Source organism: Schistocerca americana, chromosome 11 (genome assembly GCF_021461395.2).
Source record: "Schistocerca americana isolate TAMUIC-IGC-003095 chromosome 11, iqSchAmer2.1, whole genome shotgun sequence".
Classification (NCBI taxonomy): Eukaryota; Metazoa; Arthropoda; class Insecta; order Orthoptera; family Acrididae; genus Schistocerca; species Schistocerca americana.
This window is the reverse complement of record NC_060129.1, coordinates 56,944,696-57,016,784: the sequence shown is the minus strand read 5'-3', so window position 1 is coordinate 57,016,784 and position 72,089 is coordinate 56,944,696. Positions and strand designations below refer to the sequence as shown.

Genomic DNA, 72,089 nt, shown 5'->3' with positions numbered 1-72,089 from the left:
TCACGTAATCGTGCAACAAACAAGCAAGAATGTACACACACAATAACACTGTGACGTCTGTTCACTATAACAATGCATTCGTCATTTCTGTTTAAATAAGTTCTCTTGGTTCTTGACTGGATATTTCACTTCAAACATTGTTACATGTTAACAGTTTCTAAGTCTGACAAACTGTCAATGTGAAGTGAAAAGTTTGATGGCAAAGACAAAGTTAAAAAGCAGATTATCTTTCAATAAACGGTTTTACATGTGAAATGTGGTGTAAACCTTTACTCTTCCTAGTACGCAGAGTTTCAACTTCAACGCAATTATCATGTGGTATACGTCGGATTCTGTAAGGTCCATTGTAAACTAGAAAGAATTTGTGACTCAAGTGTTTCTTCTTATGTGACAATGAATGAGCTTTAATGAGAACTTTCTGACCAATATACAATTTCTTTGCATTTGCTTTACCGTGTAGTTTTCTCCTTTTGTCTGCTGCAGATTTTATAATTTTAAGAGCCAAATCAATTATGTCTTTGTGTCGAAGTTTATGTGTATTTGGGAAAGGTAAAGCTCTCTGATTCTGTTCGGTGGTTCTTCATTCTTTAGTACAAGAGTAGGTGGTAAAGCAGTGGAATCATGAGGCATTTCATTCAGCACATTTTGAAATAAGTGTAAATATCTGTCCCAATGCTGATGCTTTCTGTGACAATAAAGTCTGCAAAGCTTATTGATTTCTTTCATAATCCGTTCAGACGGGTTACAATGTGGTGAGTACAATGAAATAAAAACAGGTTTGATTTTATGGTTGCGAAGCATGCGTGACCAAACAGCAGATCTGAATTGCGGTCCGTTATCTGAAATGACTTTACTAACGTGTCCGACTTCACGTAAGAAATTTTTAACAAAGGCGTTGGATACAGACCGTCCAGTGGCTTTACGTAACGGTGTGAAAGAAACAAATTTTGAAGTAAGTTCAACAGCGACTAGAACGTACGAAAATCCATTAGATGTTCTGACAAGCGGTCCCAAGAGATCAACAGCAGCAAATTCTTTTAATTTAGAAGGAATGATAGGAAACAGCGGAGCACTATGGGAGATAGTAGATGGTTTCGCCTTTTGACAAAGTTTACAAATAGACAAGACTCTTCGAATTCTCTTTTCCATATTGTTAAAATAACAAGTCGTTCGAAGAATATGATAACATTTTCGTGGGCCAAAATGTGCGTAGCTGAAATGAATGTACCAAATGAGCTTATTAACAAAATCGTCGGAAATGCAAAGTACCCATAGCTTGTCATCAACAGTGCAGCGTTTGAAGAGTATATTGTTTCTAACCAGGTAATAATGCCGAATCTGAGTGTGTGTCTTTTCATGCCATTTACTTTTGATGTCTCTCCAAATCGGATCTTTATCTTGTTCATGAGCAATGTCTTTTAAAGATGTGGAGATGAAGTTTTCAAAGGCGACTTTCTGAATGTAAAGAATACTGAAATTTTTCTCGAGGTTGCCTTCTTTGGTACTTTTCTCAAGCCCAGCCGGTGCGCGTGACAGTGCGTCCGCAACAATGTTCTCCTTGCCGGGAATGTAGACTATTGTGAAGCGGAATTCTTGCAGAAACAATGCCCAACGTTTTAACCTGTCATGATTTAATTTTGAAGACATAAGAAATTGTAACGCACGATGATCACTGTATACTTTTACGTGCTTACCAGAAAGAAAGAAACGGAATTTGTTAAATGCCCAAACGATAGCTAAAGCTTCTAATTCAGTAACGGAATAATTTTTTTCAGATTTTGTTAGCACTCGGCTAGCAAAAGCAATGGTTTTCTGAACGGTAGTGTCATTTTCTATGGCTTCTTGAAATAAATGGGCACCAAGACCGACTTTAGAAGAATCCGTGCTAAGGCAGAAATCTTGTGACAGATCTGGATGAGCTAAGATTGGCGCGTGAAGTAACGCTTCTTTCAAAGAATTGAATTCCAACTGTGCTTGTTCGTCCCAGTTCCAAATAGTATTTTTTCCAGTGAGAGAACAAAGCTTTGGTGTAACAAGAATTTGCATATTCAGAAAACGACGGTAAAAATTTACGAGACCTAGAAAACTGCGGACTTGTCTTTTTGTGGATGGAACTGGAATGGCTCTGATTGCTTCTAACTTTTCAGGATCCGGCTGAATGCCTTCAGAAGAAATAATATGTCCCAAAAACTTCACCTTTGTCCTACCGAATTCAGACTTTTCCAAGTTAACTGTAATTCCAGATTCTGCAAAAATACGTAACAAACTGTTGAGGATGCGATTATGTAGTTCCCATGAAGCTTCTGCTATTAGAATATCGTCCACATATAAGGTGATGTGACGTTTTAAGAACTCAGGTAATATCGAATTTAGCCCGCGAATGAATGCTGCTGAAGAAATGTTCAAACCAAAAGGAAGTTTCCGAAACTGATAACAAACGCCGAAACAAAGGAAAGCTGTGTATTTTCTACATTCTGGATGAAGTTCGATCTGATAAAAGCTGGATCTGAGATCAATGGAAGACAACACTTTTACACCATTAAAATTTTGAAGAAGTTCTTCCATCGTCTGCGGCCTGTCTGTTTCAGGAATAATGATAGTATTGATTTGTCTCGAATCTAAGACAAGCCTGATCGATCCATTTTTCTTCTCAACAACATGTAATGGATTGTTGTATGAGCTTACTGCAGGCTCAATAATGCCCTCGTCGAGCATAGATTGTATTTCTGTTCTAACACGGTCCCTATAATGTGCTGGAATTACATATGGTCTAACACAAAATTTAGTATGCTCACGAACACGAAATTGGTATTGAAATCCCTTGATTGTTCCTGTTTTATGAGTAAAAACTGTGGAATGTTCTTGTAAAATCTCAAAAAGGTCCTGCCTATCAGTGTCATTACAATTCTCAATTGTTTGAATTTTATTCTGAATTAACTTGTTAGTGTCAAATCCGCCGTCGACATCATCCCTGTCAGTACTTGCAGAGTGATTGTTAGTGTCTAGTTCCGTAGAAAATTCCGAACTGTTGTCTAACAGAAGGTAAAGCCGATTGATTTCTTCGTCATGGTTTGAGAGCCAATCTTCAAATTTCAAAGCTATTGACTTACCTTCCTTCTCTAAACCTATTTCAGCATCGTGAAAGTTTAAGATTGCTTTGTATTCATTCAAAAAGTCTACTCCCAATATAATTTCCGTCGACAATAATGGAACAATGAGAAAGCTCATAGAGAAGCTGTGGCTTTGACAATAGAATTCTAAGTTGGTTTGTTGGCGTACATCTACACTTTTTCCAAAGATTGCGCCTTGTAATTTAATCTTACGTAACGGAAGTGTGGGACAATCGTTCGATTTGTTGCATTTGCTAAAGGCTGTTTCACTAATTACTGAAATGGGACTGCCAGAGTCAAGTACTGCCGTAAATTTTACATCATTTACTGTAATGTGAATCACAGGATATGCAATATTGTTATGTTTTATGTCGTGTTCCTGGAGTAAGATGTCCCTAATGTCTTCCATTTTTACGTAATTACTAGCTACGGCAGCTGCGTCGTTAGTGTCATAAGAACGTTTTGTGGCTGCCAGCGGTGTGAGTCATTGCCTATTGTCTCTTTGTTGGCGAGCGTCGTTATTGGGATTTGGAGACCTAACTTCTACAAATTCACCGTGACGAGAGGGCCCTGCCCTGTTTAAATCCCGCCAGTTCTGATGCAATTCAGGTCTGTCGTTACGATCACATCGTCTGTCGTCATGTCGGTAGTTCCTGTAGTTCCTTTCTTGTCGGTTAAGTGGTGGAGAATTTCTCCCTGAATCGTAACTGCGCGTTGGACCGTTGCGTCTAAAGTTATTCTGTCTCCCTTGATAATAATTATTTTGGTTCCCAAATTGTCTGTTTCTCTGATTGTCTCTGTGATAGTCACTACCGCGGAGAGGTGATCTTTCCCTGTAATTATTACTACTCTGCCAACGGTTGTAATACGGGTGGTGTCTGTTTCGGTCACGATTTGTGTTGTGAGAATAGCCTTGTCGCGTCCAGTTATTATTTCTTTCATCGCGGAATTGCGACTGATGTGATCTGTAATTGTTGTGCTCCTGTGTTCCGCGATTGTCAGTGTCACTTTCCAGTTCTTGTAACAGTCCCTGAAAAGCTTCAATGTCGTCTTTGCAACGTCCTGCCAAAATAATATGTCGTAAATGTTCAGGTAATTTGATTAAGCAAATGCGGATGAGTTCTGAGGGGCTGTATGGGTTTGACAGGTACTGATTCTTGTGCAACATGTCTTCAAAATATTTCACAAGACTGGAGAATTCAGATTGTTCGAAATGTTTCATCATTATGATGCCATGTTTTACGCGGTCTTGTGTGGCTTGAGACCAATATGCTGAGAGGAAGGCATGGTAAAATTCTCCTTCACTGTGGCAATCGTGAATGACCGATCGCATTCTTACAGCTGGTTCATTCTCTAAGTAGCCACACATAAATTCTAATCTGTGCTCCAATGACCAGTTGGGAGGAAAACAATGAGAGAATTGATGGAGCCATGCTTGTGGATGAATGTCGTTGCCAGAATTCTTAAATGTTTTGAATTTACGTGTAGTAATGAACAGCTTATAGTCAAAATCATCATGTCGTCGAGTCGCATATCGGTCATTGTTAGGTCGTGTCGGCCGTTCCATCTCAAAATTCGGTGCACATTGCCAATTTCTTTCATAACTTCCGAAATGCCCTGTGTTATTATTTTGTGGCTGTTCCGTATTTCTGTGTCCCTCTTCCCGTATTGGGGCGCGAGTATCCTCTGAAATACGTAATTCTTGTATTAACTGTGTCAGCTAATCTTGTACCCCCCCCGGATTTCTCTTTGGTGTTGCGTATTAATCTGATTCTGATTTTGTTTGAATTTCCTAATTTGTTCGCACTCTTCAGTGTCAGTGAAGGCTACAGGTCTTGCGTCATTCAGATCATCATCTACCTTTGTAGATAAGTTAGTGAACTGATCTGAAAGTTCAGCTACTTTATCCGATAGTGAAATTATTTCCTCTGTATGTTTTTCTGAACCAAGTTTCAGAGTATCTACTGTGTCCTTTAAGTTTTCCTGAGTTTTTGCAAGTTGCGTAACTGAATCGGTAGATGCAACTGAGTCAATTTTAGCTTGCAAGGTGTCGTGATTTTCATGAACAATGGTTTGCAGTTCTTTTATGGCTGCTTCGTGATTCTGTAATACATTTTCATGCCGCGAAAAAATAGGTTGAAAATGCTCACAAATTTGTGTTTTTACGTCATTACAGACTTTTTGACATTTCGATTCAATGTTATGTAACTCAGTAGTTAAACCTTCACGTGTTTGTTCAAGCGTGGTGTGAAGATTTTGTTCCATTGCGTCTAACTGTTGCTGTGTTTGTCTCTGGTGTTGTTCCATTGTGTCTAACTTTTTAAGATTTTGTCCCATTTGTCTCTGATTTTGTTCCATTTGTTGCAGTAATTGCAATAATAATGTATTAGTGTCTGGAATCTGTTTCTCTACGCTTTTCGGCAGTGCATTTGCACCGGCAACATTCACATTTTGACAAGCAGAAAATGTGTCTTGACTTATTTGAGAAAACGGTGATGACCCAAAACCTGAATCTACAGTATTTGCAAAACTGTGTCCTGTCATTTCGGATTCCTGAGGCGAGCTGTTGCCGACCGATCGATCGATAATGCTGCCCTCTTCACTAATTGTTTCACTGTCTACACCATTGTTTGCCGCCCGCTCCATTTCCCTATGCGCAATTACCAAACTACTACTTTGAACATTAGTTAATTCATTACTCTGCGGCGCTAACACACTGCTTTCATTTTCACTGTCATTTCTCAGTTTACTTTGGAGCCTAGTATTACGTTTTTCACACGCCATTATTGTCACAGTATTTCACACGACAACACAGAAAAACACAATTTGAAGATCAAAAATAAGAGAACACATTAACATAGCACTGAAAATAATATCTAGTTAATTGCAGCTGCGAAATACTTGGTGCAAATCTACATGCATGCCACAACTGTTTTACTGTACAACAATGAATGTCTGCAACTACAAAGGAGATTTTCTCTACAATTACGCGCTAGCAATAAACAAAATCTACACTAATTACACAAACTACAACAAAAAATCAGAAGATTCCAGTGAGGTATCCTTGGCTAAGGGTCGACATATGAAACTTCCCCTTTGAACAATTTTATATATGACTGTGCTTAAACTGACACACAATATTTTGTTAGCGCAACGCAATCTGACTTTCAAAATTCCCTACAAAAGAATGGCCCTGACTAACATTAAACTATACCTTTCACAAATCACTTACCTCATAAAAATCTTCGCTGCTCAAGCTACTGCAATACAGCGAGCGCCACTACTGCCAGCTAAATAAAAGATTCAAACTATGGAAGGCACTAACTACTGATAGGGATAGTTAGCAAATGAAAGATATTAATAGAGAACAAACAATGTATTTACCTTGATATCATCATATATAAATATAGCAGTTCATGAAAAATTACAAAACTCCGCCATCTCTCTCCCCACATCCACCACTGCTGGCGGCTCACCTCCAACTGCGCAACGCTACGCGCTGTTCACATCCAGCTGCCGCTGCCCAACGCTACAATGGCGAGTATTACAACAATGCAAAGCAGCCACAGACTGCACACAGCACAGCCAGTGATTTTCATACAGAGGTGGCGTTACCAATATAAAAACCTAAACAGCCTACTTACATAGAGAAAACATAAACAGCCTACTTACACATTGCCTATGAGGACCCTCTTTATGAATGTTTCCACAATATTTTTTTTGTCCTACAATCGCTCCTTTCTCATGAGGGTCCTCTTTGGAAATGTTCCCATATAAAGTTTCAGTGTGCTACAATCACTCATTTCTCATGAGGGCCCTCTTAACAAATGTTTCCACAAAGTTTCACTGTGCTGCAATCACTCATTTCATATGAGGGCCCTCTTAAAAAAATATTTCAAAAAGTTTCGTTGTGCTACAGGCACACTTTTCGTATGAGGAACCTCTGTACAAACGATTCCACAAAGTGTCATTGTGCTACGACCACACATTGTCTATGAGGACCATCTTAATGAATGTTTGCACAATGTTTTTTTTTTTTTTGTCCTGCCATCGCGAATTTCTCATGAGGGCCCTCTTTGGAAGTGTTTCCCTACAGTTTCATTCTGCTACAATCATTCATTTCTCATGGGGACCCTCTTTACAAATGTTTCCACCAAGTTTCATTGTGCTATAATCACTCTCAGTAGCGGCCTCTTCACAAATGTTTCCACAAAGTTTCATTGTGATATGATCACTCATTTCTTGTGAGGATTCTCTTAACAAATGTTTCTACAACGTTTTCACTGTGCTACGATCACTCTTTTCTTATGAGGGCATCCTTTACAAATGTTTCCACGAAGTTCATTGTCCTATGGTTACTCGTTAATCATCAGGGTCCTCTTTACAAATGTTTCCACAAAGTCTCATTGTCCTATGACCACTCGTTTCTCATAAACGCCCTCTTTACAAGTGTTTCCACGACGTTTCATTGTTCTATAATCACTCATTTGCCATGGGGGCCTCTCAAGTAGCGAAATAGCGAAAATTTAATTATAATCACCCTGTATCAAGACGTATTATCCTTACTCTACTTCTTCAGACGTGTAAAAATATAGCAATTAAATTTTTATGCCCTTCTTCAAACCATAATTTATGATTTGGCAAAATGCTAAACTTCGTTGAACGCTTACAGCCTGTCAAGCGACTAAGTATGTAATTATAGGAGGCCGGCAGCAATATTCATTCTTCAAAATTCGCCTCAGCCATTGATAAGCTCAGCCCTACGTCCTGTAGATGGCAGATTTAGCTAACGAGCAGACGGGTGACGGACATGTTATCTAGCTTTCACTGAGGCAGGATGCCACTGCCGTTGCTCCGAAAATAATAGGAAAGTGCTGAGACAAGTAGTTATGTGAACAGCAGCCTGACACAAGACAGTGTAAAGAATGAATGTCTCATTTCGTCGATTTCATTGAGATATTTTTTAAGCCTAATCGATAATTTTCTAATTAACCGTAGTACCTCCTGTGCTGTCATATGTTAGTTCGCTGTGGAGTAAGAAAATGGAATGTTTTGAACCAGAACATCGAGTTACCGAATACTGTAAGGACGGAGGTATTAAGTAAACATTGACATTTGTTTTATCCATTATGGTTAGAGAACACTGCGGCTGCTTTCGCAAATTAAGCTCTAGGAAATATTGGAACCAGCCACAAGTTTTTGTGAAATTATTTATTTGTATCATTACTAACCCCACGCCTGAACCTGTCGCCAGATGGTAGAGTGCTTTCTGGGCAAGTTTTATATTTATGTCCTAAAGTATAACAAAGTTTTTCGTATTACGCAATTTGCAAAGATTTTAAATTTGTGTCGGAAATTACAACAATGTTTTAGTGATTACTTGGTTTAAACAAAGTTCTTCATTTGGGTCCTAAAATATAACAAAGCTTTAGTGATTATGTATGTCACAGAAAATTTTACTGTGTATGTACGCTCTGTGCTTTGTGCTTACTCCACGAAGAGCTCTCCTTTACATACTATAGCAGACAGGATTGATTATCTTTTTCACTCCAAGTAAGTCCACGAGCTAAACTAAGTACAAGATAGCGGATACAGTTGTTTGCTTCAGCTGTTGATTTAATGTGCACAGAACGTAATATACACTACTGGCCATTAAAATTGCTACACCAACAAGTAATGTATTCTTTGGACAAACATATTATACTAGAACTGACATGTCATTATATTTTCACCCAATTTGGGTGAATAGATCCTGAGAAAACAGTACCCAGAACAACCACCTCTCCCTCTAATAACGACCTTGATACGCCTGGGCATTAACAGAGCTTGGATGGCGTGTACAGGTACAGCTGCCCATGCAGCTTCAACACGATACCACAGTTCATCAAGAGTAGTGACTGGCGTATTGTGACGAGCCAGTTGCTCGGCCACCATTGACCAGACGTTTTCATTTGGTGAGAGGTCTGGAGAATGTGCTGGCCAGGGCAGCAGTCGAACATTTTCTGTATTCAGAAAGGTCCGTACAGCACCTGCAACATGCGGTCGTGCATTATTTTGCTGAAATGTAGGGTTTCGCAGGTATCGAATGAGCGGTAGAGCCACGGATAGTAACACATCTGAAATGTAACGTCCACTGGTCAAAGTACAGTCAATGCGAACAAGAGGTGACCGAGGTGTGTAACCAATGGCGCCCCATACCATTACGCCAGGTGATACGCCAGTATGGCGATGACGAACACACGCTTCCAATGTGCCTTCACCCCGATGCCACCAAACACGGATGCTACCATCATGATCCTGTAAACAGAACCTGCATTCATCCGAAAAAAAGGCGGTTTGCCATTCGTGCACCCAGGTCCGTCGTCGAGTACACCATCGCAGGCGCTCCTGTCTGTGATGCAGCATCAAGGGTAACCGCAGACACGGTCTCCGAGCTGATAGTCCATGCTGCTGCAAACAACGTCGAACTGTTCGTCTAGATGGTTGTTGTGTTGCAAACGTCCCCATTTGTTGACTCAGGGATCGAGACGTGGCTGCACGATCCGCTACAGCCATGCAGATGATGCCTGTCATCTCGACTGCTAGTGATACGAGGCCGTTGGGATCCAGCACGGCGTTCCGTATTGCCCTCCTGAATCCACTGATTCCATATTCTGCTAACAGTCATTGGATCTCGACCAACTCGAGCAGCAATGTTGCAATACGATAAACCGCAATCACGATAGGCTACAATCCGACCTTTATCAAAGTCAGAAACGTGATGGTACGCATTTCTCCTCCTTACACGAAGCATCACAACAACGTTTCACCAGGCAACGCTAGTCAACTGCTGTTTGCGTATGAGAAATCGGTTGGAAACTTTCCTCATGTCAGCAAAAAAAATGGTTCAAATGGCTCTGAGCACTATGGGACTTAACTGCTGAGGTCATCAGTCCACTAGAACTTAGAACTACCTAAACCTAACTAACCTAAAGACACCACACACATCCATGGCCGAGGCAGGATTCGAACCTGCGACCGTTTCGGTCGCGCGACTCCAGACTGTAGCTTCTAGAACCGCTCGGCCACTCCGTCCTGGCTCATTTCAGCACGTTGTAGGTGTCGCCACCGGCGCCAACCTTGTGTGAATGCTCTGAAAAGCTAATCACTTGCATATCACCACTACTTCTTCCTGTCGGTTAAATTTCGCGTCTGTAGCACGTCATCTTCGTGGTGTAGCAATTTTAATGGCCAGTAGTGTATGTAGGCTTACCGACATACTTTTGGAGCTATTGCAGAGGTACTTCTATGAAGTACAGATTATTGGAAAGCTATATATTTAATTATTTAGGTTTGAAAGAAGCTGGTAATGGCCACCGAAGAATATGCTCTCTGTCAGTTTCCTATTATTTCTTTCATTTTAGGTGTTCTATAGAATTTAGGTGTTACATTTGTTTTCTAAACTGTACTTCATCGCTTAGCATGCATTCAGCTTTACTGTGAATATTGCTGTATACTTCTAATTCTTCTAACACATTCATTTCTACTCTTTTTTTCTCAGAATGTAATATTTCCACGTTTTCTTTGAGGCTTGTCTTTGTGTTTCCATATTGAACCAAGTGAGCAGCGAATATTGATTTATTTATCTTGTTGCGCCTACGACCATTCGTGTGTTTTCGACGTTATCGTTAAAACCCCTAAAAGATTGGCTTATGTAAAATTTGGGCCACACTGAACACTTTAGGTTATGGATGCCAGATCTGGAATGTACTTCATTCTCTAAATTTAAGTTATGAACAGTTGTATCTTTCATTTTATTATTTGTGTTAAAACTAGTTTCCACATTTTTAGCATGTACTAAGTTTGCAGCCTGATATGACACCTTAGCAGTGATTGGGATGCAGACATATTTCATGGAGTTTCTAGGAGCTATTTGTGTGGATGTGCTGTTTTATGTGGACATAAATCTATCTTTGTTACTGAATTGGTTTTTAATTTTATTGTGAAGTTTATTCGCAGAGAGAATGAATTGACAGAGTATTCACCACTCACCATTATCATCATCCTTCAAACCCAAATAAATAAATGTATAGCTTTAAAAGATCTGTATTATGTAAATGTATGTTAACAGTAGCACGTATTAAATGATTTGCCACATCAAATCATCAGAAAACGTAATCAAATGTATCCAACACGTTGTATTTAGTTAATCTGATGGATTAGCATGGAACGAAAAAGAGGATCAGACCTCTCTCTTATAATATACAAAGTAGAGCTTTTCTTGCGGTAAGTACAATGTATAGAGTGTACACATAATTAAAAAAGTTTTGTAAACCACGTTACCACTAAAACTTTGTTATATTGTAGGAGACAAATGTAAAACTTGCCAAGAAATCAATGCTACCTTCTCACAATGAGCTCAGACCCGAAACTAATATCAGGACAAACACTTGTGGCTGCTTGCAGTATTTTTTACTGTATAATTAACATTTATACCAAATACTGAGCCCATTGCTTAGTTCAAAACTGGTGGCAGTATTTGTGACTTTATGGAAAAATAAGAGAGAACAGTTTTTTTAAAGAGCTACTGAACCTAGATGTGATGTGTACAACAAACTTACAGCAGTTTTCGGGCATGAATAATTCAATAGATTTTCTTGGGAATGAATTGCAATGTTAGTCATCCTAGACTAGTCGGCGTATCTGTTCAACATACAGATGTAAGCAAACATAAGTAAAGGAAACTTAAGCCAGATTACTGTGCCACATTTTTCCATGCCACAGGTTACCATAACACACATCTCACTTGCCAATCTGACTCGACGTTCTTCTTTATATCCAGTGTACTAATGTAAAAGCTGTTTCCATCATTCGTTTTATGTTTTCGTTTCATACCTCATGCTCTATTCTAACTTCAACATCATCATCTTCGACACGTTATTTCCACTGACTCGGCCCTTTCTTCGTGAGTTTCGCCACTTCTGCCCATATGCCACAATGCTTTGCACGAAAAATATTGTACAGCTGCTGTAATAACTACAGATGATTTCCACTTCCAAACTTTAATAATATATCTACAATGATGAATAAAATGACAATACGGTGGTTATGCGAGTTACTGTCAGACTACCAATTACCTACGTGGTGGGCTTTTACATGGCACAGGACGGTTACATTTTTTGGTAGCATTCTTAGAAAGTGTAATGCATTTGTTTAGTAATTCACATAGAATAGATTACTACAATGTGTTCTAGGGCAACTCTACAACGTTTGAAACATCACATAGGCCTGACAGCAGACAAGAAACGGGCTCTAAGGCAGTTTGACCTTAAGCGGTCGGTATTCTCTCTAGGAAAGTTTAACTGGGATGATAAGGATCTTAATGGAACTATTTTTATTTTTTTTATTTTTTTTTTAAGTCAGCTTGTCCACAAAACCATGTTGAGGAAAAATATAAAACCGACATCAAAGTAAAACATGTGACTTCTGCTGGCTGCTTCCTTTATCACTGTACAGACCCCTGGGAAAAAGTAAGGGAGATATAGTGCATAAGGAGGTTGTACAGACGAATAATTTGTGCGCCTCAGTCGTGACAGGAATGAGTTCATATTGGTATGGAGTACGCTCACAATTTACTGTACATTGCTCAAGTGGATTTCGAAACATTTCTACTTTAATGTCAATAGTCTGCAAACCACTGAAGTGCATGACAGAGGATGCTTCCATCACATGCTCTCGCGTATGGAGTGCAGGAGGAATGGCTGCTCGGTTGCCTCCATATGTGCTGTAATTAGTCTGATTTTGTCTTCTCCGTCCCTTATACAATGAGTTGTAATATACTATGTTTCTCAAGTAATACTCTGTTTTGAAGCTTCTCAGTGTGCTTTAATGAGACAATTGCAAGCTCCCAGCTCCTGTTTTCCACCTTTACTGTAATTCTGTCTCAAGGGTAAAAAAAAAAAAAAATCTGTGACCATTTGTGCTGCTCTTTTTGCATACACTTTATATCTCTTGTTAATATCAGCTATTATAACTGCAGTAATGGCTCTGAGCACTATGGGACTTAACATCTATGGTCATCAGTCCCCTAGAACCTAGAACTACTTAAACCTAACTAACCTAAGGACATCACACACATCCATGCCCGAGGCAGGATTCGAACCTGCGACCATAGCAGTCGCGCGGCTCCGGACTGAGCGCCTAGAACCGCTAGACCATCGCGGCCGGCAACTGCAGGAATGTTCAAGTACAGATTCTAAAAATGATTTGCAGACAAACGCCGTTTTAGATTACCTGCATTTTCTCAGTATCCTGCCGATCGACCAAGGTTGTCTTACCCATGAATGAGCCTATGTGATCGTTATGTTCATAGCCTTACGAACTACTGTGCCCAGGTACTTGTACAAGTCGAAAGATTTCAGCTGTGTATATTTGAACCATCAGCTGCTTTTATTTTACACCCAATCATATACCGGTTTCAGTCTTGGCAATCTTCACGGATGAAGGGTTAAAATGTCTTAAGCCATCATACTGCATTAGTCTTAATTAAAATGTGTGGTGCATGCCATTAATGTAAATATATGACACACGACTTTAAGAGCAAACATAAGATTACTAAATGTATTCAGCTGTGACTCGTTAATATTGAAATCATAGTATAGCATATTTTTGCGTTTCATGTGGTACCCCCACACGATCATTCACTAATGGGCGTTGTTGTAATACTCGAATGCTTTTTTGAAAATGTGAGGTACTGTGTCTGTCTATCTTAATGCATTGCTTTCAGGATGTCCTGCGAGAAACGCAGGAGGTAGATTCCGCATGAAGAAAGGTTTCGAAATTCCTACTGGTTGGCAAGGATGAGGTGATTCATTTGGAGACACTGATTCGATGAATGCATTCATGCATGCAGAATTTATATTTGCTATTCCAGCAGCATATCCAATTACATATTAAAAATACAAAATGTACGCCGCCTGCACCAGAAAACTTTGAAAATTCTTTTAAATGAAAACTTCTCAACAAAGTTTGAATATGTACGTGATGACTCCTAGAGTGAAGGACTCTATTGGTACATGTGTATCAAGTACTGAAGTACGAAAGATGTTGTCTACAGTTGATATTGCTTGCATTGATACCGGTTACCTTAACTTTTACAAAAACTGAGAAGAATCATTGCACTTTAACATTATATGAAACACAGAGAAACTAACTTTCATGAACAACTTAACACAAACTTAATTAGAATCCTTTACTTGATTTATGTGCCAAAGTACTCCGTCGTCAGGCCACGACTGGCCTAATTGGACCATCCATCTTCAGTGGAGGATGCGGATAGGAGGGGCGTGGGGTCAGCACACTGCTCTCCCTGTCGTTATGATGGTGTTCTTGACCGAAGCCGCTAGTAATCGGTCGAGTAGCTCCTCAAATGCTCCTCACGAGGCTGAGTGCACCCCGAAAAATGGCTACAGCGCATGGCGGCCTGGATGGTCACCCATCAAAGTGCCGACCGCGCCCGACAGTGCTTATCTTCGGCGTCTCACGGGAACCGGTGTATCCTCGGCGGCAAGGCCGTGGCCACTTATGCGCTAAAGTAGGGAATTTTATTTCCAATTCCTTTATTACTTCAGTTACCCCAACTGCACAGTCCTCCCTGATGCAGAGGGTGATTACAATTAAACTTTCAAACTGCTTTAGAAACAACACCACTGGTCAGAATGATGTCAAATTGCAACGGGATATTATAGTAGAAGGGGGAAAACGTATGGCTGGAAAAACAGTATGAAAATTGGTCAATAGATGGCACTGCAACGGGATATTATAGGAGAAGGGGGAAAACGTATGGCGGAAAAAACAGTATGAAAATTGATCAATAGATGGCACTGTATGTTTCAGAACATAGAAATGAAAACACCTGTCATGCACACGACCCACTGTAGTTGGTATAAACACGCCGGGTAGAAGGCGTTTCCCCTTTTCGCATTAGCAATGTTCGCCATGACTATCTGAATGCATGATCGCGCTCAAGAAGCTGTATTACAAAAATGATGGCGTGCACACGTCGCTCTGCAGAAGTTCTGAACATTGAAAGGTTTGAAAACAGCCGTTGGTCCGATGACTGTCATGGGTCTGGAGAAAATCATGCGGAAATTCGGGAAGACGGGTTTTATTGGTGTACAGCCTGGCAGAAGGAGGAAACCAATTAATTACACGTCAGTGGAATCAGTGGCCACAGCAATGCCACAGCAGAGGTAGTGTGCAAACATGTATTGCATGGAGAATAGTCCGCACATTGGACATATCCGTGAGCAAGGTGCGTACAATCCTACGAAACATCCTTCTTTGCTATCCATTCAAAATTACCCATTTGCACGAGTTGCTTCCTGTTGACCTGCCAGCAAGAGAGACCTATGCTTCAGAACGCCGGCCGCGGTGGTCTAGCGGTTCTGGCGCTGCAGTCCGGAACCGCGGGACTGCTACGGTCGCAGGTTCGAATCCTGCCTCGGGCATGGGTGTGTGTGATGTCCTTAGGTTAGTTAGGTCTAAGTAGTTCTAAGTTCTAGGGGACTTATGACCTAAGATGTTGAGTCCCATAGTGCTCAGAGCCATTTGAACCATATGCTTCAGAATTTCATGCACGCATGGAACTGGAGAATAACCGGAAGATTTTGTAGACAGACAAAGCCCACTTCCATCTGACAGGATACGTCAATACACAGAATTGTCGAATATGGGCAACGGAAAATCGACAAGCAAATCAACCAGTACCACTTCATCCTGAAAAGGTCACTGTTTGGTGCGGGTTTACGGCATCGTTTATCATAGGGCCATATTTTTTCGAAGAGACAGGTGCTTCCGGTCTTGTTACCTGTACCGTCACTGGTAAGCGCTATGAGTGTCTTTTGTGCGACCACGTCATTCCAGCTCTCCAACAGTGTGGGTGTGTGGATCATATTTTTGCAAGATGGCGCACATCCGCATATTGCAAATCCAGTTGAGCAGCTGCTGAAGCGCCATTTCGGGAATGCTAGAATTATCAGTCGCCATTTCCATACTTCTGGCTGTGGGGCTATCTAAAAGATGTTTTGTTCAGTGCTACGATTGCAAACTTAGCAGCATTGAAGGCAAGCATTGCACAACACATTCTGAACGTGACCCCGGAAACAATTCGATTAGTTGTGGAACATGCTGTTCCTCGATTTGAACTTGTTGAAGAAAATGGTGGACTGCATATTGAACATGTTTTGCGCCAGTCACACTGAAATTAATAACCAGATTCGATTTTGATTAATGCATTTATGCGGTTTTTGGCCTCAGGACAATTACAAACAGATTTTTCCCATCCGGTGTGATATGACTCTGGCATGGTGGATGGTCTTACGTAACTAACAGTATTACACCCATGCACACTGAGTGGCACGTTAGGAATTGTTGTATGATTCATTTGTAGTTTGTAGTCGACTACTATTGAAATATGGTGCTTACGGCGCCATCTATTGCTACATTTTGTAACTATTTATTTTTCTTCTACCGTACGTTTTCCCCGTTCTCCGATAATATTCCGTTGACGTTTGATGTCATTATGACCAGTGGTGTTATTTCTACAGCAGTTTGAAAGTTTAACTTTATTTATAGTGATAGTGTATATCAAATTTTGTGTTCAGTGTTATGAATTATGTGTTTGTTTTGACAATCTCTCTTCTGCAACATCTATGGCTTTTGGTCATTGTAATCTGATGACATGATAATATTACGAGCATAATCCATATTAGATGTAGCTTACTCTATATGTTGTAATGTGTCCCTTAACTGTAGCATTACAGCGGTGTGAAAAATGCGTGCCTAGAGGTTCTTTAAAGTGATAAAACGATTTCAGATGATAGACCTATAACACAGTTTGAATATTGCTACCTGCGCTTCACTGTAATGAAACACAGTAGTATTAAACCGTCTGTAATCTACACACACCAGTTAACTTAGTCTGGAATTAGAACTAATTTGGTGAGAATTTTGCTAATGATGTCACGTTATAAGTAGAGACACAAATTCCTGGACTACATGCATGGCAGACACAGAAGTAAATTTAATCTTGGAATTGAACTGGAGACGCTTTGTAACTATACATCCTCTATGGTAGTAATCTAGGTAGGGTGATATTTGCAGTAGTTTCTCATTTCATCATACATGCTCCTACCAAGTATTTTTCAGTATTCGTACATTGTGTAAAAAATATATTTATTAGTAATGGAGTATTTTTAAATTAATGTTGAGTTTTGAAGAAAGGAAATTTGACTCCTGTTGCTTAGTATGTTTCGTGGATGTGGTTCCCCACAGCTCTTAAATATATGACAAATGTCATGTTACAGCCCTGACCTGCAAACAAAATTCTTTATAAACACAGCCAGTTTCGGTCGACTGACCATCATCAACTTCATAGAAGTATTCACAGCATCATGTTAGGCCAAATACAAAATTATTAATGTCAGATGATAAAACCATGAACTAGGCAGTTATCACATTACAGTTAATAAAATGATCTGGGCTATTAGGACGTGGTCGAATGGATTTCACTATAAAACCTGACGTTTAGTCCGGAGATGGGGACGAAACGTCAGTACATTTTCAAGCTGGATCGTATCTTTGTTGAATGTCCGGTTCACACCCTGGCTCGCTACTGACTGCAGCAAGATTCCGCTTCCACGTACTGGCGTAGCGTCACGTTTGAATACGCGAGCACAATTCGCCATTGTTGAATGCCGTCGTCCGCTGTTGCAACCATCCCGTGGTGGAAGAAGACTGGTACACTTCTTCTTCAGCATCAGAATCTGAATGTCATTCAATGTCACGCCCCACTCCATCCTACTGAAGTTCCTGGTGTGTTTTGCAATCTCCATGGCCTCTCCATATGGCCTTTCATGATGTCCGCGTGTGGCTGCCAGTATGTGAGTCCTATCAAAATGAATGTGGTGGTCTGCTCGCTGCAAAGCACGTCTTGCATCAGTTAATATACCAATGTCCCCTCTCCTGCAATGACCCCAGTGCTCTTCTACATGTTCTTTTACAGTTCTTTTTGTGCTACCCACGTAAATCTCCCCATAACTACATGGAGTCTTATAAATTCAAACTTTTTCCAGAGGTTGACGACCATCGTTGACCAATTTTACGTGATTTTGAATCTTCTGTGTAGATGTGTAGATTACTGCCATGATCTGCTTTTTCAGGACATTTCCTATGCTGTCAGCCACGTCCTTAATAAATGGTAGGAAAACTTGCGATTTTACTGGCGGTAGAGCATCGCAATAATTTGTACGCAGTGGTCTTAACACTCTTTTCGCAGCCGGCCGGTGTGGCCGAGTGGTTCAAGGCGCTTCAGTCTGGAACCGCGCGACCGCTCCGGTCACAGGTTCGAATCCTGCCTCGGGCATGGATGTGTGTGATGTCCTTAGGTTAGTTAGGTTTAAGTAGTTCTAAGTTCCAGGGGACTGATGACCTCAGATGTTAAGTCCCATAATACTCAGAGCCATTTCAACCATTTTTGAACTCTTTTCACCTCAGCGAACGAACAACCATCCTTGAGCAATGTGTTGATCAGATGCTTTAAGTCTGCATGAAGCAGCTCTGCTTCACAGATTTTTATTGCTCTATCCGCCAACGTTTTTCTGATACCTCGCTTTTGCTGAGGGCGGTGGTTCGAATCCCAGTGTAGGTAACGGTTTGGTACGTAGGTTTTCAGTAAACCATGTGGTCCAGGTTACCATCTCCTTTCTTTAAAACTAGTGCATCAAGAAAATTTATCTTCTGCTAGCCTCCTCCTTCGGACGACGGCAGTCGGCAGCGGGTAATTGCACTCGCGTATTCAAAACGTATGATGTCACGCCGCTGCGCGGGAGCGGAATTTTGCTGTAGTCAGTAGCCAGCCAGGGTGTGAACCGGGCATTCAACAAAAGCAATCACCCCCTTTGAAAACGTCGGGTTTTAAAGTGAAATCCATGCGATCACGGCATAATAGCCCGGAATATATTAGTTGTGACATTTGTGGCTGTGAAAGGTTACATTTTACAGTTGTCAAGTCATAATACAAATACAAATTACATGATGGAGTGAATGTTTTTATGAACTTAATGCTGGTCAGTCGACAAAAACTGGTAGTGGAAAGAATGAATCTTATCAGCAGCTCAATACCTAAACAAGACACCTCTCTTGTTACTTACACTAATTTATAGACGTGTTCTACTGCTGTTATTTCTGTGATGTAACTTGAGTAGTTGTGTACACTAGATATACTACTGGCCATTAAAATTACTACACCACGAACATGACGTGCTACAGGCGCGAAATTTAACCGACAGGAAGAAGATGCTGTGATATGCAAATGATTAGCTTTTCAGAGCATTCACACGAAGTTGGCGCCGGTGGCGACACCTACAACGTGCTGACATGAGGCCGGCCCGAGTGGCCGAGCGGTTCTAGACGCTACAGTCTGGAGCCGCGCGACCGCAACGCTCGCAGGTTCGAATCATGCCTCGGGCATGGATGTGTGTGGTGTCCTTAGGTTAGTTAGGTTTAGGTAGTTCTAAGTTCTAGGGGACTGATGACCTCAGCAGTTAAGACCCCATAGTGCTCAGAGCCATTTCAACCATTTTTTTGCTGGCATGAGGAAAGTTTCCAACCGATTTCTCATACACAAACAGTGGTTGACCGGCGATGCCTGGTGAAACGTTGTTGTGATGCCTCGTGTAAGGAGGAGAAATGCGTACCATCACGTTTCCGACTTTGATAAATGGAGGTTTGCAAGACAACAACCATCTGCGCGAACAGTTCGACGACGTTTAAAGCAGCACGAACTATCAGCTCGGAGACCATGGCTGCGGTTACCCTTGGCGCTGCATGACAGACAGGAGCGCCTGCGATGGTCTACTCAGCGACGAACGTGGGTGTACGAATGGCAAAACGACATTTTTTCGGATGAATCCAGGTTCTGTGTACAGCATCACTATGGTCGCGTCCATGTTTGGGGACATCGCGGTGAACGCACATTGGAAGCCTGTATTCGTCATCGCCGTACTGGCGTATGACCTGGCTTGATGGTATGGGGTGCCATTGGTTACACGTCTCGGTTACTTCTTGTTCGCATTGACAGCACTTTGAACAGTGGATGTGTTACGACACGTGGCTCTATCCCTCATTCGATCCCTGCGAAACCGTGCATTTCAGCAGGATAATGCACGACCGCATGTTGCAGGTCCTGTACGTGCCTTTCTGGATATTGAAAATGCTAGACTGCTGCCCTGGACAGCACATTCTCCAGATCTCTCACCAATTGGAAACGTCTGGTCAATGGTGGCCGAGTAACTGGCACGTCACAATACACCGGTCACTAGTCTTGATGAACTGTGTTATCGTGTTGAAGTTCCATGAGCAGCTTACCTGTACAAGCCATCCGAGCTCTGTTTGACTCAATGTCCAGGCATATCAAGGTCGTTATTACGGGGAGAGGTGGTTGTTCTGGGTATTGATTTCTTAGGATCTATGCACCCGAATTGCGTGAAAATGTAATCACATGTCAGTTCTAGTATAATATATTTGCCCAATGAATATCCGTTTATTGTCTGGATTTCTTCTTGGTGTAGCAATTTTAATGGCCAGTAGTGTATACACATACCTAGATTTGTTGGTTTGTAGGGTTCAAGGGACCACTCATTAATTTATGGATATGTTCTATTGGTTTTATTTTTCTGAGTAGTTATGTACACTAGATAGATACAGATAGGAACAATAACTGCTGGATGAAGTTTTCATTACGTTTTATTTAAAAAGAAATAAGACGAAATCATTTAGAGACATTCTTTTCGTTTTAGTCTACAGATGTTTCTTGGACAGCTAGCTTCATCTTAGCAAGTCTATCAGTTGCTGGCGGTTGTTCTGCCTGGCGATGTCCAGCGGTGTGTTCCCACTGTTATTTCTAGCGCCTCTGTCAGCCCCAGCCTCCAGCAACACAATCGCCGTCTCAGTGTGGCCACTGTATGCTGCGAGGTGCAGGGGTGTCCACCCATTTTGATTCCTGGCATTGTGGTAGGGAGAGGAGGTCAGCAGCAGCCGCACCACGTCTGTGTGACCGTGCTCTGCCGCATAGTGCAGTGGCGTCCTCTCATACTGGTTCCTGGCGTTAGGGTCGGCAGCAGAAGACAACAGCAGCCGCACGACCGCCGCGTGGCCGCTCTCTGCAGCCGAGTGCAGGGGCGTGCTCTGTCTGGAGTTCCTGCTGTCCACCTCTGCCCCATTCTCGAGGAGACGCCTCGCCGCCTCCACCTGTCCCCTGCGTGCTGCCCGGTGCAGGCACGTCTCCCCCTCTCCACCCCTCGACCCCACATCCGCTCCCACTGCGAGTAGCGCCACCAACTCCTCCACTGCTCCCTCCTCAGCCGCCTGGATCAGCCTCCTGCTCTTCTCCTCTGCAGAAAGATTCCTGCACAAATCACAGAAATTCTCACACTTTATTACAAGTATATTGGAAGCACAACTATGGCAATCTCTAGGTATACTGAGGTGCAGAGGTGATTTCTTTCGACCTTTCGGTGATATTGGTGTCTAGTCATTGCCCTCTGCCGACAGAGACGCTTCATGCAGCTAATACTAGGCTTCATTTACAGCAAGCCTTTCTGACACTTGCAAATGGGACAAACAAAACTAATCACAACACCAAATCTTTACAGAAAATCACCTGTCACAGCAGCAAAAAATTTCAGTCCCATCGAAGACAGAAACCAAGCGTTTACCAGAAAACCATTTAGTCCACAACTTTTAGATATAGGTATGATACTAACTCAACTGCTTGCAGTGCACAGGGTAGCCAGTTGGTCTTAGGCGCCTCACTACGGTTCATACAGCTCTCTGCATCGGAGGTTCGAATCGTCCCTTGGGCATGGACGTGTGTGATAAGCTTAGCATAATCTGCTTACAATAAGTACTGTGTACATCTAGGGGTCTAGCGTGGTCTAGGGGTAGCGTCTTTGATTCATAATTAATACGTCTTTGGTCCCGGGTTCGATCCCTGCCACTGCCTAAATTTTGATAAATAATCAGCATTGGCGGTCGAAGACTTCCGGCATACCGGCATAAGAAGTCAGCCTCATTCTGCCAACGGCCTTGTCAAAGAGGGCGGAGGAGAGGACAGAGGTTCAGGGCACTCTCTTGTCCTAGGGGTGGGAAATTGCCCCTAAAGGCGGAAGAATCAGCAATGATCGACGACATGAGGATGCAGAAGGCAATGGAAACCGCTGCAATGAAGACACGTAACGTGTATCCACAGGACATGTGGCCTGTAATTGAAGAAGTGTCATCATGATCTCTCCATTGGCAAAAGATTCCGGAATAGTCCCCCATTCGGATCTCTGGGAGGGGACTGCCAAAGGGGAGGTTACCATGAGAAAAAGATTAAATAATCTACGAAAGGATAACGTTATACGAGTCGGGGCGTGGAATGTGAGAAGCTTGAACGTGGTAGGGAAACTAGAAAATCTGAAAAGGGAAATGCAAAGGCGCAATCTAAATATAGTAGGGGTCAGTGAAGTGGAGTGGAAGGAAGACAAGGATTTCTGGTCAGATGAGTATCGGGTGTTATCAACAGCAGCAGAAAATGGTATAACAGGTGTAGGATTCGTTATAAATAGGAAGGTAGGGCAGAGGGTGTGTTACTGTGAACAGTTCAGTGACCAGGTTGTTCTAATCAGAATCGACAGCAGACCAACACCGACAACGATAGTTCAGCTATACATGCCGACGTCGCAAGCTGAAGATGAACAGATAGAGAAAGTGTATGAGGATATTGAGAGGGTAATGCAGTATGTAAAGGGCGAAGAAAATCTAATAGTCATGGGCGACTGGAATGCAGTTGTAGGGGAAGGAGTAGAAAAAAAGGTTACAGGAGAATATGGGCTTGGGACAAGAAATGAAAGAGGAGAAAGACTAATTGAGTTCTGTAACAAGTTTCAGCTAGTAATAGCGAATACCCTGTTCAAGAATCACAAGAGGAGGAGGTATACTTGGAAAAGGCCGGGAGATACGGGAAGATTTCAATTAGATTACATCATGGTCAGACAGAGATTCCGAAATCAGATACTGGATTGTAAGGTGTACCTAGGAGCAGATATAGACTCAGATCACAATATAGTAGTGATGAAGAGTAGGCTGAAGTTCAAGACATTAGTCAGGAAGAATCAATACGCAAAGAAGTGGTATACGGAAGTACTAAGGAATGACGAGATACGTTTGAAGTTCTCTGACGCTATAGATACAGCAATAAGGAATAGCGCAGTAGGCACTACAGTTGAAGAGAAATGGACATCTCTAAAAAGGGCCATCACAGAAGTTTGGAAGGAAAACATAGGTACAAAGAAGGTAGCTGCGAAGCAACCATGGGTAACAGAAGAAATACTTCAGTTGATTGATGAAAGGAGGAAGTACAAACATGTTCCGGGAAAATCAGGAATACAGAAATACAAGTCGCTGAGGAATGAAATAAATAGTAAGTGCAGGGAAGCTAAGACGAAATGGCTGCAGGAAAAATGTGAAGACATCGAAAAAGATATGATTGTCGGAAGGACAGACTCAGCATACAGGATAGTCAAAACAACCTTTGGTGACATTAAAAGCAATGGTGGTAACATTAAGAGTGCAACGGCAATTCCACTGTTAAATGCAAAAGGCGAGAGCAGATGGGAGGAAAGAATACATTGAAAGCATCTATGAGGGTGAAGATTTATCTGATGTGATAGAAGAAGAAACAGGAATCGATATAGAAGAGATAGGGGATCCAGTATTAGAATCGGAATTTAAAAGAGCTTTGGAGGACTTACGGCCAAATAAGGCAGAAGGGATAGGTAACATTCCATCAGAATTTCTAAAATCATTGGGAGAAGTGGCAACAAAACGGCTATTCACGTTGGTGTGTAGAATATACGAGTCTGGCGATATACCATCCGACTTTCGGAAAAGCATCATCCACACAATTCCGAAGACGGCAAGAGCTGACAAGTTCGAGAATTATCGCACAATCAGCTTAACAGCTCATGCATCGAAGCTGCTTACAAGAATAATATACAGAAGAATGGAAAAGAAAATTGAGTATGCGCTAGGTGACGATCAGTTTGGCTTTAGGAAAAGTAAAGGGACGAGAGAGGCAATTCTGACGTTACGGCTAATAATGGAAGCAAGGCTAAAGAAAAATCAAGACACTTTCATAGGATTTGTCGACCTGGAAAAAGCGTTCGACAATGTAAAATGGTTAAAGCTGTTCGAGATCCTGTAAAAAGGGGTAAGCTATAGGGAGAGACGGGTCATATACAATATGTACAACAACCAAGAGGGAATAATAAGAGTGGACGATCAAGAACGAAGTGCTCGTATTAAGAAGGGTGTAAGACAAGGCTGTAGCCTTTCGCCCCTACTCTTCAATCTGTACATCGAGGAAGCAATGATGGAAATAAAAGAAAGGTTCAGGAGTGGAATTAAAATACAAGGTGAAAGGATATCAGTGATACGATTCGCTGATGACATTGCTATCCTGAGTGAAAGTGAAGAAGAATTAATTGATCTGCTGAATGTGAACAGTCTAATGAGTACACAGTATGGTTTGAGAGTAAATCGGAGAAAGACGAAGGTATTGAGAAGTAGTAGAAATGAGAACAGGATTGATGGTCACGAAGTCAATGAAGTAAGGAATTCTGCTACCTAGGCAGTAAAATAACCAATGACGGACGGAGCAAGGAGGACATCAAAAGCAGACTCGCTATGGCAAAAAAGGCATTTCTGGCCAAGAGAAGTCTACTCATATCAAATACCGGCCATAATTTGAGGAAGGAATTTGTGAGGATGTACGTCAGGAGTACAGCATTGTATGGTTGTGAAACATGGACTCTGGGAAAACGGGAACAGAAGAGAATCGAAGCATTTGAGATGTGGTGCTATAGACGAATGTTGAAAATTAGGTGGACTGATAAGGTAAGGAATGAGGAGGTTCTACGCAGAATCGGAGAGGAAAGGAATATGTGGAAAACACTGAAGGAGAAGGGACAGGATGATAGGTCATCTGCTAAGACATGAGGGAATGACTTCCATGGTACTAGAGGGAGCTGTAGAGGGCAATAAGTGTAGAGGAAGACAGAGATTTGATTACGTCAAGCAAATAATTGAGGACATAGGTTGCAAGTGCTACTCTGAGATGAAGATGAAGAGGTTAGCACAGGAAAGGAATTCGTGGCGAGCCGCATCAAACCAGTCAGTAGACTAATGACAAAAAAAAAAAAAAAAAAAAACAAGTCTAGGGACCGATGACTTCAGCAGTTTGGTCCCATGAGAATTTACCACCACCACCACCACCAACTCCCTCCCACTACACAAAATCACACTTGTCTTCATGTGCACATGGCCATACTTGCAAGGATAAATTTGCTTGCATGAGAAAAACGTGGCTGGCCGGAGTGTCCAAGTGGCTCCTGGCGCTACAGTCTGGAACCGCGCGACCGCTACGGTCGCAGGTTCGAATCCTGCCTCGGGCATGGATGAGTGTGATGTCCTTAGGTTAGTTAGGTTTCAGTAGTTCTATGGTTTAGGGGACTGATATCCTCAGAAGTTAAGTCCCATAGTGCTCAGAGCCATTTGAACCATTTTTTTGAGAAAAAAGTGTACACACACACACACACACACACACACACACACACACACACACACACACACACTTTCCACTTAAATTATTGTGGCTGTGATGCATGTGAAGTGCATGCGAAGGGTCTAACTATATTCAGAAAGGACAGATTTAATATAGTTACTCAGTGCAGACTTTATTGCTGACAGAAGTACTTTACGTTGTATTCACACTGACATAGCCAATTCCGAAAAGTTCAAAGAAAACTTGCGTCTCATCTCAAATAGGTACCCCACTCATAGAATTATATTTGGTTTTAACTTCAATCCATGCTTGACGTTTTGGCGAAAATAGATGCTTAAAGTCGGTGGTATACGTATAGCGTCGCGTGAAATCGTACTGAATGCTATTGAACAATTTGTTGACCAGCCGACTAAAGGTGTTAACGGTTGCGACCTCTTAGCAATACATAATCCTGACTAAGTACAGAGTGTCATGACCCATACACGGATTAGTGACCACAAGGTCATTGTACTGTGGCTGAGTACCATCATATCAACATTCACCATAAGTAAAGCAAAATACGTCCGTTTATGAAAGCAGGTAAAAATTCGTTTGGCGCCTTCGTAAATGGCAGTCTCCCCTCCTACCTAAGTGTAGATCAGATATGACTTGAAATTGTATCAACAGCAATTGTGAGATATACACTAAAGAAATCAATAACAGAGTGTACTGATTCCTTATGGTACACAAAAGAGGTCACCCCAAATGTAATAGAACGCAAAATCCCCAAGAAACTGTATCTCAATCTCTTGCAGGAAAGCTAAAGAGCTTCTCGTCATACATTAAGCTCACTAGCGGAAAGACGCAAGCAGTATCTTCATTACACGATAACATTGGCATACTGACTAACTACGGTTTCCCGTAATTTCTACCTCAAAGAAGAGGAAGTAAATATTGCGGAACACGATTCAAGGACAACTGCTAACAGGAGTAACTAGAAGTACATATACTGAGTGGAGTGAAGTTGCTTAAATCTCGGAATAAAGGCAAGGTCTCCAGTCGAGACTGTATACCAGGCAAGTTCCTTTCAGAGTATGCTGATACAATAGCGCCATTTTTAGCAATCATATACAAGCGCTCGCTCGTCGACAGTTGCACACCAATACCCAAGAAAGCAAATACGAGTAATCCGGTGAATTGCAGGACCCATATCATTAAGACTGATTCGCAGCAGGGTTTTGGAACATGTACAGTGTTCGAACATTATGAATTACGTCGAAAATAACGATTTATTTACCAATAGCCCACACGGATTCAGAAAATATCGTTCTAGTGAAAGTCGGCTAGTTATTTATTCTCACGAAGCAATAAATGCTATCGACGGATGATGCCAGATTGATTCTAGATTTTTTAGAAGGTTTTTGACACCATTCCCCACAAGCAACTTCTAATCGACATGCTTGCTCATGGAATATCGTCTGACTTGTCCTACTGGATCTGTGATTTCGTGTCAGAAAGGTCACAGTTCGCAGTAAATGATGGAAAGTCATCGAGTAAAATAAAAGCAGTATCTGGCGTTTACCAAGGAAGTGTTGTAGGCCTTCTTCTGGTCCTGATTTACAGAAGCTGTTTTGGAGACAATCTGAGAAGCCCTCTTAGATGGTTGACAGATGATGCCGCCCTATACAGTCTTGTAAAATCATCATATCATAAAAAAAAATTGCAAAATTATTTAGACAAGGTATCTGTAGGGTGCGGAAAGTGCCAGTTGCCTCTAAACAATGAAAAATGTGAAACCATTCATATGAGAAATAAAAGGAATCCGTCAATTTTCGGTTACACGATAAATTACACAAACGAAAAGGCTGTCAATTCAACTGAATACTTACGCATTACGATTATGTAGATACTGTTACGGGGAAGACAAACCAAAGACTGAAATTTATTGGCAGTCACTCAGAAGATGCAACATGTCTATTAAAATGAGACTGCTACACTCTGCTTGTCCTACTTTTCTGGAGTATTGCTGCGTGGCACGGGATCTATCACGTATTTACCGAGGACATCGAAAAAGTTCAAAAAAGGGAGGCTCCTTTTGTATTATAGGGGACATACGCAAATTGATATGGCAATCATAAAAAAAGGCGACTTCCGTTGCGGCAGGACCTTCTCACGGAAATTCAGTCACCGGCTTTCTCCTCAGTTGTGAATTTCAGAGTAATAGTCTAGTTGTCGATGAACATTAATATCCACAGATTGTGAGGGTAAAATTATTTTTCGTACACTTATCAAATTCGAAATACTGCTCCAAGCCAATCACGCTTTCCTGAATACGCTTGTAAACGTCAGTCGCAGATGTATGTATTGAGAAGTGTCATTTTCATGTGACAGCCTAATTGCAATGTGTGTAGTAGACAACACCTACGTATTGATACCACAAACTATTTCGTTCCTTTGCTCAGGACTAAAATGCAGCAAATTGCGTAGCAACTAAAGACAGTTAAGGAAACTTCGTTAAAGCATTCTGGAAAGTCAAATATTACATCTGATAAAGCCAAATACGAGTACTCTCTTTCTTTGCCTAGAAGTATTACGTACACATGGAGGTGCTAACATCACTGTTTTCTCTGAAAATTGTGCATTTCATGTCCTCCAACCGGACATTTCTGTACTGACAACCGTGCAAAACGCTCCTTGCTCTATGTTATCGAATTAGGAGGCAGAAAATATCAATTCTGGGCGACTATACACTGGTCAACAACATGGATGCCGCTTTGGCCCCAACGCTGCTGCAGTAGGCGTTGGCCTATTGAAGACTTGTTTTGTCTGCGTTGTCTGCAACGGTTCACACGGACCTGTAGTCTGACACGAAGTACTAGCAACGGTGATGCTTAGTTTAAAAAACGCTGAGAACACGGAGAGTGGCCAATGTCATTTCTGCGTTCTCAAGAGATCCTACAAAAGCCAGTCAAACCCTCAGTTGTGGAAATGGGTACTTAAGCGTAGAGTAACCAAGCCGCTGTACAGTTCCTGTACAGATTTTCGCCTTTACTGCTAGTGCTGTAATGTTAGCCAGATGAAAACTGAATAGGGCGAGTGACTGTCAAGGACATTTAGCCTACCAGGTGCTCTCATTACTACTGTGCGTTTTTTGGAATTTGCACTTTAAATACAAGCCTGTTGCCTCATCATCTGTTCCAGTGTAACAGCCCCCTGCCCCCCCCCCCCCCCCCCTGCTGAAATCCAGCAGATGTTCTGGGTGGCCTAGTTACTATCTACACTGTCTGATCAAAAGTATCCAGACACCCCCAAAAACATACGTTTTGCATATTAGCTGCATCGTGTTGCCGCCTACTGGCAGGTACTCCATATCAGCGACCTCGGTAGTCATCAGACATCGTGAGAGAGCCGAATGGGGCGCTCCGCTGCACTCACGGACTTCGAACGTGGTCAGGTGATTGGGTGTCACTTGCGTCATACGTCTGTAAACAAGGTTTCCACGCTCCTAAACATCCTTAGATCCAGTGGAAACTTGAAAAATCACGCACAGCACAAAAGCTTACAGGCAGACCTCGTCTGTTGACTGACAGCTGACAGTTGAAGAGGATCGTAATGTGTAATAGGTAGACATCTATCCAAACCGTCACGCAGGAACTCCAAACTGCATCAGGATCCACTGCAAGTACTATTGTGACAGTCAGGCGGGAGGTGAGAAAACTTGGATTTCACGATTGAGCGGCTGCTCATAAGCCAGGCATTACGCCAGTAAATGCCAAGCGACACCTCGCCTGGTGTAAGCAGCGTAAACGTTGGACGATTGAACAGTGGAAAAACATTGTGTGGAGTGACGAATGACAGTACACAATGTGGCGATCCGATGGCAGGGTGTGGGTATGGCGAATGCCCGGTCAACGTCATCTGCCAGCGTGTATAATGCCAACCATAAAATTTGGAGGCTGTGGTGTTATGATGTGGTCGTGTTTTTCATGGAGGGGGCTTGCACCCCTTGTTCGGGCATGGCGACTGCATCTTTCAGCATGATCGAGCGCCTGTTCATAATGCACGGCTTGTAGCGGAGTGGTTACACAACAATAACATCCGTGTAATGGGCTGGCCAGCACAGAGTCCTGACCTGGATCCTATAGAACACCTTCGGGATGTTTTGGAACGCCGACTTCGCGCCAGGCCTCAACGACCGACATTTATACTTGTCAGTGCAGCACTCCGTGATGAGTGGGCTTCCATTCCCCAAGGAACCTTCCAGCACCTGATTGAACGTATGCCTGCGAGAGTCGAAGCTGTCATCAAGGCTAAGGGTGGGCCAACATCATTCTGAATTCCAGCATTACTCATGTATGACGCCACGAACGTTTAGGTCATTTTCAGCCAGGTGTACGGATACTTTTGATCACATTGAGTATATTCTGTTAGTAGCACCACTCGTGCACTTTTCGGTCTCGGTGTTTCGGCTGTTACGAGGACGTGCTGAAAAATAATGCCTCCGAATTTTTAGTTCTGTTCTCAATATCGGTTTAGGTATTACATGTTATCCGTATTACTCACTCGACTTTCGTGCTTCGCTGATGCAAGCTGCAACCCTCTGACGTTAGAGGGCTCCAAATTGCAACGGCGTTGTTTGATGACACCTTGCCAGTACGTGAGAAACAGGGTGTTCTAATCGAGCTTCTAACAGTAGAAAACGTTCCTCCAACTGAAATCCATAGTAGAATGAAAACTGTGTACGGTGATGTATAAAATATTCTCGGTATTCTTGCCGCGTCAGTTCTAGATAAAATCTCAAGCTTTCGATGATTACCTCCATCGTCATCGTCAGGAGCTGACTGTCTCCACTGCTGCTATGGTAGCCTCTATATAGCCTGAAGACGGCTTCTGATTGGTCGGCGATTACATGCTGCTGTCTCAGACGGTGTCACTGTGTGCGCCGGTGGCGCCACCGCTTCCGTTTGAACGTAAACCTTGGAAGGAACGTCTCTGCTGCTTCTCTGCATCAAGCGCTCGTTTCCACGCACAGCTCAGATGGTATCCACTATCGCGGTTAAAGTTCTTTTGGTTCATTCTTATTTCAACAGCCTCCTTAATAATAGAATCCCAGTACGTGGAGGCATGGGACAGAATTTTAGTTTCATCGAACAATATTTTGTGTTTGTTCGTGAGGCTGTGCTCCGCAATTGCCGATTTCTCCAGCTCTCTATTTTTAATATGGCGTTGGTGTTCTGCACAGTGGTCGGAAACGGTACGAATAGTCTGACCTATATAATTGCTTCCACACTCACAGGGTATATTATAAACTCCAGGGACCCTGAGGCCGAGATTGTCCTTAACAGGGCGCATCATCTCCTTAATTTTCTTAGGAGGACGAAAAATCGGTCTAATACCACGTCTACCCAGGAATCTTCCTATTTTGCTGGAAATTGCGCCACAAAAAGGAAGAACCGCAATCGGTGTTTCATCCTGTGAGGTTGCAGCATTATCACGTGTCCTTCTTTTGGAGAACGCTGCCTTTATATCGCGTGCACCATAGCCGTTCTTTCGGAACACGTTCTTCAGGTGATTAATCTCGGACCTTAAGTGGTCCTTGTCAGAAACAGTTTTGGCTCTATATACCAACGTGTTCAAAACGGCTCTCTTCTGAGCAGGGTGATGGAAACTTTGCGCGTTCAGGTATAAATCGGTATGCGTCGGCTTACGGTCTACAGAGTGGTCAAGACGCCCGTCCGTCTGTCGTTGTACTAAAACGCCTAAGAAAGGCAGCCTACCTTCCTTCTCCATCTCGACAGTGAACTGGATGTTCGAATGGATGCTGTTCATGTGTTCCATGAATTCTTTGAGAGCTTCTTCGCCGTGTGGCCAGATCATAAATAATAACACATGAACAGTATCCATTCGAACATCCAGTTCACTGTCGAGATGGAGAAGGAACGGAGATTGCCTTTCTTAGACGTTTTAATACAACGACAGACGGACGGGCGTCTTGGCCACTCTGTAGACCGTAAGCCGACGCATACCGATCTATACCTGAACGCGCAAAGTTTCCATCACCCTTCTCAGAAGAGAGCCGTTTTGAACACGTTAGTATATAGAGCCAAAACTGTTTCTGACAAGGACCACTTAAGGTCCGAGATTAATCACCTGAAGAACGTGTTCCGAAAGAACGGCTATGGTGCACGGGATATAAAGGCAGCGTTCTCCAAAAGAAGGAAACGTGATGCCGGCCGAAGTGGCCGTGCGGTTAAAGGCGCTGCAGTCTGGAACCGCAGGACCGCTACGGTCGCAGGTTCGAATCCTGCCTCGGGCATGGATGTTTGTGATGTCCTTAGGTTAGTTAGGTTTAACTAGTTCTAAGTTCTAGGGGACTAATGACCTCAGCAGTTGAGTCCCATAGTGCTCAGAGCCATTTGAACCATTTTTGCAGGAAACGTGATAATGCTGCAACCTCACAGGATGAAACACCGATCGCGGTTCTTCCTTTTTGTGGCGCAATTTCCAGCAAAATAGGAAGAGTCCTGGGTAGACGTGGTATAAGACCGATTTTTCGTCCTCCTAAGAAAATTAAGGAGATGATGCGCCCTGTTAAGGACAATCTCGGCCTCAGGGTCCCTGGAGTTTATAATATACCCTGTGAGTGTGGAAGCAATTATATAGGTCAGACTATTCGTACCGTTTCCGACCACTGTGCAGAACACCAACGCCATATTAAAAATAGAGAGCTGGAGAAATCGGCAATTGCGGAGCACAGCCTCACGAACAAACACAAAATATTGTTCGATGAAACTAAAATTCTGTCCCATGCCTCCACGTACTGGGATTCTATTATTAAGGAGGCTGTTGAAATAAGAATGAGCCAAAAGAACTTTAACCGCGATAGTGGATACCATCTGAGCTGTGCGTGGAAACGAGCGCTTGATGCAGAGAAGCAGCAGAGACGTTCCTTCCAAGGTTTACGTTCCAGCGGAAGCGGTGGCGCCACCGGCGCACACAGTGACACCGTCTGAGACAGCAGCACGTAATCGCCGACCAATCAGAAGCCGTCTTCCGGCTATATAGAGGCTACCATAGCAGAAGTGGAGACAGTCAGCTCCTGACTATGACGATGGAGGTAATCGTCGAAAGCTGGAGATTTTATCTATAACTGACGCTGCAAGAATACAGAGAATATTTTATACATAAGTGCCGCCGCGAAAAACTTCGTTCCCATGTGTATGGTGATGATTGTACCGACATCTGTACTGTGTGGCGTTGGGTTGTTCATGTTCGTAGTGAAGGAAATTGTGAAGCTAGCCTCAATGTGAGAGAGCTCGGAGTTGACGACCCTCATCGAATCGTTTTGATGAACTCGTCAGAAAAAATTGTCGAATATCACAGACGTAGGCCTCAGGCCAGCGTGGCATATCACGAGAGCCTGTACAGGCGATGATTGCAGAACTGCGTTGCAGAAACTGTGTGTACGGTATAGGTGCCTCGAATGCTCACTCCTGACATGAAATGGAGGACACTGGACGTCTGTCAACAGTTTCGTTTGCGTTATGAGCGACAGGGTGACGGGTTGGTTGAAATGGCTCTGAGCACTATGGGACTTAATATCTGAGGTCATCAGTCCCCTAGAACTTAGAACTACTTATACCTAACTACCCTAAGGACATTACACAATCCATGCCCGAGGCAGGATTCGAACCTGCGACCGAAACGGTCGTTCGGTTCCAGACTGAAGCGCCTAGAACCGCTCGGCCACATCGACCGGCGGTGACGGGGTTCTTGAGAACAATGAGGCAGGTGATGAAAGCTGGGTTCACCATTTTGAACCAGATAAGAAGAGATCACCACCGGAGTTTCGCCTTGAAGGATCACCGACACCAAAACACCTGAAGACCCTGTCATCAGTAGGCAAAGACGTGCTCACAGTGTTCTTGGATGTACAAGGTGTGGTGCATTTGGAACTCATGCCTCAAGACACTACGGTAATTTCCGAAAGGTACTGCAAGACCCTCAGAACAGTCAAAGTACGAATTCTATGAGTCCGTCTACACATGGAGCACCCTTTTCGTGAGCATATCCAAACCTGGCCACACAAGAGTTCTGTGTCACGTACAACAATCCGAAGCGTTGGGTTTACTTTCATTCATCAGCCTCCAAATAGTCCATACAGTTTCCAAAACTTACAGAACACCTTCGAGGACTTCACGTTGGTAGTTACGCAAGCAGAGGTGAAGTTGTGGCCACATCAGTATATTCAAATATCCTACAGTGCGCTCATGGCCAAACTGGTCTGTCGTTAGTCTAAATATGTCCGTCGTTAGGGTGACTACGTTCAGAAATAACTATGTAAACATGAAATGAAGATGTGGAATGTTGATACAGTTTGCTGTATTTAAGATGCCGTGAAGAGGTTTCACTAAAAATTCGGAGGCATTACCTTTCGGCACTCCGTCGTAAAAGGAGGGGATCTCTGTACTCTAAATATGTTGTCGAAGCACCGAAACACGTCATCTGCAGTGCGTGAAGGCTTTGATTTGTATGTGTGTGGGTGTTGGAACGAACAGTGGCGTCAAAATGTAGGGAAGCGAATGGGCTGTATTTCTTTATGTCAGAAAAATACTGGGCTCATTGATGTCACATACGTCATTGAGAACGAAAGAGAAAAATTACATCAGCCCAATGCATTTTAACATGGAGCGCAAACATTCGAACGTGTGGTGTTAGTTCCTACGCTACCAAGCTGCTTGGTATGAAGCGATGTGTGCAAGTTGATGCGATAGCGTCGAAACTTTGACTTTCACTCTCTTGGAAACTATTCAGTGCTCGCACTTACGACATAATAGCGTCCATTTACTTTATTCTTCTTACACCCAGGAAAGTTTTGACTGTGCCAGAGAGGGACGTACTGCGGCTCGTACGATGTAGTTTCAGGAAGCTGCTTCAAAAAATGGCTCTGAGCACTATGGGACTTAACATCTATGGTCATCAGTCCCCTAGAACTTAGAACTACTTAAACCTAACTAACCTAAGGACATCACACAACACCCAGTCATCACAAGGCAGAGAAAATCCCTGACCCCGCCATGAATCGAACCCGGGAACCCGGGCGTGGGAAGCGAGAACGCTACCGCACGACCACGAGCTGCGGACTCAGGAAGCTGCTGATGTCACTTCACACCTCCATATGGAACATGAAGTTCTTGCAGTATTTCCGCAACGGAAGCATGGATCAAGCAGTCCCTGTGGATCGTGAAAGTCGCCCTTGACAAACTAATATAGTAGCGGAATTAATCACCATGTCCTGCATCTGACAGCATTCCTATGATGTAATTAGGCTTATAAAAGTGAGATTAAATAATTTTGATTCCCTTAAAACTGACCTGTTTCATTTCCTGTTATCTGTCATATTTTTTACTCTCTCTTTTCACCCTTTTCCTCAAACTATATCACTGCTGAGCTTTTAGACGACTTGCTGGATGCTACTTGAGGATTTCATACCCTCGGCAGTGGGTCGACGCCAGTACTGGGTGGCTGACGCTCCCCACTGCACCTTAGCTCACCAGAGTGTTCAAAACAACTCGAAAAGCTGTGGTGTTTGTTAGCTGCGTACGGCCGATCTGAAAACTGCACTGCTTGTGGAAGACATGATTTAGGTTTAAAATGTATGTCTTATGACTTATTTCATGAAGCTCATCTCATGTAATTTTTTTTTCCTTATCAGTGCTTAACTTTCTTAAGATATTCCATTGTGAAGTAAAAAGTGTGTAGTCGAGTCTCCGCGACCATTGGTGCTTCTGGTTGTACTCAATTTACCTGACCCTCAACCTTTTAGTTAAGTGAGAGTAGGTGGACAATTGGCTCAGGAGACAAGGTGGTGTGAGCAGTATCTTGAAAGCGTTATTAAGTCTTCCCAGTAGCCTCCCAGATGAAACGAACTTACAAATAGCGTTGTCCACTGAGTCAGATCCGGCCACATGTGCTGTGATATTTAATACCGCAGCCTGTCCTTTTTCTTTAATATTCATATCTCGATAATTGAGTTACGGGTGTTGTGAAATCCTAGAGAGATCGTTAGTGTGGAACAGCTGAGAAACAACCTACGTGCAACATGCGCCAGGTGTGGAATAGTTCACAGAAATTCGGTTCCATGCTCATTTAGGCCAATGTGATCTTATTGCCTTGGTTCCTCTATGTCTTAAGCTGTGTGACAGTTGAAAAGCACGTTCATCAGGTGCTTTTCGATATGATTGATAAGCCATCACCAGCAGTCATATTAAAATACTTTATTTACTTCTTCATATTTACATGAATTATTTGTTGATATTTACAAGAAAACTCTCTGTCACACATTGCCAAGAACTGTTCAGAAATTCCGTCACTGCTTTAGTTTTGGAGATGATTTCATCATTTCACATATTTCTTCTTTGGTCAAAGGGACTGCTTCGTTGTTGTGACCTTCTGCAGTAATTTCCCCTTTAACGATAGCCCCCCGGGTCTTCTATTTGCCACTGGACTCCCACACAGGTTGGCAGAACGTCTATAAATGTGTAGTGTAATTTCTTGCTTTGGCTCCCATAGCTTTCCGTCCTCGCCTATTAACTATTCTATTGCATGTGCTTTGCCCTTTTACTTTCCCACGTAGTGTGTGAACTTGATGTTTCATCTGCGCTGTAATTCGTCCCCACAGTCCCTGGCCTTGCTTGTGAACATTAGTTGTATTATATTGATTATTGTGTTTTTTGTCTGTGTAATCATCAAAAATTTGTGTGTTATTTTCAGTGTTGATGTGTTCAGTGTTGATGTGTTCAGTGGAGGCATGGGGATCAACACTCTCTTGTTTTTTATTGCCCCTTCTGCCACAACGTGCTTGGTGTGTTACGCACGTTGTCATCATTTGCGCAATACTTCTCTTGCTTTTCGCTCGTGAACGACGTGTATATTCAGCTGCAGTATGCTCCTAGCATGGTATCTTTTTCGTAGTGTGGCGTCGATACAAATTTTGATGTCTATGCACAGGTGACGCAGTACTGCCTTTCAGAGTTTGTATTTTAACCTATGACTGCCGTAGTTTATATTTAGAGCAATTGTTTTTAGTTTTATGTAGCTTCTTTTATTTGTCTGCTCAACTGTCCATTATCTACCAAAGAGTTAAGTCTATCTTCTTCGCCCTGTACATTATTGTTTCTATTAAAACTGTACCCATAAACACTTTCTGAACACAGATGCCGTTTCCCAACCTGATTTTCATAATCTCTTGACCACAAAGTTTTTAGGTCCCTTGTTAGACTTTTATCCTATTTCGTTTTGTTTTTCTGTGTTTCCTCATACGATTGTTCCGTTATCGTCTTTTCTGGTTTTAGAAACAAATTTTGGTTGCTTTCAGCAAGTCTTCTACACTCTTTATATTGGTCTTTTTGTACTGCAAAGCTCTTCAGTTGCTATGTCTTGTTTCCGCTACTCCATCGACATTATACTAATTCCGATTTTAGAGTGTTATATATTGTATGTATTGTATTGTATGTTAACTAGGGGCGTAGAAACGACGGAGAGGCTCCGTCCCCGCCCCATCCGCAGTTGCCCACAACCCCACGGCGACTACCGCAGTCCACTTCACCCCTCCGCCGCCCCACACTGAGCCCAGGGTTATTGTGTGGTTCGGCCCCCGGTGGACCCCCCAGGGAACGTCTCACACCAGACGAGTGTAACCCCTCTGTTTGCGTGGTAGAGTAATGGTGGTGTACGTGTAAGTGGAGAACTTGTTTTGGCCGCAATCGCCGACATAGTGTAACTGAGGCAGAATGAGGGGAACCAGCCCGCATTCGCCGAGGCATATGGAAAACCGCCTAAAAACGATCCACAGGCTGGCCGGTTCACCGGACCTCGACACAAGTCCGCCGGGCGGATTCGTGCTGGGAACCAGGCGCTCCTTCCCGCGCGGAAAGCCGTGCGTTAGACCGCACGGCCAACCGGGCGGACCATGATACATATAATTTTAAGTCTTTTTTTCTGAACACCATGTAATCTGTATTTCACATTACTGATAGTGTTTCGAAGTCGCATGGCACTGTGTCGTCTTACGTTGAGAGGTCTCCCATTTCTTGTAATCTGATCTTCGCTACGCTCTTTTTGAGGAAGAGATTACTTTCTCGATATTTTCTTCTCGTTGGTTAGCGTGCACCTCTTCTTGTGCCAAATGATACACGTTACTTGCGTGCGGCAAATTTCGAAGATACAAGTCAGACTCCTGTTGCTGATATAATTTCAGTATAAGTGTTCTGTGTCTTCATGCTTTTGAGACACAATGGGGGAACTTCTGCTGTTTACCTATGGTGTACATTGGACCTGTAGGCCGTGCATTCTACGTGTGACTATCCTGGGTAATCAACGCTCGAAATCCTTGAATCACTCTGTATGCAAGGGAACTACGCTTTCTTACGGCCACTCAAACATTTCTTGCGTCATTACCATCATTAGAAAACTTGCATTGGTCTCATGTTTCCTCTTGAATGGTTATGGACTGCCATGTCATGCAACAGCTTGGTATGTTCTGCTCAGATTAATTACAAGAGGCAGGTAGAATGTTCTCAGATGCTAGGTCTGGGCTTGTGTATTATTAAGGTACAGATACATACTGCATTTTATTTGACTTCAACATGAACTGCATTGGCAATGAAGTCACATCGCGACCTTATCAACCCATTATCAGATAGCAGTAGCGTTTCTAGATAGACCCAAATGTCATCGTTCACTATCATCATTCATTTACGAAAGGCGAACTGAACTTCACGATAGATTCAAGCAGAAACTGTGAATATTGACTAAAATTACTCTACTAACGTCTCTTCCTAAACTCTCTCAGCTGGAGGCCTTTGTTTACAACCGGCGAGCTGTCACTAGCGCACACGTCTCCACTCAACCACGCCAACAATAGGTCTGCCCGAATTTTGCGACCAGCCGCCTTAGCCCTTGTGCCATCTGACCACACATACAAATCTGACTCGCTTTCTTTGAGGTTGATGTTCGCACGAATAATTTCCAAACACTACAAGCAGTGATCCTTACGTACGGCTCATGTAGCAGAGTAGGACACCATCGTTCACAGACTCTGTCTATCCAGCGTTGCTAATCCCATACCCTCTGATTCCGGTGTTTAGAAAACAAGGGTCGAAATACAGGTGATAATGGAAGTCTGGACTTGCCCTGTCCTCTGCTGAGGTAGCGTAATGGTTAAGAAGACTGCTCGTCATAAGCAAGAAATAGACTTTAGATTCCCAGTATGGAAGAATTTAACAAATTATTCAATGCTCACCAGATATGGAAACGCTGGAAAAAGTCATTTAAAGAAAAATATGCAAAACATTTTCACATGATATATGAACACACAGCCAAAACATGCCATTCTTTATTCTGCCGCTACAAATAATTTCTTTTGTCTTCTCCTGCTTGCCATTCCCTAATCTTTTCTGTTTCAGCACAACCACAGGTTTTATTTCTTCATATAAAATCAAAATTTTCACGATTTTCAATCCTTTGGGAACCTCTTTCTCATCCATTATCTAAAGGATTGATTTGGAAGATAGAAAACCTTCAATGAAATACAATAGATTTTCTATCTTTCGAAAAGCATTTTCTTTTATAGCACCATTCTCTTATAACTGCAGTGAGTGAAAAACTTGCATTCTGAACTCAATTTGCACTGAAGCGCCAATGAAACTGGTGTAGTAGACATGCGTATTCAAATACAGAGATATGTACACAAGCGGAATGCGGCACTATATAAGACAAGTGTCTGGCATAGTTGTCTGATCGCTTACTGCTGCTACCATGGCAGGTTATCAAGGTTTAAATGAGTCTGAACGTGGTGTTATAGTCGGCTCACGAGCGATGGGACACAGCATCTCCAAGGTAGCGATGAAGTGAGGAATTTCCCGTACGACCATTTTACGAGTGTACCGTGAATATCAGGAATTCGGTAAAACATCAAATCTCCGACATCGCTACGGCCAGAAAAAGATCCCGCAAGTACGAGACCGACGACGACTGAAGAAAATCGTTCACCGTGGCAGAAGTGCAAACTACTTCAGATTTCAGTGCTGGGCCATCAACCAGTGTCAGCAAGCGAACCATTCATCGAAGCATCAGCGATACGGGCTTTCGGGCCGAAGGCCCACTCCTGTACCCTTGTTGACTGCATGACACAAAGTTTTGTGCCTCGCTTGGGCCTGGTAACACCGACATTATACTGTTTAAGACTGGAAACATGTTGCCTGATCGGACGAGTCTCCTTTGACATTCTATGGAGTGGATGGATGAGTATCGGTGTAGAGACAAACCTCATGAATCCATGTACCCTGCACGTCAGCAGTGGACTGATCAAGCTGGTGGAGGCTCTGTTGTAATGGTGTGGGGCGTGAGCAGTTGGAGTGATATGTGACCCCTGATACAACTAGATATTACTCTGGCAGCTTACACATGCGTAAGCATCCTGTCTGATCACCTGCATCCATGCCTGTCCATTGTGCATTCCGACGGACTTGGGCAATTCCAGCAGGACAATGCGACACCCCACACGTCCAGAATTGCTACAGAGTTTCTCCAGGAACACTCTTCCAAGTTTAAACATTTCCGCTGGCTACAAAACTCTCCAGACATGAACATTATTGAGCATATCTGGGATGGCTTGCCACGTCCTGTTCAGAAGAGGTCTCAACCCTGCAGGACTGATGGTGTCGGTTCTCTCCAGCAGGATTTTAGACATTTGTCCATGCCACGTCATGTTGCGCCACTTTTGCGTGCTTGCGGGGGCCCTACACGATATTAGGCAAGTTGCCAGATTCTTTGACTTTTCAGTATAATTCACACTGTGAACCAGGAGGAGGAGGTGGTGGAGGAGGAGGCGGTATAAGTGTTTATTCGAACATCAATGTTTATAAATGGAATAACTTTTCATGACAACTAGAACCTCTGCTTTATTAAAATGTGCATTGAGATGACATTCGCTTTTGATCCACAATACTTGATTAACGCTTCTGTAAGTGCTACTGTGAATGTGCAGTGGTAGAACTCACCCCATGGAAGAGACTGCGTCGGCGTCTGGTGGAGGAGTGTGGCAGGCAGCCGTGGTCGGTGTAGGTGTGGCAGGTCTGAAACAAACACGGCCAATGGCAGTAGTAAGTCTGACAATGTTAGAGAGGTAACAGTGAGCTATTGATTTCACACACACAAACACACAGCTTCTCCCAAGTCTCCTGTAGCGATAGTTTACTATACCAAAAAACGATTTATACAAAATAAAGCAGAACTCAATCTACAAAAGAGCCAACAATTATGCTAGAGTGATAACGATAGAACAGCAAATTAAATAGCATAATACCGTCATCATGCGACGGTGTTTGTAGCTCGTGAGTTAGGGACTGAGCTGTAGAAACACCATTGCGAAGTAGGGGCAGCAGCTGTTGGAGAGAGCGGGGAAGGAAATACAGAGAAAGAAAGCACACAGAATTTGTAAAAGTTCGAGAGATGGCACCACCGGCGCGTGAGTTAGGGACTGAGCTGTAGAAACACCATTGCGAAGTAGGGGTAGCAGCTGTTGGAGAGAGTGGGGAAGGAAATACAGAGAAAGAAAGCACACAGAATTTGTAAAAGTTCGAGAGATGGCACCACCGGCGCGTATCGAGGTCATGTTAAGTTAGTTGCATCTTTGGAAACATCGACCACGAAGCTTCAGCCATATTGGTCTATGTGTTTGGCATTCTTGTGAATCTTCCTTAAGTCGAGTAATTGTCAAAAAATGGACAAAAAAGAAATTCGAGTGGTAATTAAACATTACTTTATGAAAGGCAAAACGCCTCAGGAGACTAAAGAGAAGCTTGATGAACATTGTGCTGACTCTGCATCTTCGATTAGAACAGTTTGTAAGTGGTTTCAAAATTTTCGAAGTGGCCATAGGACCACAAGTGATGCTGAATGTTCTGGACGCCCTGTGGAGGTTATGACTCCAGAAATATATGATAAAATCCATGATATGGTGATGGATGACAGAACAGTTAAGGTGAGTGAGATTGCTAATGGTGTGGGCATCTCGAATGAACGGGTACATAATATTTTACATAAACATTTGGACATGAGAAAGCTATCCGCAAGATGGGTTCCACTATTGCTCACGCTTGACAAAAAACGGAATCGTGTGAAGTGTTGCAAGGATGATTTGTAGCTGTTCAGGAAGAATCTGCAGGACTTAAGCGTCGCTTCGTCACTGTGGATGAAACATGGATACATTGCTGCACTCCTGAGACCAAACAACAATCTGAACAATGGGTTACCAAGGGATCATCTGCACCAAAAAAGGCGAAAACCATTCATTCGGCCGGAAAGGTTATGGAGACTGTCTTTTAGGATTCGAACGGGATAATGCTTATAGACTATCTGAAAAAGGGTAAAACTATTACAGGTGCATATTATTCATCGTTATTGGACCGTTTGACAACCGAGCTGCAAGAAAAACGCCGGCAATTGAACCACAAAAAAAACTTTTTCCATCACGACAATGCACTAGCACACATCTCAGAAGTTGTGGTCACGAAATTATTGGAAATAGGATTCCAAGTCTTTCACATTCCCCCTGTTTTCCAGACTTGGCTCGCACTACTACTTGTTCCCCAATTGGAAGAAATAGCTGGCTGGACAAAGATTTTATTCAAACGAGGAGGTGACTGCAGCAACTAATAGCTATCTTACAGACTTGGACAATTCCTATTATTCGGAAGGGATCAACAAATTGGAACAGCGTTGGACGAAGTGTATAAGCCTAAAAGGAGACTATGTCGAAAAATAAAAAGGTTTACCCCAAACACGCAAATAGTTTTTATTTTTTCACGGACTTTTCTATATATCTCACAGAAATTGAAACTTTACCCAGTAAGTAAATTTGCTTCACACTGGCAATGGGCCTTTCACTGAACAGGCGAATGTTGAGTATTACCCGACTGATGGTGTGAGAGAAACCAGTAAAGCTAGCAGAGACAATATGCAAGTACATTTATACTCGACTTTTGATGTTGTGACTCCAGTGATATTACAAATTACGTTTAATTGTTGTACGCATTCTAATTGTTATGTATCAGACTGTGATCACGAAATTTCCTGAAGAGTGAAGTAGTCCGCATGGATGAAAATAATGACAATGAGTTTACATAACGCAGTGGGCATTTCCGTAAAGGCTGACTCTACGCAGAAAGCTGTGCAAGTCAGCTTCATCATTTTCCAGAGAGAATAAATTGGCCAATTTGTGGATGCTAAGTGGTAACCACTGAAGAGTGCTCGCGTTGGTGCGTGATTATCTTATACATATTATACTTGCGATAGTTTTTGAGTATATATAATTTAGTCTGTTTGTTACTGCTTCACGCTGAAACAGCTGGACGGATTTGGAAGAAACTTGGTATGGAGATAATTAACACATAGACGACCTTGTATACATATGTACCTATCAGAGAGGTTGGTGTAAGGGTGAAATACAGTGTGTCCCACGACCCGAGAGTGTCCATACTGTATTCATCCATTATATCAGACCAAGAGCAATTAGTGACCTGTATCAAACTTTTTAATTAATATCAAACACTTAATAAACTTTCTCTCGCTGTTGATCCCTAAAAAAATTATAAAAGGAAGGAAGTTTATCATTCGCAACATTTTCGCTTCTCATGCAACAAAACTGTCGTGTCAAGCATGGCTTTTTAATTTATTATTTCAGTACTACCGACTTAATTCGCTACACATTTTGTTGTCAGCGATCACATATTCAACTGAATTGATCAGCAAAATTATAGCATTGTACGACACACAGTTCAGGACTTGTGACACCATAAACACTGATATTTGTGAAAAACGGCCACATCATGCAGGACGTTCTATTTTATTACTTCTTTACTGTGAACTTTGTTCACAACACATTTCACAGACGGCAGCCACATAAACCACAGGTTGTAATAGCAAAACTGTATCATTTTACGAGATATCGTTCAGGAGGCATGGCGTCAAATACTATGACGCGTAAGAAGCTGCCATGTAATACATGAAGTTTTAATTTATTGGTTCTTTTCTGTTGACTCTATTCACTACACACCTTGTAGACAGTAGCCACAAGTATCACTGAGTGTATCTGCCAATTTATGTCAGTGTACGGTACTTACTTCAGGAGGTAAGACATCATAAACATTGAGCAGCCTGAAAATGAAACTGCACATCTAAACTGGCTAGACACGAGGGTCAAATTTGAAAATCTTTGGTAAGGTCTTATGGGATCACACTGCAGAGGTCATCGGTCCCTTAGCCTACACACGACTTAATCTTAAACTAACTTACACTATGGACAATGTACTGTTTCTCCTGGGTGTTCTAGGGTTTAAAAAAAATGTAAACTAAACATCACGATAAATTTCATAAAAAACCGACAAGTTACGCCAAGGAAGAAGAGATAGAACTACAATGGACGTGTTATTCCATGGACTCTTGCGCTTCTATGCATGAACTATCCTTCCTTTGTCAGTCGCTTGTCTTATCCGCTTGGATTCGGACCTAAGAGAGCTTGTGTAAAGCTCATCTTGCTGTACCAGCTAATATGTAAATTTTACTTAAAACCAGAAAAAATATAATGGTTATTTTTTAAAAGAATTTGCGTATGCAGTCAATCAACTTGTAATCAGACACCTGGATTGTCCTATGTAGATACGGGCCTTAACAAAGAATTTTCGTTGTTAGGCGCCATCTTAGAAACTCTTTAACATTTTTCTTTTAGCTCATCTACGAGACGTGCCGTCGGTAAGGATAATTAACTTTCTTTCAGATCCTACGAGCCCGGCGGCCGCTGATAATAATTTAGCAATTTTACTTACAGGTGTTCTTTATATAAGGAGATAACATCCCAGGCAGAAAAGGTCTGGTCACAGGATACCAGTTCCATTATAGGATTTCATTTGTAGATGCTACTCTTGTTATCTTGTATTGGGGAATCGAGACGAAATCACAATATTAAGTTACGTACTACAGTAGTTTACATCGAACAGACTTGTGAAATATTCTCTGCTGCAATAGGCTTACAACTTCTCACGAGTCCGGAATAATATCTGTGGTGCAGGATAAAGAAGTGAAAGACAAGCAATTGTTGACGTTTACGCAGCTTCCCTAAGAACTGAGCTAGTTTATTAATTACTGATCTGTGTTGGACTAAAAGGTTAGGTCATTTTCAGAAAAGTGTTTTCAACCGCTACTATTGAGTGATTAAGAATACGATTACATTGGCAGACTGTCGTATATTTTTTATATATCACTGTTTTTATATTTTGACATTACAACAACACACACAGCCATGCCCGAGGGAGGACTCGCACCTACGACGGGGAGTTGCATGGACCGTTACAAGGCGCCAAGACCGCATGGCTACGAGGGTGATTCAATAATTAAAGACACAAATTAGTCTGGGGAAAGAACTGTTAGTAGGGAAAGTTTGGTACTTCTATGGCTTTAAGTTCACATCACTGGGATGAGCTCTGATCAGCTGATGTATCAACATTGTTTTGTTCATAACCACAAAAATACATTTCAAGGTGGAGAGTCCGCTTGAAAATCCACATTAGCTGAACGTTCTGTTATTTGTTTATTACTTACTGAAGGCAAGAAATCCCTGAAAATATACTGTAGAATGTCTAAAGTTTATGCTGAAGGTCATATGAATCGTGCAAATTTTTACAAGTGGGTAGTGCAGTCCAAAAACGGTCGTGATTCAGTGACTGACGAACACCGTTCTGGCCGACCAGTTGCCGTTTCAACTCCCTCACTTCAAAGTCGAATTGATGACATTATTCGTGCCGACCGCCGCGTGACTGTGGAAATGATAGTTGATAAGGCTCATGTTAGTACTGGTACAGTTCATAACATTATCTCTAATAAGCTGAAGTACTGCAAAGTATGTGCAAGATGGATCCCAAGGGTGGTTGACGCGTCTACACAAGGAAACGAGGTTGAGAGTGTGAACAGAGCGGAAGGAACGTTATGAAAGAGAAAGTGAGCACTTCCTCAACAAAATTTTAACTTGTGATGAAACTTGGGTTCACTGATATGAGCCAGAATCAAGAAGACCAAAGCACAGAGTGGAAGTACACCAACTCACCTGTCAAGAAATAATTCAAAACCCAAGCATCTGCAGGAAAAGTCATGTTGACTGGTGTTTTAGGGTGGTCAAGGTCTAGTTTTTTTGTGATTATCTCGAAGAATACCTTACAATGAACATCCAACAGGCCTACTACTGGGATTGCTTTTAAACAAGGTTAAGGGACATCGTGGATCTTAGAGGAGAGGTGTGATTCTCCAGCAAAAAATTTCACGTCCTCGTATTGCTCAACTAAACCGCGAAACCATCGAGAAAATGGGCTTGAAAGTACTGCCTCACACCCCTTACAGTCCTAATTTAGCACCTAGTGATTTACATTTGTTTAGTGCACTGAAGGAGGCATTATGTGGGATGAGGTTCTGGTACAACAAGGACGTGGAAAAGTTTGTGAGAAATTGATTCAAACATCAAGATAAAGAGTTCTTTGCAGCCACAATAAAAAAGCTTGTTGTCTGTGGGAACAAGTTCATAAATGTTCAAGGGGGTTATGTTGAAAAGAAGAAAAAGTATTGTTATGTAAATATAAACCTACGTATTTTCTCCAGATCAATTAGTCTCTTCAAATACTGAATGACGTCCATGAACAGATGCGTCAACCTGGTTCCCAGAACTTTGGAAGTTAGGCGTTGACTATGGATATTGTATCACAGACACAGTCCCTTGGACTGTTCAGAGATGTCACTGCACCCCCCCACCCCCTCCCTCCCCCAAAGATGTAAACAACCATGCATGAGCATCGCCTATTTAGACGGAGGGGGTGCGGCAGCCGATGAGTTCCAGTCATTCCATCGGGAAAGAGGTACACGGCTCGTGTTCAACCATGCCTAGACGGTCAATACCGTGGTTCAATTGCGTACACATTCTTACTTTGCGGCAGGAAGGGCTCTCAACAAGGAAGTGTCCAAGCGTCATGGAGTGAACCAAACCGATGTTTTTCAGACATGGAGGAGATACAGAAAGACCGGAACTGTCAGTGACATGTCTCGGTCAGTCCACCCAAGGGCTACAACTACAGTGGATTTCGGAACGTTATTTACTGAGGCATGATCGGTACATTTGTGGCTTTCGATACACACCGAGACAGTTACAATCTTTACCATGCTAAGCACGTCGCAGACAGTTGTTTCATTACTTATTCTCTCTTCTGGCACATTTTAAAATTCACTATTAGGGCGTCCTAAAACCGTTTCTGAGAAGTAAACAAATGAGTTGCCAGCGATATGAGATCTGTCAGCTCTTCCCTCCATTTCAAAATTTTGTGTGTTCTTTCCTGATGTCGCGCTGGGCCACTAGTGGCTCGCACTGCAAGAATCTCTAGCGATACGTTTTGTGATGGAGCATATGCACAGACAGTGACTGCTGATATTAACATGTTTTAGTAAATTACTGTTGTACCATGGATAACACCATGTGTGTGTGTGTGTGTGTGTGTGTGTGTGTGTGTGTGTGTGTGTGTTTGGTACTATATCAGTTGTGGTACTATATCGGTACTTCAGTTTTGAATAACATTTCCAGACTTTACTTGTGAATAACACAGATAGATTTAAAGGTAATGTGTTTGCAGTAGGATATCTTGAAAAGACAGCATGTCGCTGTTTGTAACTACCACACTGCCAGCAGTAGCAGAGACAGCAAACAGCAATGAAGAGTACTGCACATCAAGAAGCCTAAAGTGGCCTGCACAGCACACAGAGTAAGGAATGCACACTCTCTTGCCCAGGCTGCAAACATTGTACGCCACTGAGTCTTCCAATAAAATTTTTCGGCGCTGTTGACTGCATTGTCAATATACAATATTGTTCAAGGTTTCGGCCACAATTGCAAGTGGCCTTCCTCAGGGCTGCCCTGACAGTGACGACACGTCGCTCTTAAGGGAACAAATCCGACCGATGTAAAGGTAATACCCGGAGTACCACAGGGAAGTGTGATAGGACCGTTTACAATATACACTATGTGATCAAAAGTATCCAGACACCTGGCTGAAAATGACTTACAAATTCGTGGCGCCCTCCGTCGGTAATGCTGGAATTCAGTATGGTGTTGGCCTAACCTTAGCCTTGATCACAGCTTCCACACTAGCAGGCATAAGTTCAATCAGGTGCTGGAAGGTTTCTTGGGGAATGGCACCCCATTGTTCATGGAGTGATGCACTGAGGAGGGGTGTCGATGTCGGTCAGTGAGGCCTGGCATGAAGTCGGAGTTCCAAAACATCCCAACGGGGTTCTATAGGATTCAGGTCAGGACTCTGTGCAGGCCAGCCCATTACAGGGATGTTATTGTCGTGTAACCAGTCCACTAGAGGCCTTGCATTAAGAACAGGTGCTCGATCATGTTGAAAGATGCAACCGCCATCCCACAATTGCTCTTCAACAGTGGGAAGCACGAATGCTCTTCAAACATCAATGTAGGGTATGCTGTGATTGTGACACGCAAAACAACTAGCTGTGCAAGTCCCCTCCATGAAAAACACGACCACACCACAACACCACCACGTCGGAATTTTACTTTTGGCACTACACATGCTGGAAGATGACGTTGACCAGGCAGTCGCCCTACACACACCCTGAAATCGGATCGCCACACTGTGTACCGTGATTCTTCACTCCACACAACGTTTTTCCACGGTTCAATCGTCGAATGTTTATGCTCCTTACACCAAGGGAGGCGCCGTTCGGCATTTAGAGGCGTGATGTGTGGCTTATGAGCAGCCGCTCAACCATGAAATCCAAGTTTTCTCACCTCCCACCTAAATGTCACAGTACTTGCAGTGGATCCTGATGCAGTTTGGAATTCCTGTGTGATGGTCTGGATAGTTGTCTGCCTATTAGGCATTATGACCCTCTTCAACTGTCGGCGTTCTCTGTCAGTCAACAGACGTGGTCGGCCTGTACGCTTTTGTGCTCTACGTGTCCTGTCACGTTTCCACTTCAATATCACATTGGATACAGTGGACCGAGGGATGCTTTGGAGTGTGGAAATGTCACGTACAGACGTATCACACAAGTGACACACCATCGCCTGATTGCATTCGAAGTTTTGAGTTCTGCGGAGCCGCGTGGGATCAGCCGAGCGGCCTAGGGCGCTGCAGTCAAGGACTGTGCGGCTGGTCCTGGCGGAGGTTAGAGTCGTCCCTCGGGCATGGGTGTGTGTGTGTGTGTGTGTTTGTCCTTGGGATAATTTAGGTTAAGTAGTGTGTAAGCTTAGGGACTGATGACCTTGTCAGCTAAGTCCCATAAGATTTCACACACAGTTCTGCAGAGCGCCCCATTCTGCTCTCTCACAGTATCTGACGTCGTTGATATGTAGTAGCTGGCAGTGGGTGGCAGCACGAAGCACATAATATGAAAAACGTATGTTTTTTGGGATGTCCAGATACTTTTGATTACATAGTGTCATTAAATTTAGATACTGAATAAAGCTGTTATGTTGATACTATTGACAGCTATCAGCAAGGCCATTGATATTGATTATTTTGGAGCAGAAACACATGTAAGGGAACACTGTAGACATTATATGCTTGGCATCACACACACACACACACACACGTACACACACACACACACACACAGTATTAAGAGACACTGGCAGCTTGCATGTCTAGTGCTTACCTGGTACTGTGTGGTGGCTGTGCAAGCAGACGACTCACTTCGAGCACGTCTTTGGGCTGATGCAGCACTGCGTCTGCCCAGCCCTGCGTCGCCATCACCAGGTAGTCGTGGGCCCTTATGAAGGCGACTGCGGTCGCAGCCAGATCGGGGCATGAGTGCCTCACCGCCAGCACTGCGGTGGCCGCTGCCGTCTCCACATCTAGCTGCGCTGCCACGTGCCGCTCACAGTCAGCTTTCAGGTCCGGCAATCCGTATTTGTCAGCGGCGGCCAGCATTTGGGCGGCCATGCCTGGCAGCTGGGGGGCCTGCCGGGTATAGAGGTAGGCCAGCAGCTGGCGCAGAACGGGGCCCTCCACGTCAGGGATGGCCACCTGGCCGCTGCTGGCCTCCAGCGTGTCGTGGCCAAACATGGCGGCGAAGACGGGGCTCCTCGCTGTGAGGACGGCCCTGTGAGCCACCAGCCGCGTGCTGCCCGCCACCAAAGTGACTATGGCGCCATCGCCTGCGTCCAGCAGGGCACCCAGGTCCACGGCCACTGTCTCCTTAATGTCCTTAACTGCTTCCATTGTGGATGATTCTGAAACACAGTATCACTGGCCAGCCCTTTCCGTTACACACCACCCTCTCTACATCTACATGAGCCACACGCATATCTGTACGAAGCAGAAGTTGGTAAATACTCTCTCTTACACATCAACTGCAACAATATATCACGTCTCTGGCAAAATGATGAGTAACTGTAAATCTGCAGGGTCACTCACTAACGATTGCCACCTACAATAATTGCGACAGTATGACAGGAGCTGAAAAGTTTGAGGGTCAAAAGCTGCATGGGATGACAGGGGTCTTTTTCTGCTAGATGGGATCGTGTCAGTGATTTGATGGTCAACAATGTTTTTTGAAGCAGGATGCTATAGTTTGGTACTTATTTTCTGATACCAGATATCGAGATCAATGATTTGTAACAGTAAGGTCTTTGAATGTCAACAAAGCTGAAAAAGGTGGCATTTACAGAAAGTGTTCGAAGTGATGACCAGTGGTATCAATACAGATCTTCTTAATTGAGCACTTACTGAAGCACGTGCTCTGACAATTCTCTCTCGGATATTGTGAAAATAGTAAATATTCGCCGACTATGGTGTATCCATCTAACGTGCCACTGACATGTAAACATTTCGACGGTTTCGCAATACAATACTAATAGAAACGGTAAGACTAGTATCGCCGAATCAAGCGAATGTGAATGATGTATTCCTCTGAAGAACAAGTCGATATGCTTCTCATTTACGGACAATGCCATCGAAATTCAGTGACAGCTAGAGACTTATAAGCTGAAAGATATCCTGAAGGTATTCACTCTACACGTTATACATTTAAATATGTGTATGATAAATTGAGAACTGCATCTTTAATGCATCGGAAACACATCCGACAGAGGAAAGTTACTAACGAGGAAACGGAAATAGGCACTCTTGCCACTGTGGTTCGAGATCCTTGTGTTACCTCGTGTCAAATCGCGAGAGTATCTGCCATGAGACAGAGTAGTGTTGCTCGTGTTCTGCAGTTCCATAAATATTATCCTTACCATATCAGTCTCCACCAAGATTTATCTGGTACAGGTCGTATGCGTTGCACTGAATTCTGGCGATGGGCTCAACTTCAGATTCAGAGGGATGATACATTTATTAATTTCATTTTATTTACTGACGAGGCTACATTCATGAACTACGGAAATGTTAATTTGCATAATATGCATTACTGGGCAACTGAAAATCCATGTTGGCTGTGACAAGTTGTACACCAAAAACCATGCTCATTGAATGTATGGTGTGGGCTTCTGGATGGCAGAATTATAGGCCCCTATTTGATCGAAGATAATCATAATGGTAGGAAGTACACCACATTCCTGCAAGAAACATTAGGTCTGTTGTTGGAAGAAATAGCTTTAGGAATAACGAACAGAAGGTGAAAGCAACACGATGGGTGTCCAGCACAATTTTCGCTGATGGCTAGAAATGCGGTGCAGAGACATCTCCCCAATCGTTGGATTGGACGCAATCGTTCGCCAGACTTGACGCCTCTGGATTTTTTCTTGTGAGGATTCCTAAAAAACACTGTGTATAAAGAAATATTCCAACTACACCTGAAGATATGCAAGAGAGAATTGTCAGAGCATGTGCTTCGATAAGTGCTGAAGTGATAAGGAATACCACTCACTCTGTCATAAGAAGATTGCAGCACTTCATTGATACCAATGGTCATCACTGCGAACAGCTTCTGTAAATGGACGTTCATGCTACCTTTGTGACCTTCGTTGACCTTCAAAGACCTTACTGTTAAACATCATTAGATTCGTTTCGATAGCTGCTATCAGAAAATAAGTACCAAACTGTAGCATCGCTCTTAAAAACAAAAACAAAAAAACGAAGTTGAGCTTCATATGTCTGAAGCGACCCCACCAAGCAACAAAAAACCGACGTCATATTATGACCCCTGTTGTCCCATGCAACTTTTGTCACACAAAGTTATCCGTTCCTAACATACCTTTGGAGTTGTTCTTGGTGGCAATAGTTACTGACACATCCTGTACCGGTTAAAGAAATTCCTCTTTGTTTCAATGTATTTCGTCTGAACAAGCCCTGGAACGGCTCCAGATCTCATTTCCTTAATCCCTTTCTACAGTTACAGACAAGAAAACTTTCGAAGTCGAGATCTAGCACAATACTGACAAGGCGAGGAAGAACTACACTAGGACTTTATTCAACTAATTATCCTCCTGATTTCTCCAGTTATTTAAAAAAATAACGATGTCCCAACACTGAAATCTATATTACTCTGGTCTTAAGCGCTAGTCCTGCATGTAACCATGCAACAGTTAGTTGACGCTGGGGATCAACGATGTGCTAGTAAAGGCTAGGGTGCATTTGTGGTAAACTTTATGTTGGCGTAGCATACATAACCAGACCGCAGCATATTCTCAATACTCCTGTCACAAGATGACACCAGAACCATACAAAGGGCGGTATACATGATACAGTCATAGAGAAGGTGTCCCGCCCTTTACTAACATATGTGATATTGCTCTTTAATTGTTGTCGAACCACCACAAAGTGACAGCTGGTAGTCGTAATGAGATAATTCCTATTGCTACAAGTCCTGAGTTACAACGTCAAACTCGGACTGAAGAAAATCTCAGTTGGAGCTGATACTCAGTATCTTTAATCACTGCATTAGAAGCGTGGGGGTATCCTTTAAATGGGAATTTGAATCACATTTCATTTGTTGCAATTACAGGTATGAAACCATACGACTCGTTGGTGCATTAATTTTAAAACTGGAATTTGAACTTGCCCTGAAAAACCTGAGGAAAAACAGAGACTTGGTAATAGACAATATTACTGACAAATTCATAAAAGCAGGAGGAACGGAAATCCGGTTATCTACTAATGTGCAACTTACACTGTCCAGTCAGAGTAACGTGACCACCTACCGAAAGCGTCAATAACTAGCTTTGGCACTGCAGACCACTGCGAGACATGCAGGAAGGGAGTCAGCAAGGTTCTGGAAGGTGTCAACGTCCTGGAAGGTATTAACGTCCTGGAAGGTATTAACGTCCTGGAAGGTATCAGCGTCCTGGAAGGTATCAACGTCCTGGAAGGTATCAACGTCCTGGAAGGTAATAACATCCTGGAAGGTATCAACGTCAAGATCGAGATGGCCCCACGGCTTCTCGATTGAGTTTAAATCCAGGGAGTTTCGTGACCAGGGGAGTAAGAAACTCATCCTGTTACGAGCAAACTGTGTGATGCGTTGCATTGATCTGCCAATAAAAGCTATTGTTCCGAGAACAAGATACTGCATGTAGGGGTGGACAAGGTCCCAAAGGGTAGACACATACTTGTGTTGATCTATTGTTCCTTCCAGAACGACAAGATCGTTCAGTTCACGGATTGCCTTGAAAACATTCCTCGTGACCACAACGCCCACTACTCTGGCCCGGACCCTCCTGACAAGTGTTACAGGGTGTTTGATTGCAGACGTTTCAACCTGTTCGAGGATATAAAGTAATTCACCTCAAAATGCCACCTGTCGCTACTCAGTGGGCGTTCAGTTGCAGTATTGGCGTCCAGATTCCAGCCTTCGTCGCCGATGAACAGCAGTGAACCAGGTACCTGCTGCGGAGGCCCGTACCCAGCAGCGTTCGCTGAACGGTCTATGAGGAGACACTGTTGGTAGCCCCTTGGTTCTCATGAGAAGTCAGTTGCTCAACAGTCACATGTGTATTCGTCCATACACATCTCTGCTACCATCACGTATCCCTATCATCTAGATCCCTTGGTGCACTATAGTTGCCTTGGCGTCTCTTTTGGATAGAGCCATTCCGCCACGCACAATACACTTTAACCTAGACGGCCGTTTCGGATATACTTCCACCCTTGGCCTGAAAGCGAGTGATCATGCCCTTTTGGACGACAGCTACATCACTTTTTCCTCATTATATCAGCAACGACTGTTGTTTTCCTCGCCTTCTACACACTCCCTATAAACCCTCCACAACTAACGCTGCTGCCAGCCTTCTGTGTGTGTTCACTGTATACTGTACACTGTACACTATGTTATCAGAAGTATCCAGACACTCATACAAACATACGTTGTCATATTAGGTGCATTGTGCGGCCACATTCTGCCAAGGCACCTTGAGAGAGCAGAATAGGGCGCTCCGCAGAGCTCATGGATTTCAAACGTTGTCAGGCAATTGGGTGTCACTTGTGTCATACGTCTCATAAACACCACCGACAGTTGAAGAGGGTCGTAATGTGTAATAGGCAGACATCTATCCAGACCATCACACGAGAATTCTAAACTGCATCACGGTCCATTGCAAGTACTATGACAGTTAGGCAGGAGGTAAGAACTTATATCATCGTCGAGCGGCTGTTCATAATCCACATATCGCGCCAGTATATGCCAAATGACACCTCGCTTGGTTAAGGAGCGTGAACATTGGACGATTGAACAGTCGAAAAACGTTGTGTGGACCGACGAACCACGGTACACAATATGGCGATCCGATGGCATGGTGTGGGTATGACGAACGCCCAGTGAATGCCATCTGCCAGCGTGTGTAATGTCAGCAGTAAAATTCGGCAGTGGTGATGTTATGGTGTGGTTGTGCTTTCCATCGAGGGGGCTTGTACCCCTTGTTGTTTTGCGTGGCACTATCACAGTACAGGCCTACAATAATGTTTCAAACACCTTCTTGCTTCCCACTGTTTAAGAGCAATTCAGGGACGGGTGATTGCATCTTTCAACACAATCGAGCACCTATTCATAACGCACGGCTTTTGACAGAGTGGTTACACTATAACAACATCCCTGTAATGGACATGCCTGCACAGCGTCCTGACCTGGATCCTATAGAACACCTTTGAGATGTTTTGGAACGCCGACTTTGTGCCAGGCCTCACCGACCGACATCGACACCCCTCCTCCGTGAAGCACTCCGTGAAGAATGGGCAGCCACTCCCCAAGGAACCTTCGAGAACCTGATTGAACGTATGCCTGCAAGAGTGGCACCTGTCATCAAGGTTAAAGGTGGGCTAACACCATACTGAATTCCAGCACTACCGATGGAGGGCACCACGAACTTGTAGGTAATTTTCAGCCAGCAGTCCGGATACATTTGATCACATAGTGTTGGTGGTGGTCACATTACACGGTCCAACGGACAATTGACCATGAATTTAGACAGAAAATTTACAGTGCCCACCGATAAAAAAGACTTTTTCAAAATGCAAATTTAAGAAATGCGTAGCCTAGTTGTGAGTGTATCATAAAGTAATAATCACCATGATCTTCAAACAATTAATGCCAGGTTCTTAGAATGTTGGTTCTAAAATTAGTTACAGAGCAAAGAATGGAAAGGAATATAGCTTTTGTTGGTGTACCACATATATAGGATGTGTTTAGTATGTCTAATGACAAACTGAAGTTTGAGGTAGTCAAGAAACTCGGAATATACTACAGAGGCTGGTAACGTATTTGGAAGCTCTGTAAAACCGAGAGAAATGTTACTGTTAGGTGCTCTACACAGGTTAAGAGATATACTCGGGAAAGAGTCTGGCAAGAACGGGCAGTACCAGAAATTGTTTTTTATCTATACAAACGAGGTTTACTTAAAAAGTGAGAGAATAGAGTTATGTGAGATAATATAAGTGAAACGAATGGATACACTGATCACACAGCGCGTTTTACCTGATCCTTCATTCATGTTTTTTAAAACTGGGCAAGTTATGGGGAAAGAGTAAAATATACACAAAATTGAGACTACATGAAAAGTTATGGTTAGTGACATAAGACAAAAACCAATGTTGGAGTACATGTATGTGACCAGCTGGTGCATGACGTTGACTCACTGACTCTGGAAACAAGATGGTTGGAGGTGGGAGAAGCAAAGAAGAAATATGCAGCAGAACTGCCCAAGAAAAAGTTGCAGTACTGACAAGGGGAGTTCCCCTCTCAGTTAGATCGACGTTTTGAAACCGTCTGTATGGTGATATAGGTTAAGATCCCAGGTATCACACTCTCCAGTTATTTATCCTGGTGGGCCGCCATTTGTAAATAATTGGTGAAAAAATATTAGAATCTTGCATGACTCAATAGCTTTAAAAATGCACTATCCCATTGAATGGTTGTGTGATGTAATGGATATTTCTTTAGAAGTCTGACTACCCTCTGTTATAAAAAAGAAATTGAGTAAAAGAATCAATTATGAACGAGTGTTAAGTTACACTCATACATACCAAAAGAAACTGACAATTACGAACAAAATGAAAAAAAAGACAAGATATGGGAGGTTTTTACGTGCAGAAGTTTGAGAGTTGTAATCTCGTCAGGTACTTTAATTTTTGTGTTTTTAAGTTTTTATCTAAATGATGCTGATCATTATTTTCATTCAGTTAACCGGTTTAAATGTAACTTCTTTATTTCTGTTCCTTTGTTATATCGTCTTAATCATAATATTAGCTACTTCATTTGGTCTCATTTTCCATCCTATCATGTTTAATTTAGATTTAATTTATTTCCTTTTATCATCGTATTTTTTCTTCCATGTTATTGCACACATTAGTTTCATTGCTCATTTTGCTTGAATTTCGTTTTACTCATACTCTTTTCTTCCGTTTAAATCTTCATATGCGTTATTTTGTCCGTGGTGCAGTAGGAATTTAGGTTTCTTTTAAATGTTTGTATGATGATTACCACAAAACAATACACATCTTATAACGAAAAATAGACTTTTGACAGCTTTGCACAATGAATGCATATAGATTATTTCATCTTTTTTGTTATAGAAGCGATATATTCGCATTTTCTAATACTTACATCTTATAATAAATAAATATTATTATATTCACATTCACACAAATTGCGAGCGGAAAAAGAATGATGCAAAGAAAAAATGAGAACAAATGAAAAAAATTCATACAATGATTAAAATGTAGTGAAGAAAAAGAAATTAAATAATTGCATTCACATAAATTAGTTGAATAAAAATAATGTTCAAAGATTTAAAAAGAGACAAAATTTAAAGCACCTAACGAGATTTGAACTTCAAATTTTCTACACATGAGGGCTTTACTTTATCAGTTATACCACACAAGCAGTCTAGAAGAAACGCTACTTTATTACTGCTATTAACTGTCACATTAAATTCGAAGTCTTTTTTCGTCGATTGCTTATAAACGAGGGCCTATCGAGCTGAATAGCTGCAGGGTGTGATATCAAGGATCTTTACCCATATGGTGATGTGTAGACGATTTCAGAAAGTCGATCCTCTCCTTGCAATAAAGGTGATTCTTTTCTTTGTATGCTTGTACAATCAATGGTTCCATTTAGATTTGTGGTTAGACCAACACTTTCTGTCCCTTTACGAGATATACTAATAGAGTTCCTTGGAAATATATTGAGTTGTGCTATCATTCAGCTGTCACTTTTTCACTATTCGGTAGTGTAAGTTTTTCTGCCATACAGTCCTGTTTAAACAATGTGTGTAAGACACACTACATAACATGGCACGCAGAACTGGGTCTCTATATATCTGCATGAGGATTTTCAACAAGTTGTGCCACACTTGTTTTTCTGGATGACATTTGCGTGCAAATCAGTGTGCTACTGAAATTAAGAAAAGTCTTTTACTGAAAGAACATACAAAATTGCACCCAAGATCATGAAGCTCTGAATCTGGATAACTTTCTATTTTCTGATACTTGTCCTAAACTTACGTCAGTTTATAAGAGTGACGCTTTTTAGCTTAAGGAGAGAAGTGTTCGAATACAAAAACAGTAATACTGTGGACGCAGGTCAGGAAAGCATAAGGATGGTGGGAAACCAGGACACGGTGCCTATCGACTCCTCGCAGTACCAGTCCGGTGCCAAGATTTACCCTTTTCACGCTTTAGACTGTGTTCCTTTCACAACTACAGAACTACTAGATTCAAATTAAACTGAGACCTTATCTGGAAGACAAACTGTAAACTGACAGAGTAACATAGCGCCTTCTCAAAAAATCAAGAAACTGTAAGAGTAAAGAGGACAAGCAGTTCCTGCAGAGCCCTTACTCACCTTGGAGCCAGGAAGGAGAGACGTCGGGAAGTGATCTGTTTGGCCACACGCAGCACAGTACACGCCCCGGCAGCCACTGGATGGCAGTATAGGAAGACGCGCGGCCTGCCGTACCTATCATATACCTGACGGCGGCCGGTGCGGCCGCGTGACGTCACCATTATCTTCCACACGGTCATCGCGTGACCATACTCAGGTAGCGCTTATCAGCTTAGCGCTTATCTCGAGTGCCAATTATCGGGTGTGAGAATGTCAAGTCACGAGTGCACTATGTGAGCTGGCTGATCCAATCTGTCTACGAGATAAAGTACTGGGTGAACGTTAATAAAACCGACAAACCGCCGGGATAGATTTCTGACTGTAAATGGAGGGAGAAGGGGGTCTACGAACATGTGTTCGGAAATCTACCGTTGCCACGGTAGATGGCTCTGACGGCAGTTCCTCTGACCACGCGCCGTGTTTTCCCTGTGTGTGGCAGACTGTGTGATTGGCGCAGCGTACAGTAAACAGCAGAATGCACGGTATTCTTTTCGAGAACAAGCCGAGATGGCGTTTGTGTACGGGCAAGCAGATGGAAGCGGTCGAGAGGCAGCAGGGCTTGTCGAAACAAGTAGCCCCACAGACACCAATCGCATCGCCTTTCAGGCGGACGCAGGCGGCGGACTGTGCGTTCACCAGACTTGGAGGATCGGTTTCTACAGGACAAGTGGCCCGCCATTGTGGTGTAAGCGAAAGTACGATTATGTGTATCCTGTGTGACAGCCGTTACTATCCATGTCACCTGCAGTACCGTGGGGGCCACTCTGAACAATTTGTTGCGATGTGGATGCGATGCAGCTCCGTACTTTGTTTCGGGACGAATCGTTGTCGCTGCACACATACCATCCATTTCTGGACACGTTTTCATAAGACGTACTTTGCTCCATTTCCGGTCAGAAATCTGGTGGTTTTGTTAACGTTCACCCAGTAGAGACATTGGACTTGAAAGAATGTGAAATGCTAGAATGCATTATCTATCTCATTGATAGCTCGCACTGGATTGGAGCAAATATGTTATCGACCTCAGTTTAAACAACATCGAGCAGTACGTTCCTTCATTATCTGTACAATGGGTGTGGTTGTATTTCAGAAGTCTGTTGCTGAGTTCTGTTTGGATCGAGTGAATACTCTGTGAGACGGACTCAGTAGGGTACATATTCCATAAATAATTTGTAATTCCCGAGTTAAATTTTCACTCTGTAGCGGAGTATGGACTGGTATGAAACTTCCTGGCATATTAAAACTGCGTTCTGGACCGAGGCTCGAATTTGGGAACTTTGCGTTTCGCGGCCTAGCGCTCTACCATCTGAGCTGCCCAAGCACGACTCACGACCCGTCCCCATATCTCTTGCCCGCGAGAGGAAAAGGTCCCGAGTTCGAGTCTTGGTCCGGCACACCAGGAAGTTTCAATTTGTAATTATTTTCAAACTCAGTTAAATCTTTTGGCACTGCTGGCTAATAAAGTGGCAACTCCAGGAAGGATAGCGAAACAGGAAAAGGATGAGCATGTACATAACTATAGTAAGCAGAGGATACGATAAAATTTTAAGCTGGTTTGGACTCATACGGGGTGCAACATTTAGAGCCCAGTACTTGCACATCTGACAGTTGTGTATCGAACAAGTGCACTTGAATGACAGATAAGGTTATGTCAGCCACCGCTGTTAGGACTATACGCTACATTCCTTCAATCTTAGCAGGTGCCGAGTGGCTGTCACAAAGCTACCACTGATGAAATGTTTTAATGGGTGTGTGATGCGGAGAAACTATTGGCTGTCCAGCAGTCAAACACCATCTGTAACAAGGTCCGTTAGGAGTGGATAGGCAGTGTTAATATTGGGTAGACCTCTATAGTAGGGCACAGCTATTAGCCTCACCACATCATAAATATACCGAATACTGTTCATAAAGCTGGCTAAGCGACTAGGTTGTGTTGTGCGCCCAGCAGCACCCCACGCCGTCACGCAGTGTGCAGGGTCTGTACAGTGATGACAAATGCGCTCTGGCAATATTTAGTCTCCTTAGCTAGCGTGTGCACAGAAAGGTCCATCCTGATACTGTATAGATAACAGAGACCCTTCCGAAAAGACGTCGTCATGCTATTCCTATGTGCTGTGCATTTATTGGCTCAATAACAGTCAGTTTGCCTGTCTCTGCTGTTGCGTCCAGGAAATCAGAATAAATGGTCGCTGTGATGATGCTCCTTGATGCTGGAGACGTCGCCCCATTGTCTGTGTGATTGTTTTTCTCGCTTCAGACAAACAGATATCTTAAGTCAAAGTGCGTCAGATGGATGTACGATGCTTCATGGCCAAGGAAATAGTTATTCTTCTCGTGGAAGCTCACGGCGTGAAGCAGCTGAGACTTTGCGTGGCATTGAGTACGTACATCCTGAATACATCCATTCCATATTCGTGTGACAGGTGTAGGGGCCTTCCCCATAGTCTCTGTGGAGGGAGGGAGAAATGGTGGCCGCAACTATTCTGGAGGCGCCCGCTGCAGGCACAGCTCAGGACTGGCAGAGTCTGGTGTCACACAGACATGGCCTCCACTGCAGGCACTTCAGCGTTCCTGGAGACAGCCATTTCAGGGGGCTATGGTGGAGGGTGGGCACGGGTGTAGGATCCCTAGCTCACTGACCTATGTAATGTGTGCAGCGACTTGCAGTTCCATGGTCCTGACACCAGTGCCTGGTTTGGACTCTGCTTAGTACTGTTCTTATCCACCAAGGCTATTTAACTACCTCTTTTTAACCCTTAGAAAAGATTTCGCTGTCTCCACTCTACAAACACTGTCTGTCTCTCTCTCGTCCCCCCCCCCACCCACCACTGCCTCTTGCCTCTCTCTCCCTCTCTCTCAGTGAATGATGTTGCAACGTTGAACCGATGAACGAAATAATTTGCGAGAACCTATAAAAAAGTTTTGATTGAAAATTACAAGGGCTGTTTTGAAAGAAAGGTCCGACCAGTCGCAAAATAAGAACCACAATGAAAAACAAAATTTTTTTATTCACAACAGTTAGCCACGCCTCGCGGCTACCTCTCTAAATAGTCTCTGCTCCAACTTAGACATTTGTCGCGGCGTTGTACAAACTTTCCAGTACCATCGTCACGGAAACCAGCCGCCTGTGCTTCCCGCCAATTCTCTACACTGTGAGCTGTGGTAAAAATTGCTTTTGGAGAGTGCGCCGCAGCGCGTAGCGTGAAGCAGTCGCCCTCCGATTCTGGCGGTGGCGCCGCTGTGACAATCGCAGCTTTGGTGTCTCCTTCTGGTGGGAAAGGGGAAAGGTTGCCTGTTCACGTGCACTTAAGGGACGCTATGAGCACGCCAGTCGGTGAGTTGGTCAGCCGGGTCAGTCTGGGGCAGTCAGTGTCTGGTTGTCGTCCGGAGTGATGGCATGTGTTAGGCCGCCAGTCTGCTCGAGTTTGTTCAGGCAATGGTCATTGGCGGTTGGATCGATCGGTTGGTCGGTCGCGCACTGAGACACGAGATGACTTGTCCGCCTTGAGCGTCGGCGCATGTGAGGTCGCCACGTGAGTCCAGTGGGCCGCGCCGTATAGCGAGGGGTAGTAGCTTCGCGGCCGACACGAGAGCAACAGGAGTCAACCCACAACATCGGTCTGGCCGGTGTGAGCTGCGACGCCGTGAGACGGGAGATCGGCGCGCCTTCCTGCGTCCGTTGAAGCGGCTGGCAGCGGACGGTTCGGGAGAGCGTTTTGTGGGTGTGCGCCAGGTCTTCGCCAGACATCGCAGTTTCTTAGAAGTGATTCGTGATATGTTGTTTCATTTACTTGTTAAATTCTACTTGTTTTCTTGGTCAGTCTCTCGTCCACAGCTTGCTCGTCTGTCTCTCGTCCGCATTTGTTAGGCAGTAAGTGTCTGTCTCTCTGTCTGTCTGCCGTACGTTAATAGCTGCCTCTGTCAGATTTGTCGGATTCAGTGTTAACGAATTTATTGCTTGAAGTGTAACGGCCGAACTGCTGATATATATATATCTATCTTACCTATCATCTTGAGAGGCAGTATATGTGTAACGCAGAGTATGTTTGGCCAACCTTGTATATTTTATGTCAGACTGAATTACATTGGTTTTTATTTAAATGGTCATTTTAGCATATAAAGTTGCGCCCCTTCCACCGTAAGAGTTTTTTTTTTAATTTAGTTGCACCTTTGGTGGCAAGTAAATCTTTTAATATTAGTGTTTTGTACCATTTCCATGCCTCCTACGGGGTGCATAGTTTATGTGCTTGTGTGAGCTGTTAAAATTTTTAGTTTGAAGTAATCTGGTGTGTTGCAGATTTGCACCAGTGCAGTCTTTCAGAGGTTGTTGTGAGTGGTCGTGACTACGGCTGTGTCAAAAGGGAGTGGCAAGGTTCTCAGCCTGAAAGCTCATACAGCCAAAAATTCGTTCTTCCTGCCTCTGACTTCATTGAAACTTGATATTTAGAGGCTGCTTTCTGATTATAATATTAAATCTGTTAAAAAAAGGCTTTTAGGAATAAAATTTCCATTGGTTGAAAGAAATTTGATTTGTTTTCATCAGTTACCTACTGGCAACTACTTCCACGCTCACATAGTGTGATGAAATGTGTTAATGTTCTTGATGAATCGCTGGTAAATAAAGTAAATTATTAAGAAAAGGTTTTGAAAGTAAATTCACGGTACACGCTGCTTGTGCCAAAATGTTGTCTTCACAGCCGGCCGTTCATTTGAGCAGAGATAAGCGACGGAGGGAGCCAATTAAGGGATGTATTCCAGGTGATCAAACACTTCCCACCGAAAAGGCTGCAGGAGCGTCTTCGTTGCCCCTGCAGAATGCGGCTGAAAATTGTCTTGAAGAAAGAAACACATGGCATTTATGTTATGCAGGCTGCATAGTTTCAGGCGAAATCTCTCACCAGATCCTCATACTTGGCTGGAGACCCAAATGCTTCTGCGTGATCACTCTGCGGTGAAAAGAGCAACGTGAAGCGATCGACAGGCACACTACAGTTACTGCCGAAAACATCTGCACGGATTTTCACAGTGGTTTCCATTTCGTGCCTAATCCGACCTTACTTTCCGAATACGCCTCGTATCTTCATCTATATCTACTATCCACGAGTCGCAGATCGATGCCTGGTGGATGGAGCTTTGTAACAGTGTTGTCCATTTCTCATCGCATTCCATTCATGTGAAGGGAGAGAAGACATTTTGGGCACAAAGGTACCCACCCTAACCTCTCTTAAGCTAACATGATGGTCCTGTAAGAGAAATGTGATGGAGGGAGTAGAGTCATTGCACAGCCCACAATGTGTGCACTGGTTCCATAAACACAGCCGATGGGGGTTTTGCCTGAGCAACATCTCCTTCCTCCCAAACACCGTCAATCTAACTTATAAACTTTCGTATGAGCTACAGAACTTGTCAGGATCATAGCTGTGCGTTCCTGAACTGTAACGTCCCCATACACTGGAGCTGTTCTTCGTAATGGGTCGCATCGCAGTGCCGTGTGTTGTGTCTTGATCATATGGTCTACACCTTCCCAGAACCCTTCCCACTAATGTAAGTTCAAATGGCTCTCAGCACTATACATCTGAGGTCATCAGTCCCCTAGAACTTAGTACTACTTAACCTAACTAACCTAAGGATATCACACACATCCATGCCCTAGGCAGGATTCGAACCTGAAACCGTAGCGGTCGTGCGGTTCCAGACTCAAGCGGCTAGAACCGCTCGGCCATACCGGCCGACCAAATCTAAGTCCTTTGCTCACTCCTCCACTATTAATTTCATGTGGTCTTGATCGCGATTCGTAGTATTTTTACAACGAAACAGTATAGCTTCTCATGCAAAAATCGTCAGCTACCGAAATTAGTAATCAGGTAACACAAGATTCTTTCCTTAATAGTAGACATTAACATTATATTGCGACATTAACTTTCGGTTATCAAACCAAGACGAAAGTTACGATTATAGCTATTCCACATTTTCTTTTAGACGTCCTAAAGTCACTCGTCCCTATGGACAACACGGTCTCAGATTGCAGCTCACGCTCTCTGTTAACCAGTTTGTCATGTTCAGAGTATTAGTGTTGTGTCGTGCCTTTTTTTCCACAGCAGTAACAACGGTTCCCCTGAGATCACCAAATTTAAGCGCTGTCAAGCTTGGCTAGCACTCGGATGAGTGACCGTTTGCTCTCCCGAGCGATGTTGACAAGTGGGCTGCACTCAGCCCTTGTGAGGCCAGTTGAGGAGCTACTTGACTCAGAAGTAGCGGCTCTGCTCTCGAAAACTCACAACGGCTGGCAGAAGGGTGTGCTGACCACACAGTCCTCCATATCCTCATACAGTGACGTGTACCGGATGAGGACGACACGGTGGTCGGTCGGTTTTTTAGGTTACATAGTCTCAGGAAAGATAAAAAAGGGCTCCAGTCTTAAAGGGTATGGGGCAAAGAAACGACGAGAATCGACCAAGCAACAGTCGGTATTGTCGTTGTAAACTGTCGTAGATGTGTTGGAAAAGTACGAGAGCTTCAAGCGCTGATAGAAAGCACTGAAGCTGAAATCATTATAGGAACAGAAAGCTGGCTAAAGTTGAGATAAACTCTGCCGAAATTTTTACAAGGACGCAAACCGTGTTCAGCAAGCATTGATTAAATAAAGTAGGTGGTGGTGTGTTAGTGTGGGTTGGTAGTAGTTTATCTTGAAGTTGAAATAGTTCCTGCAAATTACTATAGGTAGATGGTATACTCAACAGCCGTATCAAAATGATAACTTGCTCCTTCTACCGACCCCCAAATCAGATGATATAATAGCTGAACGGTTCAAAGAAAACTTTAATCTCATTGCAAATAAGTACCCCTCACTCATACAGTTATAATTGGTGGAGCCTTCAATCTACCGGAGACTTGTCGGCGAAAATACATGTGCAAAGCTGGTGGTAGGCAGAAAACATCTTCCGAAATTGTACTAAATGCTCTCTCTGAGAATTACTTTGAACAATTAGTTCATGAGACCACACGAATGGTAAATGGTTGAGAAAACACACTTGACCTCTTAGCCGCAAATATTCCTGATGTAATAGAGAGTGTCATGACAGATACAGGGATTAGTGAAGACAAGATCACTGTAGCGAGGCTTAAAACCATATCAACAAAAACCACTAAAAATAAACGAAAAATATATCTATTTAAAACAACATATAAAAATTCGCCTGATGCCTTCCTCCATTCCTTCCAAGCTAATTATATAAGTGTAGACCAGATATGGCTCAAATTCAAAGATACAGTATCGACAGCAATAAATAGATTCATACTGCATAAGTTAGTAGAGACAGGACTGATTCACCATGGTACACAAAACACGTCAGAACACAGTTGCAGAGGCAACGAAAAAAGCATGCCTAATTCAGAAGAACGCAAAACCCACAAGACTTGCTAAGTTTCTCGGAAGCTCGAAACTTAATGCGGACGTCAATGCGAGATGCTTTTAATAGTTTCCACAATGAAACATTGTCTCAAAATATTGTAGAAAACTCAAAGAGATTCGTAAAGTACACCAGTGGCAAAGAAACAGTTAATACCGTCACTGCGCGATAGTGATGGAAATGTTAGCGATGATGGTGCTATTAAAGCGGAGTTACTAAATACAGTTTTCCGTAATTCCTTCACGATAGAAGACGAAGTAAATATTCCATAATTCGAAATCAGAACAGCTGTTAGCATGAGTGACATAAAAATATATATCTTAGATGTTGCGAAACAACTCAAATCACTTAAGTATGGCAAGTATTCCGGTCCAGATGGTATACCAATCATGTTCCTTTAGAGTATGCAGACACAATAGCGCCTTTCTTATCGATCATATACAACTGCGCACTGGACGAAAAGTGTGTCCCTAAAAACTGGAAAGTAGGACAGGTCACAGCAATCCTCAAGAAAGGAAATAGGATTAACGCACTGGATTACAGACCCATACCTCTGACGTCAATTTGCAGTATGCTTTTAGAGTATATACTGTACCCCTACATTAAGAATCACCTTGAAGAAAATGACTTACTCATACATAACCAACACGGATTCAGAAAATATGGTTCTTGTACAACATAGCTAGCTCTTTATTCCCATACAGTAATGAGTGCTGTCGACAACGTATCTCAGATCGATTCCATATTCCAGGATTTCCGGAAAGCTTTTGATACCGTTCCTCACAAGAGACTATTAATAAAATTGCGTGCATATGGAGTATCGTCTCAGTAGTGTGACTGAGTTCGTGATTTTTTCTCAGAAGTCACAATTCGTAGTGATAGACAGTATATCATCGGACATAACAGAAGTGATATCTGGCGTTCCCCAAGGTAGTGTCATACGCCTTCTGCTGTTCCTGATTTACATAAATGATCTAGGTGACAATCTGAGCAGCCGGCTTAGATTGCTTGCAGATGACGCTGTAATTTACCATCTAGTAAAATCAGACGATCAATTGCAATTAAAAAATGATCTAGACAGAATTTCTGTACGGTGCGAAAAGTGGCAATTTACACTAAATAAAGAAAAGTGCGAGGTCATACACATGGGTACTACAAGAAATCCGATAAATTTTGGGTATACGATATATCGTGCAAATCTAAGGGCTGTCAATGCGACTAAATACTTAGGAATTACAATTACGAGCAACTTAAATTGGAAGGACCACATAGATAATATTGTGGGGAAGGTGAAGAAAAAGACTGCGCTTTGTTGGCAGAACACTTAGAAGATGCGACAAACCCATTAATGAGACAGTCTACATTACAGTTGGCCGTCCTGTGCTGGAATATTGGATCCTTAGCAGGTAGGATTGACGTAAGACATCGAAAAAGCTCTAAGAAGGGCAGCTCGTTTCGTGGAATCGCGCGATATGGGTGAGACTGTCACTGATATGATACGCCAGTTGGGGTGGCAGACACTGAAACAAAGGTTGTTTTCTATGCGGGGAGATCTATTGACGAAATTTCAATCACCGACTTCCCGAATGCGAAAAAATTTTGTTGACACCCACCTACGTAGGGAGAAATGACCATCATAATAAAATAAGAGAAATCAGAGCTCGAACGGAAAGATTTAGGCGTTGCTTTTTCCCATGCACCTTTCGAGAGTGGAATGGTAGAGAAGTAGTATGAAAATGGTTCGATGAACCCTCTGCCAGGCAGTTAATGTGAACTGCTGAGTAACCATGTAGATGTAGATGTACCACTGATCCTGTCTGGATGGAGTTCTTCACTTTTAGTTGTATCTGCTTCTAGAACACATGAGGAAATTTTAGTATCTATCGTGTTTTCACCGTCAGTATGACATAATTGGTTGATAATTCGACAATTCTATTAGTTGTGCACATGACTGACAAGATATACCACATGACTCTCTCGTTATAAACAGTCTATAACGAGCTGCAGTACGTAATAGGAAAAGTTGCCTATATTGTACCGGCTCCTTATTTTTTGCGCTACAATGAAATCCGTACCTCTTGCACTGCCTGACACTTTGTGAGCTCAGTGTGAATTACGTGCTTCTTGTAGCCGCGTTTTGAGCTATGAGTTTTAGGCGTTGTGAACCTGGTCGTCTGAAGGCATCTGTGATTTTGTTGTAGCCTTCACCTAATTTATAGTGTACATGGCGAAGAGAATTACTGTTATAAGGGAACACAATATTCTGTCTATAGGCGAATATACACGAAAGAACATTAGGTTTCAGGCATGAATCTTTATTCTTTGCGGTTCGTTTACAGGAAATCAGAAAAGAGACGACGTGTATAATGTACCGTTAAAGTCTCCACCACAAGAAACATGCTCGTATAATGAGCCTTAAAGTATGTTCACAATTATTAGAGCGACATAATTTGTAGAAATAAAATGGTGAAGTCGCTAATGTGTTCTTATCCTAAGTCAGTAACCCACTAATCATTTTGCATTACAGTATTGCAACAGAAATGCTGCTCAAGTGACCTGTGTTTAACTGTACGGGTACAACTAAATAAGGCTCAGTGAGCAGATTAACGATGTCTCCTGTAAAGCGTGCCTAAGCCAGAAATTAAGAGGTACACTGAAAATATTTAAGAAAATACTTAAAAAGACAGCAAACGGAGATACAAAATTTTTGTCGTTGTACACTGTTTTCCACCCGACAAGACCCAGTCAAGGAGCCTGTGAGCTGACGATCATCCCGTACAGAACACAGCTAATAGATAAAAAAGGTAAGAAATCTGTAATTACAGTTGCACCTGTGAAAAGGAAGTGTTTTGGACACTCTGCGGGGAAGCCACCACATAATCTCATTCGTAAAGCAAAGGGATGATACGGCGAGAAATTTTAGAGAACTGTTATTTGGCCGGCCATGGTGGCCGTGCGGTTTTAGGCGCTGCAGTCCGGAACCGTGGGGCTGCTACGGTCACAGGTTCGAATCCTGCGTCGGGCATGGATGTGTGTGATGTCCTTAGGTTAGTTACGTTTAAGTAGTTCTAAGTTCTAGGGGACTGATGAACTAAGACGTTAATGTTACTTAAAATCCGTGTTGATTGCAATTTTTTTTTATTATTCGTATGACCGGTTTCGGTTTATTCAGAACCATCTTCAGATCTGATATTTCAGTTACAGGAGTAACCCGTCCAAATCCAGCAACTTTCACATGCTACATCACATGACGTAGCATGTGAAAGTTGCTGGATTTGGACAGGTTACTCCTGTAACTCAAATATCAGATCTGAAGATGGTTCTGAATAAACCGAAACCGGTCCTATGAATAATAATAAAAAAAAATTTGCAATCAAGACGGATTTTAAGTAACATTATAAAATCACTGACTACTGTTAACCCATAAGACATTATGTTTGTTTTTGATAAGATGTTAAGTCCCATAGTGCTCAGAGCCATTTGAACCAACTGTAATTTGACATTGACTGCCGCCAACGTACTTTGGTGGTATGGATCACGAAGATCAGGTACGAGATATTAGGGCTGATACCTAGGGGGACAGTCGTTTTGCGCTCGTCCTATTTGCGGGTGAACAGGAGAGGAAATAACTAGTAGTGGTTGAGGTACCCTCCGCCACGCACCGTACGGGTGCTTGCGGAGTACCTGTGTAAATGTAGATGTGTGAGGAAAAGCGAATGGAAGAAACGATTAGCTGCATGAAATGTAGTATGGTTCGCATCTCACTTCGCCGTCACATTCGATTTCAGCACGACTGACCCCCCACCCCCCTGCATTTCTGTGAACAAGTACAGCCTTCCCCTGCCCCCGGATGGGTCGCGGTGAGCCAGTCGCATGGCCACCACGATCACCAGGTCCGTCCCCAGTCGATATTTTCCTGTTGGGGTATCTGAAACACCTGGTGTACGAAACACCTGTTACAACGCCGGAGGACCTAGTGGGCAGGATTGTTGCGGCGACAGGATGTCTGAGTAACACCAGGCATCTTCGAGAGGGTGCGCCGTTCAATGCACCGTCGACATCAGGCGTGTCTCGATGCATCTGGGTAAAACTTTGAGCACCTCCTATAGTGGGAGTCAGTTTGTAGCATGTGACCAAATAACTGCAACGCCATTTAGTAGCCCCAGATGGTCTTTGCGGGCCCCGGTTCGTATGGAATTACTGATCCTTGGTGTATGCTGCACGTGCCATGTAAATATGTAGAAGTCTCTTTGAATCATCCTGTATAATGCAAAACTTTTCATATTCTAAATTTGACATTTCTAAAATTTATAGCTGTGTTATTGCAATGCTATGGCTCTAGAGTAGTATGAAGTAGTTCATATCTTGTGGTGAACAGAATCCTTGGAATATTCCCACTGTGAAAGTTGAAGTAATACATTATTATGACTGAATAATATCTGCCGGCCGGAGGGGCCGAGCGGTTCTAGGCGCTTCAGTCTGGAACCGCGCGACCGCTACGGTCGCAGGTTCGAATCCTGCCTCGGGCATGGATGTGTGTGATGTCCTTAGGTTAGTTAGGTTTAAGTAGTTCTAAGTTCTAGGGGACTGATGACCTCAGCAGTTAAGTCCCATAGTGCTCAGAGCCAATTGAATAATATCTAGTTACTCGAATGGAAACATTTGGGCGAGTGATGTCGCTTCCGCAGTACCGGATGGTTACAATTGAACTTCCCCAATTTAACACGTTATAACATAGAAACTAATTACCGTGCGAGTATCAAACTTGGCAGCATCAATGTCAAGGACATGGGGAAGTGAAATAATACTGAATCAATTCAACTGAAACACTTTTAATGTGCGGCTACGGTGCATCACGGAATTACCAACTGGTACCGTTACTGCTACAAAAGGGATTCAATATGGCGCCCACCAGCGTCCAGAAGATTGTGAAAGCCCAGGATTGCATTCTGCCCAGTGGAACGAAGCATGTCTGTGGATATGCTGCCTACTCTCTTGATATGCTGCGCTTCAGATCAACATGTGTGAATGTTTGTGCGTGAATTCCTAAAAGACCAAACTGCTGAGGTCATCGGTCTCTAGTCTTTCACACTACTTAACCCAACTTAGACTAACTGATGCTAAGGACAACACACACACCCATACCCGAGGAAGGACTCGAACCTCCGAGATGTGTGAATGTTCCCCTGGTAAACCCTGTCTTTCACGTAGCCCCACAACCAGAAATCAAAGGTAGTGACATCAGGTGATCTTACAATCCAGGCATTTGGAAACGATCGGGTGATAAATCGATCGTTTCCAAATGTGTTTCGGAGAAGCAGTTGAACTTCACGAGTGATGTGTGGTGGGAACACATCTTGCATGAAAACTGAAGTGTTCAATGCATCTTTCTCCTGTAGGGCAGTTATGAGGTGCTGACGAAGCGTATCACAGTAGTGCCGGCCAGTCACGTTGCACTTCTTTGGTCCTTGAGCGACAACCTGTTCAAAATAGAATGGGCCAGTGATGAAAGTAGCCCTGAAGCCACACCATACGGTGACACGTTAGCCATAAAGAGGAAGTTCGTGCTCAGTGACTGGAGGTGAAGATCCCCACACTCGGCAATCCTGTGTGTTCTGCTCACCCGTTACAGAAAAATGAGCTTCGTCAGTCCGCAGGGTGGCCCAGGGCCATCTCTCGGTGAACTTCAATCTTTGTTAGAAAGTGGACAGCAAAGTTAAGACGTCGTTATGCTTCCTGTGGTGCAATATGCTACATAGATCTTGTACGGAAACCGTTTCACAACCGTCCGAAGCATCTTGCATCATGCATACTGGAAGAAGGGAATTGCACGCGGCGTTGTCGGCCATAACAACAGCGATTCCATCAACCAGCTGTGGTACAACCGGTCGTCGGCCTCTAACTGGAGCGACGCCCAGTTCTCCACTTGATTCCAACTTCTGCATCGTGCTCCACACAGCACGTGGAGGAAGAGGGCCCTTCCGTAATCCTTTCAGTCGGCGATATTCTGGAAGTGCAGCTGCTGTTGTTTTGGTAACAGAACTTCACCAATAATGCGCTGCTCCTTTCGTCCAAGCTCCTGTTGACATATGGACAAGTGCACTGCAACTGGTCAGGTGTGTAAGACTATGAATCACAGTGACTGATCACGGCACCTGGTGGCAACAGTTGGAACTGGACGGTGGTGCTGTGACGCCTGGAAATCACGCGCACCATACTCTGGACATTAATGCTACCAAGTTTTGTACATGCACGGTAATGAGTTTGAGTATTATGAGGTGTTAAACAGGGAAAGTTTAATTATAACCACCCGGTATTTTCACACTATTATCTCCCACTGTTTCAGGTACAAATTTAATTACTCCACATGGAATAAAATTTCTGTGGCTCTGCATAATTACAGCGACCGTCGTCTCTGAAAATTCTTGGAATAATCAGAGGCACAATTGTACGCTTGGGCAAGCCGTCTTGGGTGCCATGACGTACTCACTCTGCAGGTTGTGTATCAGCTTCGAT

General features: G+C 43.1%; 1 protein-coding gene across 1 annotated transcript; it reads right to left on the bottom strand.

Moving 5' to 3' along the window:
• Positions 1–20,885: 20,885 nt before the first annotated feature.
• Positions 20,886–58,197, bottom strand: LOC124554097 (ankyrin-3-like). The gene is made up of 4 exons (XM_047128161.1): positions 58,126–58,197; positions 49,504–50,080; positions 40,797–40,871; positions 20,886–21,555 (listed from the first exon to the last, which is right to left on the bottom strand). Exons 2-4 carry the CDS (start codon positions 50,067–50,069, stop codon positions 20,976–20,978), a joined length of 1,221 nt encoding a protein of 406 aa, XP_046984117.1. The 5' UTR covers positions 50,070–50,080; positions 58,126–58,197; the 3' UTR covers positions 20,886–20,975.
• Between the last annotated feature and the right edge of the window lie 13,892 nt (positions 58,198–72,089).

Coding starts and splice junctions, on each gene's coding strand:
- LOC124554097 (XM_047128161.1), bottom strand. CDS start 50,069: ATGGAAGCAGTTAAGGACATTAAGGAGACAGTGGCCGTGGACCTGGGT. Junction 40,872..49,503: donor CAGCCACCACACAGTACCAG/GTAAGCACTAGA, acceptor TGTTTGTTTCAG/ACCTGCCACACCTACACCGA. Junction 21,556..40,796: donor GACGCAGTCTCTTCCATGGG/GTGAGTTCTACC, acceptor TGATTTGTGCAG/GAATCTTTCTGCAGAGGAGA.